The sequence below is a fragment of the Rutidosis leptorrhynchoides genome, chromosome 2, assembly GCF_046630445.1.
Source record: "Rutidosis leptorrhynchoides isolate AG116_Rl617_1_P2 chromosome 2, CSIRO_AGI_Rlap_v1, whole genome shotgun sequence".
NCBI lineage: Eukaryota > Viridiplantae > Streptophyta > Magnoliopsida > Asterales > Asteraceae > Rutidosis > Rutidosis leptorrhynchoides.
This window is the reverse complement of record NC_092334.1, coordinates 627,409,632-627,481,720: the sequence shown is the minus strand read 5'-3', so window position 1 is coordinate 627,481,720 and position 72,089 is coordinate 627,409,632. Positions and strand designations below refer to the sequence as shown.

At 32.1% G+C, this 72,089-nt stretch overlaps 1 protein-coding gene and 1 non-coding gene across 2 annotated transcripts; both read left to right on the top strand.

The window, feature by feature from the left end:
- Positions 1 to 48,934: 48,934 nt before the first annotated feature.
- On the top strand, positions 48,935 to 51,908 carry LOC139893619 (uncharacterized). Its single transcript, XM_071876788.1, has 6 exons — positions 48,935 to 49,070; positions 49,178 to 49,283; positions 49,373 to 49,846; positions 49,950 to 50,174; positions 50,590 to 50,709; positions 51,256 to 51,908. Exons 2-6 carry the CDS (start codon positions 49,194 to 49,196, stop codon positions 51,865 to 51,867), a joined length of 1,521 nt encoding a protein of 506 aa, XP_071732889.1. The 5' UTR covers positions 48,935 to 49,070; positions 49,178 to 49,193; the 3' UTR covers positions 51,868 to 51,908.
- Positions 51,909 to 52,198: 290 nt separating this feature from the next.
- On the top strand, positions 52,199 to 52,280 carry TRNAS-UGA (transfer RNA serine (anticodon UGA)). The gene has a single exon. It is a non-coding gene; the product is annotated as a tRNA-Ser (tRNA).
- Positions 52,281 to 72,089: the final 19,809 nt, after the last annotated feature.

The following is a 72,089-nucleotide window of genomic DNA, read 5'->3' as shown; positions in this document are numbered from 1 at the left end:
AAGTCAAGAACACGAATTTAAAGAAATCTAGTGTTTTAGAAATGTTACCCAAACGAGATGAAGTTGGTATCAAATTGTAGAGGATGAAGAGAGGATTCCAAATATGTAATTTGTTTTGTTGTAAGCCTCCTAGATCGAATTTAGATGATGAATGATTGAATTGGGTGTTTGTGTGTGTGTTCTTGCTAGAGAGAAAGAGAGAGAGATGGAGGTGATTGAATGGTGGTGATTGGGGTGGACTAGTTGACCTAGTCAACTAGTTTGCCCCGTGTCAATTTTAGTCCCTCGAGTTTAGAAGCGGGTGCGGGATTTAACCGATCGAATATTTTTAAAACGCAAGTTAACGAGAGGTGTTATAATTAAATGACGGAATTATTATGAACGTTAGTCAACGGAAACTACGAATTTAAATAACGAAAGGTATTATTTTAAAAAAAAAAGACGGGCGTTAAAATAATTTAACGGAAAAATGCGGGATGTTACAACTTTCACCAACTTGGTCATAAGAAGAGGAAAAAGGACCATATTGTTATAATATATAAATATATATATATAAATGGATAGTCAATTATTGATACACAAAAGTAATATTATTGTATTACCTAAACTTGTGATATTTTTGCTATAAATAGCCATGAATGCAAGCATTAAACTTACACCATTTCTCACACTTACAAAGTGTTTCTTTCTTTCTCTCCATTATCATCTTTGTTCTTACACTTCATTATTAGTATTCTAAATCAAGAATCAAATCACTAAAGGTAGTTATAAGCCTACTGAATTATAACATCAAGAATCAAACCACTAAAGGTAGTTATAAGCCTACTGAATTATAACACGTTATCAGCACGATAATCTTAATACTAATTATGGTTGGCTCTGCCACCTAAATGATATATGGTCGGTTATACCACCTGAATAATATATGGTCGACACTGTCGTCTAATTATCATTTATGTTACTAACATTTATATTTCAATTATCTAACATTTATATGGCCGACACTGTCGCCTAATTATCATTTATGTTACTAACATTTATATTTCAATTATCTAACATTTATATGGCCGACACTGTAGCCTAATTATCATTTATGTTACTAACATTTATATTTCTATTATCTAACATTTATATGGCCGACACTGTCGCCTAATTATCATTTATGTTTACTAATATTTATATTTATGTTATATAACATTTATTAATGATTGCTTACATATGGTCGATACTGTCACCTACTTATCATTTATGTTATATTAAATTTATGTTTAATTTTTATATACTTATGAATATAAAGTGACTATAATTTATCATGTTGTTTGTTTTAATAGAAAATGTCGAATCTGGAAAAGCTTAAATTTACTCCTTTAGAATCAACTGGAAACAACTACATGCCATGGGTTATAAAAGTAAAAATGCATCTTAAATCAATGGGTATTCTTGAAGCCATAAATGAAAACAACACTTGTTCTGAAAAAGAACAAGCAACGGCATGTTGCTTTATTCATCAACATATTGATGAATGCTTACAAAATAATTATGTGACTGTAGAAGATCCCCATGTTTTATGGGAAGGTCTCAAAAGCAGATTCAATAATCAAAGAGAAATTTTACTTCCAGCTGCTATGGAACAATGGAGAACATTAAGGTTCCAAGACTTTAAGAAAGTAAATGAATATAGCTCAGCTCTGTATAATACATGTTCACAACTTAAATTCTGTGGACATGAAATAAGTGATGCAGACATGATGGAGAAAACTTTCTCCACAATGAATGCTGCAAACATCACAGTGCAAAGAAATTTGAGAATGCTAAAGTTCAAAACATATCCTGAACTTAATTCATATCTCTTAGTTGCAGAGCAAAATGATGAGCTATTAATGAAAAATCAGCAATCCCGTCCTACTGGTACACTTGCAATCCCTGAAGCAAATACTGCAAATAATTATAAACAGGGACAAGGACGCGGGCAAGGTCGTGGTTATAATAACCATCACCATCATCATGCCAAAAGCCATAACTATGGTAGAAACCATCCTTATGGTAATGGTAATGGGCGAGGACGTGGTCGTGGTCGTTGCCGTGGTGGTCAAAGAAATAATAATCCACGAAAATATAAATATCAACCACAAAACAAGCCCACTAAACAAGATGTTGAAGAAAATTCTTCTAAAAATTCTGAAGAATCTTGCTACAGATGTGGTAGAATGGGCCACTGGGCTAATACTTGCCGAACATCTAAACATCTTGTTAAGATGTATCAGGATTCACTGAAAGATAAAGAAAAGGAAGTAAACTTTGTGGATAACGTCGATCCAACAGTCACTGAGAAACCATCTGATTTATATGAAGATTTCTTGAATGTTTAAGTTGTGTGTCTTTCGAAAAATAAACGATTTAATATCGTCTGTCTTTGTCCTTATGTTTGCTAAATGTTTCAGTACTATCTATTTGCGTTTAAAATATTGTGTAATATTAATGTACTCACTATTTATTTCTTATATATGAAGTTCAATATGAATTTTGCTGGAATACAACATCAATCAAGTGGTGGAGATCTTTGTATAGCAGACAGTGGAACTACACACACTATACTTAAATCCGAGAAATATTTTATTGATCTAAAACCAACGGAAGGAACTATACATACAATATCAGGACCTGCTAACTTGATAAAAGGGATAGGAAAGGCAAATTTCATACTACCAAATGGTACAAAATTTTTAATAAATGATGCCTTATTTTCTCCCAAGTCAAGCAGAAATTTATTGAGTTTCTCCGACATATACCTTAACGGGTATGATTATCAGTCAGTGACAACAGAAAATGAGAAATATTTAAGTATCACTGACAAGAGTCATGTGGTTGAAAAACTGCCAAGACTTAGTTCTGGATTACATTATACACATATAAATGTACCAGAAATACATATGGTAGTTAACGAAAAATATATTGATCCTGGTGTATTCAGTTTATGGCATAACAGATTAGGCCATCCAGGATCAACAATGATGAAAAGGATTATTGAATGTACTCATGGACATCCACTAAAGGATAGAAAAATCCATCATGATACAATGGTTCCATGTACATCTTGCTCTCTTGGAAAATTGATAACTAGACCCTCACCACTTAAGGTTGAGAAAGAATCACCAATGTTTCTTGAAAGAATTCAAGGTGATATATGTGGACCAATTCATCCACCATGTGGACCATTTAGATATTTCATGGTTCTAATAGACGCATCTAGCAGATGGTCTCATGTTTGTCTGTTATCAAGCCGTAATGTGGCATTTGCAAAATTTCTTGCCCAAATTATTAAATTGAGAGCTCATTTTCCTGATTACACCATTAAAAGGGTGAGACTTGATAATGCTGGTGAATTTACATCTCAAGCATTTAATGACTATTGCATGTCTATAGGAATTGTTGTTGAACATTCTGTTGCTCATGTGCATACACAAAATGGTTTAGCCGAGTCATTGATTAAACGTTTACAGTTAATCGCTAGACCATTGATAATGAGAACAAAACTCCCTGTATCTATATGGGGTCATGCAATTTTACATGCTGCTGCATTGATTCGCATCAGACCAAGTGCAAGTCATAAATATTCCCCCCTACAACTTGCTTTTGGTCAAGAGCCAAATATTTCCCATCTTAGAACATTTGGTTGTGCAGTGTATGTTCCAATTGCGACACCACAACGTACAAAAATGGGTCCTCAAAGGAGGTTGGGAATATATGTTGGATATGAAACATCTTCAATATTAAGGTATATTGAACCTATGACAGGTGACGTTTTTACAGCACGTTTTGCTGATTGTCATTTTAATGAAACATTGTTCCCTAGATTAGGGGGAGAAATGAAAAATAAAGAAAATGATGTTTCATGGTGTGAACCTCAATTAAAGTATCTTGATCCTCGCACAAAAGAATGCGAGACAGAAGTTCAAAAGATAATGCATATACAAGAACTTGCAAATCAATTGCCTGATGCATTTACAGATACAAAAACGGTGACAAAATCATATATACCAGCAGTAAATACTCCAGCTCGAATTGAAATTCCAAAAGCTGGCAATAACGTCACTCATGAATCTTTGCCACGTCAGAAACGTGGAAGACCAATTGGTTCAAAGGATAAAAATCCTCGAAAAAGAAAATCAGCTGATAATGAAGTAAAAGAAAGTGTTCAAGAAGAACCACAAATCAGTACTCCTACTGCAGAGGAGATTGATGATGTCAATACAGAAATTGCAATCAATTATGCATATTCAAAAATATTATGGAACCGAAATGAAATGAAAAATCTTGATGAGAAATTTTCATTTAATGTTGCATATGACATCATGAATAATGATGATGATCCAGAACCAACATCTATGGTTGAATGTCAAAATAGACATGATTGGGCTCAATGGAAAGAAGCAATACGAGCTGAATTAGAATCACTCAATAAAAGAAAAGTTTTCGGATCCATCATTCTCACTCCTAAAGATGTGAAACCTGTAGGATACAGATGGATTTTTGTCCGAAAAAGAAATGAGAAAAATGAAGTTACAAGGTATAAAGCTAGACTTGTAGCTCAAGGTTTTTCTCAAAGACCGGGAATTGATTATGAAGAAACTTATTCCCCTGTTATGGATGCAATTACTTTTAGGTACTTAATCAGTCTGGCAGTTTCTAAAAATTTAGAAATGCATCTCATGGATGTTGTGACTGCTTACCTATATGGATCACTTGATAGTGATATATATATGAAGATACCTGAAGGATTTAAGGTACCAGAAGCATCAAATGCAAAACCCAAAGAAATGTATTCGATTAAATTACAAAGATCTTTATATGGGTTAAAACAATCGGGACGTATGTGGTATAACCGATTAAGTGATTACTTGATAAGCAAAGGGTATACAAATAACCTTACTTGCCCTTGTGTTTTCATTAAGAAAACAACATCCGGATATGTGATCATAGCTGTTTATGTTGATGATCTTAACATCATAGGTACAAATAAAGAGATCTATGAAGCCATTCAACTTCTAAAGAAAGAATTTGAAATGAAAGATCTCGGAAAAACCAAGTATTGCCTTGGTTTACAAATTGAGCATATGCCTAATGGTTTACTTGTACATCAAACAACATATACTGAAAAGATTTTGAAACGTTTCAATATGGACAAGGCAAAACCATTAAGTACTCCTATGGTTGTTAGATCACTCAATGTTGAAACTGATCCATTTCGTCCATGTGAAGATCATGAAGATATTCTTGGACCAGAAGTACCATATCTTAGTGCAATTGGAGCTCTTATGTATCTTACAAATTGTACAAGACCTGACATTTCTTTTGCAGTTAATTTGTTGGCAAGGTTCAGCTCTGCTCCTACCAAAAGACACTGGAATGGGATCAAACACATATTTCGATACCTTCGAGGAACTACTGATTTAGGATTATTTTATTCTAACGAATCAAAACAAGATTTGGTTGGTTATGCTGATGCAGGTTATTTATCTGATCCACATAAAGCTAAATCTCAAACTGGATATGTATTCCTAAATGGAGGTACTGCAATATCATGGCGTTCTCAAAAACAAACACTTGTTGCTACATCATCAAATCATGCCGAAGTGATTGCATTACATGAAGCTACTCGGGAATGTTTTTGGTTGAGATCAATGACACAAATCATTACTGATTCTTGTGGACTAGAACGCGATAAAAGTCCAACAATTATCTATGAAGATAATGCAGCTTGCATAGCACAGATGAAAGAAGGGTATATCAAAAGTGACCGAACCAAACACATACCTCCTAGATTCTTCTCATACACTCAAAATCTCATTAAGGACAACGAGATTGAAATGAGATATGTTCAATCCAGCAAAAACTCTGCTGATCTTTTCACGAAAGCACTTCCAACTGCTATTTTCAGAACACACGTTCATAACATTGGCATGAGACATGTTCAAAAGATGTAACAACCGAAGCGATGTCTACTTGAGGGGGAGTCAACTCCATGCTGCACTCTTTTTCCCTTAGCTAAAGTTTTTTCCACTGGGTTTTCTTTAGCAAGGTTTTTAACGAGGCAGTAACTTACAGTTGATCTTCAACAAACAAAATTGCTATCCAAGGGGGAGTGTTATAATATATAAATATATAAATATATATATATAAATGGATAGTCAATTATTGATACACAAAAGTAATATTATTGTATTACCTAAACTTGTGATATTTTTGCTATAAATAGCCATGAATGCAAGCATTAAACTTACACCATTTCTCACACTTACAAAGTGTTTCTTTCTTTCTCTCCATTATCATCTTTGTTCTTACACTTCATTATTAGTATTCTAAATCAAGAATCAAATCACTAAAGGTAGTTATAAGCCTACTGAATTATAACATCAAGAATCAAACCACTAAAGGTAGTTATAAGCCTACTGAATTATAACACATATTTTATAGAATTATTATAGAGATAATTGCACATGTATTTTTGCCATAAATTATGATAAAAATAAGTAAGAATTTTCTTCTATATTTATTAACTCAGTTTAATTTTTTATATATTAATTATAAAAAATTATTATGATATACAAAATATTATGAAATCATTGTATACTTAAAATGTGTTATATATATAAAAAAAAAATAAAAAAATAATGAAACTTTACAAGGATATACATGATATTCTCCTTATTTAAAAACTTCAATTATGTACATATTAAATCAATACTGACCCATTCAACTAAATATATCACTGGATAGCACGTGTTAAACGATTTACAAAACTTATATTATATTGCATAACATTTCCTTTGCGTCATGATATCGAACAATTTTCAAATGTTGACATCTGCTTTTTTTTACCTTATATAATATGGATCACTTGTTTTTTTATTTATAATTTTTATTAATCTAGGCTATTGGATATATATCAACACACTTGATTACATAATGTTTTCCTTTGCTTTCAACAAATTCATTAATCATTATATTATTATCATTTTGTTTCGTATGACAGTTGTCTCGTTTTCTGATGCACAAATTATAAAATTATAAAAGATGGCAGTTGATTTCTACAAACATATTTAAATTTCTATATGTGCTAACATGCAGTGCATTTTTATGCACAATGTGTAATACTTTTAATATATGACTGTGAATGTGTGTGATGTATTCATGATATCATATTGTAAAAGTCATTTCTTTTAAGATAGATGTCTTTCAGATTTCACTATCGGCATGTATATCATCGATACATCTTACTTGTCTAATGTCTTGGATGCGGAACCGTTGTTAAGGTCACCTTTAAAGGTAGCGTCTTCAAGTGCAGAGGTGGAGCCAATAGGAATGCTTTTGGGTGTTGAGCGTCCCCCAACTGTGATACTTTAATCCGTATGTAACCGTTTTAATAGTATTTTTTTTATTTTATTTACGTAAATATCCGGGTGAGTTAAAGATTTGTAGGTGAGTTTTGAGGAAGGTGAGTTTGTCAAGAAAATAAACTTGTCTTTTTCTCATATTTATATGAGAAAATTGTTTAAAAATACATCCAACTTTCACTCATTTCTTATTGTATGCATCCAACTTTCAATGTTAGTATTATATGCACTCAACTAATTATTTCGTCTATGCTCCAAATGACCTGAAACCGGTTAGAAGCTTACGTGTAACAAGTCCTATTCATTTTTGTACATGTCATCTGCCACATAGACTTATGTTTGACCATTTTCCCTTTAAATAACCCTAATTTAACACACATAGCAGTAGCCATATTCCCAAACTCAACATGTCTGCTCGTTCTTCATCTTCAATCAACACAAATCGAAATCCAGGAAGAAAGTACTGTGATTGTGGGTATCGTTTAGAGGATTGAATAGCTTGGACTCGATCTAACCCACGAAGGAGATTTGTTGGCTGTCCAATTTATGTAAGTGTTCAATTTTGCCCTAATTTTAAGATTTTGAATTTTTTTGTTTTTTCCCAATTGAAGCTTTTTTTGCAGGATAAACAAAGAAAATGTAAGGTTTTCATGTTTCTTGAAAATCAGAAAATAAGTATATATAAATTATCATTGATGATGAAATTACGCTGTTTAGAGTCAAATCCTTCATAATAAGTTAAGCCACCCTCAACCAGAATATCTGGCTTCGCCTTTGTTCAAGTGGTTTTGGGGCCACCTTTAGTGGTGTTGAGGTAAAAGCTGAGACTAAAAATAATAAGAAGACGGTGGTTGACATTGGCTATTCTAAGATCAAAACTCAATGAGATTCCATATAATTTGATGGGTACTTTGTAATTTAAGAATCGCTATTCATTTTGATAAAAAAATCACTAATTTCTAAAACATTAATTAATGAGTTCCTTTGACCCCACTTGACTCTACTTGCACTCGCCACTGGTGGTTGATGACAACAAGTTTTCTTTGCGAGATTATGAAGATGTCGATTTTTGTAACAAGACTTGAGGTTTCTTCACTCGGTTGGCCGAACGTGGCCTTATTCCTCCATCACTAGATAAACTTATTAGCAGCAAATCTTCTGATTTGTTATCGTATTCCTTTGAATCTACGTCGAGAAAGCCAATTCATATTGATTCCCGAAGTGGAATAATAATCGAGAAGACGCTCTACTTCCTAAACTAAAGGAAAATCTAGATGTGATAAAATCGATGGAATAACACGTAGGAAGGGACATTCTAACCATAATTGAGTTCTTTTGGTATGGTTTTGTTTTTTTTATGTTGTTGTTTTCATTCGTTGATATGCTATTGTTAGCTTATGTCTTCTTGGCTAGTTTGTAGGTTTTAGTTTTGTTTCTTCAGTGTTGTCTAGCATGGCTTATTGGTGTGTTTGATATTTTGGTTTTTTTAGCTTTCGGCTCTTGCCTCGTTAAGATTCCGATTTAGATCGCCTTAGCTAGAGGTTTTTGGTTTACGTCGGTTTTTAGTTTGAGCCTTTTTCATTGTTTGTGTTAGTGGTATTAGTTGTTTGTTTCTTTCGTCTTTAATTTCAATAAAAACGCCTAGTTATACATAGTTTTGTTTCACAGACCGTGCAATAATACGATTAGACCATACACATTTAAGTGTAAAAACTTCTACGTCTTTTTAGAATAACTTAAACATAAAATCTATTATCTTGATTCATGACCATTGGTTATAAACAGGGGCATATCTATGAAGATGGAAGCGAGGTCACCCGTCCTAATGAATTTGAAATAAAAATAGGTGCATTTTTAAGTAACTTAAGTGTAAATAAATATTAACTTTTTGTTATCAATTATTATTTCTCCTATTCGTAAAGAGTTTAATGAAAATAATTTAGAGTTTAAAAAAAAATTGTAAAAGTATTTTTTTGCTACAGGAAAATTTGGAGAAAAAGAAAGTCGGGGAAGATGAAGTTTTGTATGTTAGATACAAACCCACAATTGAGTTGGGTCTAACTTATTATCTAACATTGTAGAGAATGGAGGATTATTACCTAACATGACCCACAACTTACTACTTTTTATTTTTATACTAGTTTTATGAGTGTGCGTTGCACAATGGTTTTATAAATTAGTTTTCGATAACGTTAGTGGTGACACTGATTTGCTGTACAATTAGTCAATTACAATGAAAAAAGCATTTCACTTATTTTTCAATTAGAATGATCTTTAGCGTATGAGTCAGCCTTACACAATAGTTAAGAATTATAGTAATAATAAAGTCGCTCTTATAAAAAAAAATTTATCAAATAATACATAAATGAGAAATACTTACTTTGATAAATGCAATCTACTAACTACAATGACAAAATATTTTTCAATTAGAAAGGTCTCTAGTTTATGAGCCCATCATTACACGCTAGTTAAAAATTATAGTAAGAATGAAATCACTCTTAGAACAAAAAATCATGAAATAGTACATAAGTGAAATATTTCACTACGATAAGTGAAGTTTACACTAGAATTTTGTTTTTTATACTGTTTGTTGTTGAGTTCTCATAAACACAAGGATATTTGTTTATGTGAAATTAATAATGGACGTGATAATATATTTGAATATTAATATAAGTATTATCTCGTGTATCTAAATCATATAATGATAAAAAAAGGAAAAAATAAAATAATTTCTATATGGCTAATTAAAAAATATTTATGGCTTTAGTTTATTTATGTCTGTGCATTGCATAATCTGTCCCACGTTCTTATATTTTGATATTCATGAATGATAAGATAATCGGGTCAACTAAGATCCTGAAAAAACCGAGAATGTTAATATGCCGCCGAACCATTTCCATCATTTTTAAAGTTGCATTATATATATTCTCTCTAAACATGACTGATAAGCTCTTTGTAAGCACGTCATTAACAGTTATACCATTGCTAATTCTATTAAATCATTTAGCAAATATATATATAATAAAAAAATACGATGCTTATCATTTGTTGGCCTCTTAATTTTCATGTTTTTAATATAATCATATTATATACATTCTTAATTGCAACACATAGACAAATAAAACGACACACGTATTAGCTACAACATGTTTTATTTATTAACTATGATACATTTGAAATATTAACTTAAATGACATTGTTATTGTGAATGGCTCAATTTATGTCAAACGGAACTTAAATTTCTATGAAATATTATTAATCACTTATGTGAGCTAAAATATTAACTTGAATAATCTATATTCTATATATATATATATATATATATATATATATATATATATATATATATATATATATATATATATATATATATATATATATATATATACTTCTAAAATGATGATGTCATCATTTCACTAATTATCCTTTAATTTTGCTTAATCATGATGTCATTATTAATTAATTAATAATAAATAGTTAATTCTAATTAAAAACACAAATTAAAAATAGAAAAAAGCTATTTATAGATCAAATATGTATAGCTTTTAGATAAGGATCTTAACTAAATTCAAAGTCTAAAATAAAAAACAACGTCTTACAGCTTCTAACAATTACTAGTAATAGCTATCTATCTATGTATATTATACTTTATTTATTTATTTATATATTTATATAGGTAGTAAATAAAGATATTATATTTATGAGTAACAAAATATATTTATAAGTAAATAAAGGTTTTATATATACAAGTAACAAAATATGTATGTGGATGAAAATGCTATGAATTCAAGTGATAGTGTGAGTCATGGAAAATATATATATATATATATATATATATATATATATATATATATATATATATATATATATATATATATATATATATATATATATATATATATATATATATATAATAGATTTCTGTAATGGTGATATCATAAATATGGATTATTCAAGCTTAAAAATATTTAAAAATAAAGAATTTTTTTTTAAACCAATCATGATGATGTCATCAAAATAATTAATTGTATTTGTATTTAATAAAAATATTAACATGTTAATTGTATAATATATGAAACAGTATATGTACAACCTTATGATAAAATACTCCAATGACCATATGTACAATATTTGAAGCATTATGTACAACCTTATGATAAAACACCTCATGACCATATGTACAATATTTGAAGCATTATGTACAACCTTATGATAAAACACCTCATGACCATATGTATAAACTTTAAAACAAATTGTATAATCTTTTACAAAATATTTCATGTACACATGTACGAACTTTGAAGCATATTGTATAACCTTCATATAATAATTGTATTTTAATTTTTTTTAATTTCAAGATGCATTTATTATTACTAATAATTATTATTAAAATTATAAATGCTCAATTTTTAAACAAACTTTATTATTATTATTATTATTATTATTATTATTATTATTATTATTATTATTATTATTTATTATAATTATATTAATGATTATATTATTGTTATTCAAATATGAGTTCTCTTTACGGGATTAATTACGTTACATATGTATGCAAAATACATGTCTCAATAAAAGATTGTAATGTCGGGTTTTATGACAAGGAAAATAATAAATGTGATGAAAATTAGAAGAGGTTGGTGGGAGAATAAATGTAGTTCATTTATTCAAGCCAAGTTAAGTAGATCAATATTTTTTTTAAAACGACGACAAATAGTGATTCCACGGGTCATTAAACTAAATGACTTTTGCATTTACATTCACTTAATACCTAAACATATCGTTAAACTTTTTTATTTAAATAAACCCGTGATTTCACAGGTCATTTCACTAGTTTATAACTAATACGTTAACATTATAGTCGATTGCTCAAAAAAAGTATTGTAATTCTCTATTTAAATGTATACATAATGAGTTGATTCATATTTTTAACATTATGTTCTACAAATAAAATCGAGTGGCTCGATTGGTTGCATAATATCCAAATATATATTGTGTAACTCTCGAGTCGTCCAATTGACATTGTGTGATTTTCATTAAGTAGTCTGTAAATTTTGATGCAATGTTAGCACCCAAGTGTCGATTTATTTGGTCATGTTTTTCGCGTATTGTGATTTTCCCTCGTAGCCTTGTAATTGTGGATTTATAATAATACATGTTGCCTTTCAAAAAAAAAAAAAAAAAAAACCTTTTATCATTTTTAGTATTATAGTGATAGTTAATCAGAATTCAAAAAAGGTAATTTCGTTTATTATAAAATCGTATAATGTATTAAATTTTGTAAAAGATAATATAAAGTAATAATGTAGTAAATGTCATTTTAAATGAAGCCAATTGACATCTACCGGATTTAGGTCTTCTACGAGAATCGTGTTTAGGTAGACTCCATCTAGGGCATTTTGGTGAATGAAAAATCGTGGGTGCACCGCCTCCTTTAGAAAACAGCCAAGCATGTTGATGATTCGCATGTAGTTCGTGTAATGATGCAGATAAAAACCCTAACACTGATAAAATGATGAAATTGTGAGTGTTCATAGTTTTCATTTGTAATTGAAAGAAGAAAAGAGCGGGTAAATTGGAAGTCGGGTAAGGATCGTAGATCATTTGAATAAGTAATGAAATTAATAATCAGGTGTGTCTGGATATGTTCTGCCGGTGGATAGTGGGTGAAGTTATTTTCTTTTCTTCCTTTTGTTTTTGTGTGGACAAAATTGCCCTCATATGCTTAGCACGTGAGACGACCCATCCAAATTCATAAGGACGAATACAATAACATATAATTACATCGCAAGGTATTTGACCTCTAAATGATACATTTTACAAACATTGCATTCGTTTTTAAAAAAACAAACTTCCATTACAACGAAAGTTGACAGACATGCATACTATCACGTAGTATATCCAAACTATGAATGATTTCTTATCAATCTTGATGAACTTAATGACTCAAATGCAACGTCTTTTGAAATATGCCATGAATGACTCCAAGTAATTTCTTTAAAATGAGCAAATGCATAGCGAAAGATTTCCTTAATACCTGAGAATAAACATGCTTTAAAGTATCAACCACAAGGTTGGTGAGTTAATTAGTTTATCATAAATAATCATTTCCAATAATATAATAGACCACAAGATACTCATATTTAGAAAACAATCTGTGCAGGTCTACTCCTGCTATAAAATCATTTATATGAAGAACACCGGAACCTTTTAAAACAACTCACCAACGGTAGCTAATGCGTCGTGCAATCCAAAATCATCTCACCATGGTAGTTAATACAATATAATTTCAATAACGGTAGCTAATGCATCGTGCAATGCAAAAGTTTCTCACCGTAAATAATTTTACAACGGTAGCTAATGCATCGTGCAATGCAAAAATTTCTCATCGAGGGTAGCTAAAACGGTAGCTAATGCTTCGTGCAATACAAAATCATCTCACCGTTACTAACTACTAAATCGAACCATTTCGGTAGCTAAGGCGTCGTGCAATGCAAAATCATCTCACCGAAGGTAGCTAAAACGGTAGCTAATGCGTCGTGCAATGCAAAATCATCTCACCATTACTAACTACTAAATCAAACCATTTCGGTAGCTAATGCGTCGTGCAATGCAAAATCATCTCACCGATGGTCGATAATACAATCTTTATAGAAATTGAACCTCTGAATCAAAATAATTCTATCATAGAATGTAGTTTTGAATACTTGTATCTATTTCGTCAATCATTTATAAAAACAGTTCATGTATTCTCAGTTCAAAATATATCTCAAAAGCATTTAATAAAACATTTATAAAAACAGCGCATGTATTCTCAGTCCCAAAAATGTAAAGAGTAAAAGGGAGTCAAATGAACTCACTATACTGTATTTCGTAGTAAATATGCACATGATGGCATTAAACAAGTGCAAGGTTGGCCTCGAATTCACGAACCTATATTAAGTATATATATTTATATGTTGGTCAATATCTGTCTAACAATTTAGGTCAAGTCATAGTGTATCACAATCCTAATGCTCGAGATCATCAAGCCAAAGTCAACAAAAAATCAATTTGATTCAAATTGATTTCTTAAATTTATATAACATAAATATAGTCGTTTTATATATTTAAAATATATCAATCATATTTTATTAGAGTAATTAATAAAAGTCATTTGTTAATAAGAATTTATATTTAAATTTTATATATGATAAAAATATACTTTTATATATCTTAAATATTAAGATTTATAAAGTTCACATAAAAATATAGTGGTATGTAATATTAATGTAATTATATTACGTGTGGTAAAAATATCTTTGTATCACATGTTTATTTGATAAAATAATATTGATAATAACAATAATAAGTAACAGTGGTATTATTTTGTAGTAATAATAATAATAACGATAAAAATATTAAAATGATAGTTTTGATCAAAAAATATTAATTATTTTAATAATAATAATAATAATAATAATAATAATAATAATAATAATATTGATTATTAGATAATAATAATAATGACGATAATAACGATGATAACGATAACGATAACGATAACGACGATAGTAATAATAATCATTTTAACAATAATACTTAAAATCATAGATAATTCAATTGACTATATCTATTAATCCGTTCATCGAAACCATACGCTTTCTAAATGAAAAGTTATTAATTTTTCGCCAGCTTTCCAACGACATGCATATCATATACCTTATCACAAACGCATATATATCAAATTCACAATTTATCATAAGCTATCTAACGACAAAATTAAACATACAAGCATGCACAATCATATATACTCGAGCACTAGTCAGGGATACACTATTAATATATAAAAGTTAAGTTATGAGTGCTCACGTATCAATATTGAGATTCAATATTGCAGGAAAGTACGTAGACGCAACGGAGATAATAAACACTAGATTGACCTCATGAGCTACACCCCCAAATCATACCCATAACCTCCATAGCTATAACCCATAATTTCCTTAGCTTTATCCCTCTCGAAAATCCATTTTGAAAACATGCGAGCAGAACCTCGTCGTAATATTTTATGTATAATATTAATAATAATACTACTACTAATAATGATAATATTTTTAATATTAATAATAATAATAATAATAATAATAATAATAATAATAATAATTAATAATATTACGGAGTACTTATCTATCTATCTATATGTGTGTGTGATTTAAGCCAGAACAAATCGAGTTTTATAGACTTTTGCTGGGACCTTTCACCATGCGATCGCATGGGTGCAAGATGGGAAGGCCATGCGATCGCATGAGCCCCCTTACAGCTCACACTTCATTGTTTGAACCTTGCTGACAGTTTTATTATTATTAAATATATATTATTTTTAATTCATATAATTAATTATATATTATATTATATTTACGTGCATAGTTAAATTGTAATTTTAGTTCCAATGACTCGTACGTTGTCACTCGACTCATGTCCTGGTTCCGGTTTCTCGAATGACCTTTCGTACGCTTAAGAAACTAGCACTTTACGTTTAGTGATGTGTACCATTATCAAAAATTAGACTCATACATCGATAAATTATCTTATAATAAATGTAACTTATAATTTTGAATGTTATGGTCATTTGCTTCTATAAATCATCGTCTCGTTATATATATTAAAGTATTATTTTAAATCAACACATTCTATAACTAAATAAATATTATATCTTACCATTGTGCGAGATATATATATTCTCATTTAGAAATATAAATTTTGTACTTAAAATATTTACTTAATAATATAACATTTAGTTTTTCAAACTTATTATATTTCAAAGTTCATTTTTATTTCTTTTAGAAAAATATCATAACACGTAACGTTTACACTTTAAAACTTAACTAAGTATAGTTCATTTATGTGCTAGCGTTTGTTCTAACTTCTTAACGTACTAATTGACATATCTAAATAATAATCGAATCAATAAGCAAGTGTTACAATCATTTTACTTAATTAATTCGAAATCATATACATATATTTAATATTCATAAACATATTTTAAATACACGTTACGAGTTTATTTATATATTTAATAACCAACATTTATATATTCAAATTATGTTATCAAAATCATTTTAATAAATCAAATTCTATTGAATCGGAAAACGTTTCCGCATGTTTGAAACTAAATCAATTGAATATTATGAAACTCAATTTTCCACTAACGTTTGTCTAACTTTCGTTATTTGTCACCTTATGCCTACTTGTAGATCACTTTACCATTTATTCCGAACACCGTTACAAAGGAAAGGTTTCCTAAATCAAAGTGGACCTCTCAACAGAGACTTGTAATCATACAATGTATCTGATAAATCAATCATTTGATATTATCTTCTAATTCCATCGATAATCATATTGAAACAAATACGTTCATGTAAAGTATTATACGTTTAATACTTTGTTAATATTTTCAAGTTATAATATATACACATATATACATATATAATCATACTCATTTATATAATGGTTCGTGAATCGTCGGAATTTGGTCAGGGTTACATGAATGTATGAACACAGTTTAAAATTCTTGAGATTTAACTTAACAAACTTTGCTTATCATGTCAGAATAATATAAAGATAAAGTTTAAATTTGTTCGGAAATTTCCGGGTTGTCACAGTACCTACCCGTTAAAGAAATTTCGTCCCCAAAATTCGATGGACGTCGTCATGGATAATATTAAGAATGTTATTATGACGAATATAAGTTGATAAATAAAGTTTTATCATTATTAAGTAATATAGATAAAACAATTTGATTTTGTGAAGAGTACGAGTGAAGCTATCGCACAAGAGTGAAATGCACAAGTGTAGATTCGTCATATCTTTTGACTTAGATAGGATTGAATTCCGGAGTTCAAGGGATTTTGAGAAATCTTTGTAATAAGATTTGGTCCTTTGATAATTAAGGAAATTAGGATCTTCTTTGGTTAAATGCGATAATCTATCTCGATTGATCTGTCGGATATGTCACTATAAATCCACCCCCTTTGTTTCCTTACAACTCACTCCTTCTATTCTTTTTCCCTCAATTCATTTATCAATATGCTCCATCCAGTACTAATTTTTGATATACTTCTAACTTTCATATCTGTCATTCTTTTTTTCATCTACCGCCGGAGGATTTTGTTTATTTTTACTATTACCTTAGGGTTATAGTAATTTTAATTTTCCCGTGCCTTTACGTGGCAATACGTATTGATATGCACGGTTTGTAATTTATGTGTTGTTGTCAAGCTTTATATTTTCTTTTATATTCAAGAGTTCTATACTTTTGTCTCCTCTTCCCGACTTTAAGTCAAGCGAATAATGGTCCAGAATTCGTAGGTATGGATTTTGAAATGAACATAGTTAATGTTCTAAGAAGGGAATTGTAATGGCACGATCTTGATTTGTCAAATTACCATAATACCTCGAAAAAGACCGAATCATCAAGAAAAATATTTTCCTGATATATTTAGAGTTTAAGTAGAATACAAGAGTCGTGTAACATGACACATGATGATGTTATAGTCTGTGAATCACCACGTTTCATTAGAAACTCAGCATGACTTACTGTAATATAATCACGTTGATCAAGTGTCATTATATTATACTAACTCATGCATCAGTTTTCAACACTACTTCAAAAACATTCATATTTTAAACTCGAAGGTTTTAGAAATTAGAAACTAAAATCGTTTATTTTATGATGTAACACAGATAGTGCGAAGAGATAACTGATTTCAGATAAGAATAGTTATGAAAATATCTGTGAATATATCGAGGATATTTATAATGAAAGATTCGATGATATCTTAGAATTCATAATATCGATGGATGATGAAGAAGATTTATCCGTAAAGGGTTAGAGTCAGTAGCAAGGTATTCGTTAATGACTTCAGCAGATACCGAATCATTTGGATTCTTTGAAGGCAGGTTTAGTCTTTGTGATTTGTCCACAGCCTCCTTCATAGTTTGCTCAATCCGTTTTCCGGTTCCAAACCTTCTCTTTTTCTGAGCTTTTCCAACACATTATTCTTTATCATCAAACATTTGACTGTTAAGGTTGTCTACAGTTTCTGCTGCCTCATTCAGCTTTTTCAAAATTTCGGAGAACTAATTCGTAGATTGGAGTTTTTTTCAGAAACTTCACATTTGAAGCATGTAAGTCTAAGAGATGGACGTTATATGTATATATATAACTGTTGATGTAGACATGCTGCGAAGTTTCAAAATACTGATTGCTGATTCTCGCTAATTGGTATGGCAATTCTCGTTACAAGGTGCGGATGAGTACATGATAGGGTTTCGATAATGATTTTTTTTATTCTGAAAGTCAAAGATTAATGAAGTTGTTGGGAAGTTTACTGCTAATGTGGTGGAACATAAACGGTTCTCCGGTAACGATGGCGAAAGGCAATGTATATATCGAGGTTATAATAAGACTGTTTGAACTGAAAAGTCGAAGTCGACTTGCTGGAGCTGTGACAAAACTGACTAATTTGAAAAGGAATCGCACAGTTATTTTTGCTAATAAATGCCAAAGGGTCTGACATGGATACGTGTTAAACTATGACTTTAGTTTTGAGAGCTTTTCAGGTGCAAGACTGTGGTTAATATGTGGTTGGATCATCATCTCGATTGTTCATTATTTGAAGTGTCTTCAGGAATTTCGAAGGGTTTGAATACAGATTGTAATCGTTAATATACATATGATGTTCTAGGATTTTGAATGATACAAATATTTTTCTGGGTTCTATGAATAGAAATGATGTTCTAGCACAGTTTCGAAGTCAAAGTATAGCTTTGAAAGATGTAGGAATCTAAGAGTGATGTCTTCTGTTAAATCTTGACTTGGATTTTGATTTGTTAAAATCAGAATATGTAATCAAATTTGGATGAGAAACGTTGTGTTGATTTCTATGAAAGGATGTACATTGTTGTGAAAGTAGTGAGTATAGTTGATGATTGCGGAATCAGATTTGAAGAATGTAACATATTAATTGTGAATTTATATATCTCTCGGGTATTACCTACCCGTTAAAAAATTCACAAATAACATTTTTGTACAAATGATTTTTATTACAGTCTTTAAAAAAATATATATGTATGTATATTTTCTTCAGACGTAATGTAGATTTAATGAGTTAGTAATAAATTAAACTCATTTGATTTTCGGCTGGAATTAGAAATGAATAATTTCTAAAACTTTAGAAATTTCCTAGTTTTCATGGATTATCACTTCATCGTAAATGAAATTATGAATCAATGCTTCATCATTCATTTTTATTGATATTTACTCGGTGAATGATGTTGGTGTTCGTGGAATTCTTGTGAACTTCGCAAGGCACGAATGATGTTCTCTAGAAAGTTTCGAGTATATCGATAATGAAAGTGTAAAATCAAACATATATTTGAATAATACACTTGATTTATTATGAAATGAAATTCATTGAATTGAAACAGAGATTGTAGTTAACGATGATTAAGTCGCTAACGAAGAATGTACATCATAGCATATTAGTAATATGAATTAACCGAGTAGTTAAGATTCACACATAATAGCTTAGTACGGAAAGATTCATTATGGTAAAAAAAATTTATATATATAAGATATACATATAAATCCTTCAGTGGAAATGAAGTTAATACTTCATAACTCGTTATTTCGATATACCTATTGGTGATTGTGTTTTCGATATCGTTGGTGGTTATGTAATTGATGGAGCTTGTAGTGTTATAGGTGTTGCTGGTGTTGGGAATACTGACGGTGATACTGGCGGTACTGGTGGTGCTAGTGATGCTGACGGTACTGTTGATGTTGTTGGTAAACAAGTCTAGCTTGTAAATCACGCACCATTCTTATCAAGGTTTCTATTCTTCCTTCTATCATTTTGGTTCATTCATCTGATTTAAGGTTAGGGCCAGAATAGATAATCTCTAAGACTTTAGAGATTACATAATCGCCGCAAAATGCTTCTTCAATGAAGTTTTGAATCAATACTTCATCGGATAATGTTGTTGGTACTCCTTGGTATCTATGGTGCATGTGATGTTGATGCTCGAGGTACAGATTGTGATGTTGAGGTGTGGGATGTGGATGTTGCTGTTGGTGGTGGTGATGGTACTGTTGGTGTTGCTGATGGTGGTACTGTTTCAAATAACATAGAGTAACTCAGTAACATATGAAATAATTTGGAGACATACATAACATTTATACCATACCTCATAAAATAATTGAAAAACTATTAGCACTTGAAATCAATGTTGTCTGTTGTCACTAGGGATGGCAATGGCCACCCGATCCAGTGGATATCAACCCGATCCACCCGCTTTGTGATGGATATGGATGAACCCAAATGGATATGGATGAACCCAAATGGATATGGATACGGATATGGCTGAACCTAAATTGATATGGATATGGACATGGATGAAAAGTCTCATCCATGGATATATCCATTGCCACCCGAAATACAAATACAAATATATAAATATAGATATATGCTTACATGTTCTTTATTACAAGTTCATTTACGGTTGAATTTACATTTTGCTTTCAACCTTACAATACAATAACTATAATATATTACTATAAAACACGTATATCTAACAAAATAAAGTTACAAATTTCATATTTAATTTTTAATAATCTATGTTTTATAGTAAACTTGACAAACTTTGTTATGTCATCGACAAAGATTACAGATTATTATGGATAAATTTTAATTATGTATTGTTATATTTATTTTTGCTATGCTAAGTTTTTATTATAATTGCATATTAGAGAATATATAATATATATATTTTTAATATCTAATGAATATCTATTAACCCACTTAATTAATTGGATATGGATATGGATAGATCACCTTAAACTAAATGGATATGGATATGGATATGGATAGACAAAAACTAAATGGATATGGATATGGATACGACATCACCTGATCCATATCCGATCCATTGTCATCCTTAGTTGTCACCACATCATTGTTTAATCATATTTCTTGTAACAATATACAATTACATAGAAAATATTATAACTAACAATAAAAATTTGAACTTTTTTGGATTACAACACAATGCCATTAATAAAGTTGGTTAATATAATGAAAGTAAAATTTACAACAAAAATCAAGTTAAGAAAAGTAGGGTTTTATATTTTGTATAGAGCTCTTTTAGATGCTCAATTTAATTTAAAAATAAACTTTATATATAAGTGATTTAAAATTGTAAGCAATTCAATAGTCTTTTGCATTGAAGTGAATTGATGTTGAAAAATCATACATTTTTAGGTGTTTTAGAATATGATTAATTCTAGATTGTTTAGATTTCATAGTTATACACTCCATTCAAAGTGGTTAAACTTTTACCATTTTATGTGTTCAAATTTTTTCGTGCAATTTTTAATAAACTTTATTATAACTTTTACCATTTCATGTGTTCAAATTTTTTCATGCAAGTTCTACAATACTTTATTTCAGAGTATGTGACTTCGTTACATAGATATAGATATATCGAATATTTAAATATAAATATAATACACAATGAGTGGCTAGTAATTTATTTTTATCACATTTTTACCAAATTTTATTGTCATTAATACATGGATAATAATCATAATTACATCCAAAAACTCAATTATATAGCAATATATATATATATATATATATATATAATGTATGTATGTATGTATGTATGTATGTATGTATGTATGTATATATAAGATACAAGATTTTTACTATTTTTTATTATCCCATGTAATACATGAATAAGTAACCATACGTTTTAACTATAATTTATTATTTATTATAGATGTATCACCATAATTTTAACCATACATTAATAGTGGATAAATCATATACTTATGATTCTAAGATAAACTTTTAAATATTCAAAGTAAAGTAATTTTTTCTTTTACAATTATTATCATAATTTAATGTTTAGAGGTAAATCATATTTATGATCCTAGGACTCAACTTTTATATATAGTTAGATAGATTAGATTAGATTAGATTAGATTAGATTAGATTAGATTAGATTAGATTAGATTAGAAGATTAGATTAGATTAAATTAAATTAAATTAAATTAGAAGATTAGACTAGATTAGATTTGATTAGAAGATTAGATAGATTAGATTAGATTAGATATAGCTTTATGGCTTTAGTTTATCCTTTAATTCAAAATAAATCAAACCTCTTTTCTAGTTTAACTATTCGTAGTTAGTTTTTTTAAATACATTACTCTCTGTGGAACGAACCGGACTTACCATTAAACTATTACTGTACGAATATGACTACTTGCATATATGGGTGATAATGTTTAGCAGTATTTTCTTGTTAAAATTTAAAGGTCGGTTTTTACACATCAACTTTTTGGCACCACTATAGGGGAGTGGTGTTTATTTAGGATTTAAAGGTCGGGTTTTACACATCAACTTTTTACAGCTAGGTTAAGAATATATGACTCACCTAGGTGATTTATCGATGTGGAACCCACCATTCTATCATCAGTCGAGTCAGATTTCGAATCATATGCAACCAAGTTTTAATGACGGTCAGTTTAGAGCATCTAGGGGCACTATGGTTGGAACAAAGGTTGGTGAGGGTTGTAGAAGTTACCATTCAGATGGATATTGTAACAGTAATATCCTTATGTGTCAAATAAAGAATTCTTCCTTCATGAACCAAGGTTTGTTGAAGCTACCGTTTGATCAAGGATATTGATGACATTCCTATGTATGTAATGGAGAGATAAAATTTGACCGGGGATTATAAGGACATTCTATGTATCTACTAGAGAGTTATATCCCCGTGGACTTGCCAAGGAATGATTATGAGCCTACCACTACTCCACCACCTGCCAATCTCAGAAATTAACGGAGACAACTTGGTATTCTTGGGAGAGTGATGATGGTGAGGATTCTACTTCCGAGGTCGAAGTGGTTGAGCCATTGAAAATCGTCAAAGAGGAAGATCTTGCTACAATACCACAATATACCATTTCACAACCTTCCACTCTGGTTATATCGGTGGTTAAGACATCTTTTGATGATGAATTATGAGCTTTACCGAAAGTTGAGACCTCGGGTTTCACTCAATAGTGTTAAAGCAGATATGGCATTTTGTTTGTGTTGCTACTTATTTAGAGATCATATTGAGCACCAAGGTGGTAATGAGGCATTTATTACTGAAGGGTTCAATGGGTGACACAAGACAGAGAGATTTAAAATCATATTGGTGTTGTTAACAACTCTCATAATATAGCACTACAAAAGTGTGAATCTTTTGTGAGACCAAATCAATCTATTTCCACTGCCTTACATAAACAAGATGAAATAATGAGAACCGATAATCAAGTTCGATTGAGTGCTATAGTTTCAGCTTGTATGTATTGTTTGAAATGTGAGTTACCATTCCGTGGTCATGATGATACGGATGCGTCACTTTTTTAAGTAAATTTCTTGAAATAGATGGACCTGATCTTAAGTCAAAATGAGGAACTCCGTAAACTACCGAAAGCTTCGGGGAATAATAGAACGGTGTCTCCTTAAATCCAAAAAGATGTTGTTAAATGCTTTAAACAAGAAGTAATCAAATGTATCTTTAAGGAAATTGATGATGGTGTATTTGCATTATTAGTTCATGAGTCTAGTGATGCATCTAAAAAGGAACAAATGACAATTGTGTTATGATATGTTGACACGCATGGACTTGTTAAAGAGAGATTTGTGGGTCTTGTTCATGTTAAAGAGACATCTTCTTTGTCTCTTAAAACTTCCATTGGTTCTTATTTCGCTAAACATAAAGTGAGTTTAACACAACTAAGAGGTAAAGGTTATGATGGATTAAGCAACACGGTGAGTTCAGTGGCTTAAATGCAAAAATCATGGATGAAAATAACTTGGCACATTATGTACATGGTTTTTCTCATGAACTTCATTTAGTGGTTGTGGCGGTTGCAAGAAAACATTTAGCCATAGTTAACTTCTTTGACAAGTTAACAATTTTGATTAATGTTGTTTGTGCTTCTTATAAACGAAAAGATATTTTGCTAGACACTAGACTCAGAGGTTAGAAAAATAAATTGGTAGTGGTATACTTGAAACGGGGAGAGGATTAAATCAAGAGCTTTCTCTTATACGGCCCTAAGATTCACGATGTAATTCTCACTATAAAACCCTATCGCGTTTGGTTGAGATGTTTCCATCTATTTTAAAGGTCTTTGAATATGTTAAAGAAGAAGGAACTAATGGTTCTAGACAAAATCAAGATCATGGTTTTTTAAAGTATTTAAAATCATTTGACTTTGTGTTTTATTTTGCATCTAATGTTGCGCATTTTAGGGTTCACTGATATATTGTGGCAAACTCTCCACCGAAAAGATCAGGACATTTTGGACGGTTTCATTGGTGGAATCAACCAAAGAGAATTTTCAAGAGTTAAGAACAAATGGATTTGAACAACTTTTAATCAAAATCTCTTCTTTTTATGAGAAACATGATATTCCAATGTTGAAATTGGATGAAGATTGTATCAATTCTAGAAGACAAAGGGAAAAGATCACTAATCAACATTATAATGAGGTTGAGTGTTTTAACACCGTCGTGGATATGCAAATTCGAGAGTTCGGAGATCATTTTAGCGAAGCTGGTACCGAGTTACTTGTTTATGTTGGTTGAATGTTGGTTAATGGACTAACCTACAAAGTTAAGTATGATGCTTAACTAAAGAATATGTTTTGATGATGACACATACATATGCATAAGTGATGATCGAAATCTTAACATAAAACACGCAAGGTCACTAATCCATACTTGATCTTGCAAATGACCAAGTCAAACAAAACTTAAAGAAATAAAGATCAGCAAAGTATACAGTCAATGTACGGTAGATCGCACACCCATCCGTAGAAGCCCAAACTGAATTGCAACGCAGTTTTGTGAAAACAAGTTGCACTGTCGCCACCACGGTCAAACGCAGTACGACCGCAGTTTTCTCTGTCACCATTTTTGACCAAATTTAGTTTGACTAGTTCCGGACATCTATAATTCATGAAACCTTTCTCAACACGCTTAGAATAGATGTCGTTTCCATACTCAATTGAGTCTTGGTCATAAAAACACTAATCTTGGTTAATTAAGCTTAATTACATCTTAATGACAAATTAACCATGATTAGGCATAAAACATCAGTGTTAATCAATAACTTGTGATCTTTAAACTTATCTAGATATCTTTAGTATGATCATCAAGTACCAACACACTTAAGCTAATGTCACTAGAATATTAATTTCAATTAAATATGACTTAGTGATTAATTAAGGCTAAATGAAGAACAATGCTTTCAAGTGTAACTAGTAAAGACTTGTAATCTTAAAATACACTTAGATACATTTAGGATGGTCACCAAGTCCTAACTAGAGATTTTTTTTCTTGTGCATGTGTTGGACATTAATGTGTGCTTACACATTAATCATGCAATATGTTATATTGCAAGTAAACTTGCTAAAAGCTTAAACTATAATGTTGTGCAAATATCTATATGATTGATTTTAGAATAACTATCTCTTGCTATGTGAGTATTACGTGCTACTTGCTAATATGTTTAATACTCATTAATTTGCCAACTTGATTAACATGCTTGCTATGTGCCAGTAGTTAGAATACTAGGATTCAAGTAACTAGTTTGCTCCAATAAACTAAGTGTAAAATGGTTCACAAAGGAATAATGGTCAATTGTATATGTGATCTTGTCTAAGTAGCAAGTTGTGATTACTTATTCATGTATGACCTAACATTGATGTCTTCACACACTTAATGATTATTTTAGAAAGACATCATTCAATTAATCTCTACTTAATCTTGAAATGAATATAACTTATGATTAATTGAAACTAGGAAGTTAATGACACATTGACTAGTCTTTAAGATTGAACCAAATGCATTAATGTGACTAACTAAGTCTTGACCAAACTGAGATTCCTCAAAATATCAATCAAGACACTCCTCTAAGAATGTTGGGTTTACCACTCTTGGAGTGTTATGTCACTTTCACTCAATAAGACCAAATCTCACACATTTAATGCATATAGTACTTGTATAGGATGTTGTGTTTCTTTTGCAGGTGCTAGAAGAAGTAAAGGTTCCAAAATGTAGTGTTCAAATCTGAGTCAAACATTCATACAACGGTTACATATTTTGGACTGGAGCACGCGCGGTCGAACCACAGTCGACCGTGCTGGCAACCGTGTGACAACGTCTATTTTTTGAATCTCACTATAAAAGGCCAGCATTGAAGAGCATTTTAAGTTAACCCTCTTGCATATTTCAAAGACTTATTTCCAGTGATCACAAGTGCATCAATAACTACTCAAATGTGATCAAGAAAGAGAAGATTCTATGATCTTATAGATATAGAATTGGGTTGTTGTAAACTTACTAATCAAAATCATTTATCTTCTGAGTTTACTTAGTGTAATGTATGTCCTAGTATTGTCTTAGGATCATCATTGCAAAATGTATAATTCTTGTAACTTCAATTAGTAGAAGCATAGGCTAGCTTAGTGATCTACTTCCTTAAAGGGACTTATGTCACGACTCTACTTTTTCCGTTATCTTTTACCGTTTATTATTTAACGTCCGTTAATTGTTATTCGTGTCATGTCATTTCTATGACTTATATTATTATTTTAGTAATAATATATTAATTATTATGTGTTATATGAATATTTTTATTCATATTTTAAATTTGTACGTTTATACGAATCGTAGATTTCTATCCGGCAAATCTTTTCGGTTTTCAAACCAACGGTCAAGCTTTTGGGATTTTTAAATCCAAATTATTTTAAATATGATATTTTGATGTCATATGATTATATATAGTTTTTATATATTTTATTCGTCGCGTATTTTTTATCTCTCCGGAAAATTAATCGCGTAGTAGCGTTTTCGCGTTTCGGGTTTCGATCGGGCATTCGGACCACAAGCAATTGTACATTAAGCAAAATTGGGACATAGAGCCCACCCCATACCCCACCAATCGGCCGAACCAAATGGGGAGGGGATACCCCTTTTGTTTTTCACTTTCTAGTTTTCATTTTTCACTTACATCTCATTACACTACAAACCTAATTCTAAATTTTACTCTCTCCTCTTTCTCCTCTCTAGGCCGTCGCCTACCACCAACCATAACATCATCATCATCAATTGATTTCTTGCTTGGATCATAGGGCTTTAATCATCATCGCGTTGCTCTCTTCATCCTCTACAAGCGCATATCTTTTATTACTCGATTAGGGTATAAACTCTAACCCTAGATTTTTGATTTTTCTTTAATTTTTTTTGTTTTTGATGTTTAATATGATAGTATAGTGCTTGTATGTTGTTGAATTATTGATTGTATGCATAGAATCACTAGTTACTACATGATTTCGGTTTGATTGATTTTGGACAGCGGAGTATTTGATCATTTCTGTAAACTAAACTGATGTTTTTGTAAAATTAAAGTATCTAGATGTGTTCCTATCATCAAGACATTGATTTTAGACTCCGGATTCATGTTATTTCGATTCCCTGAGCTTAAGATATGATTAAAATGGTGTTTTCATGGAATTAAAACATAAAAACGAATGTGTTCAGGTTTGGTCCGACATTGTGACCACTTATGGAGTCTCTAGGGTGTACTAGTGTGTTAAGATTAATAATTGGATGAACTTTCATGTTCGGGTCATCGAAATCCGAGCCACGGATCACCCGTTATGACTAAAACATGTTTTTAAACGGATTAAAGCTCCAAGTTGAATGGTGGCTGTTGGTCAAGACTTGGTGGCTGTACTTGGGATGTTCTTGAGTGTACTAATGTGTCAGGTGGTTTGGTTAGGCGAAGATATATATAAGACTCGCCGAAAACCGATACCCGGGGCTCAAGTTATGACCCGATGAACTTTTAATTAAAACTTATGGTTATGAAATAAGGCTTATGACATAAATAATGATTTTTATTATTAATAAATTACTTATGATATAAAAAGTAATTATCCTAATTTAAGACTTATGATATATATATATATATATATATATATATATATATATATATATATATATATATATATATTATATCATTTATTAATTACATTTTGATTAATGAAACTTTAATTAAACTTATGATTAATAACACTTTTATTATTAATTAAAAATACTTATGATAAGTATTAAACTTATGTTATGAGATTATTATATTAAGACTTATAATAAAGATTAATTAATTATTTAATTATTATAAGGCTTAGTTATTACCTAATTATAATTTAATTATTAGATACTTATGATTTAATAATTATAATTAGAAACTTATGATATGATTAATACTACTTATATTATGACTAATATTTAATTATTTAATTAAATACTTATGCTATATTAATTATATCATTTAAACTTATGTTAACTTTATTAATTTATTTTAATTTAATTAAACTTATGATATGACATAATTATACATATATGACTTTAAATAACATTATAACTTATATTATTAATTATTAATATAATTTACACTTTAAAATTCAATGTTGACTATGTTTGACCAAGGTTGACTTTTGAGTTGACTTTCGGTTGCTTTGACTTTTAGTTGACTTTTGTTGACTTTCTAATTAAGGAAACTTTCCTAAGTTATAAACTTTCCAAAAATAGAAACTTTCCAAAAATAAAAACTTTCCTAAAATAGAAACTTTCCTAAAATAGAAACTTTCCAAAAATGGAAACCTGCTAAAAATAGAAACTTTCTAAAAATAGAAAGTACGTGTCCATACGCTGTTTTGATCAAACCGAAGCATGTTGAGTGTTGTTCTATGTTTACTTGCAACAAATACTATAGCTATCATACAAAGACTTGACCTAAGTTAGTTATTTATATCGACCTGCTTTATTTATAGGTCGACGTTGTGATCATACTTGATCACTTTACTTCGTTTGATGTTCGCTTTTTGTGTGGTTACTTCATTTGCTTTAAGGTGAGCTATAGTCCCGCTTTTCATACTATTTAAAGTATTTTTGGGATGTGATTACATGCATTTTGTTTTACGTTTAGACACAAGTGGCAATTAAATTTAAATTATTCATTATGAGTTGAACGAAAATATTCCCTAGTCTGGTAACTGTAATCACTGGTTTCTACTGGTGAACGCGAATCCTATGGATAGATCTATCGGGCTTGACAGCCCCATTTCGAGCTAGTCGCGCTAGCAATTTATAATCGGAATGTATTAGTACTTTGTATTTATTTGAAGATACAACTGTTCAGTGTATATATATTGTTTTTGGCAAGGGTAAGTAAATGGTTAAGTGGTTACCAGGTGGCTCATAGATAATGGAATAATGTTTTATGTTTTCTAACATTTTAAATCTTGTGGTCTAAAGTTTATTCGTTTATTTAAACCTATAATTCACTCAACATTTTGTTGACAGTTACTCGCATGTTTTCACAGGTACTTGATTTGTTTAGTGCTTTCGCTGTGTTAGAAGTGTCTGCATGCATTTGGGCAGATTTTGTTAAATATTTTATGAAACATTGAACTTGCATTCTCTTTTAGATTATTAAATTGTGGGTATTTGGTTGACAGTGTTTTATGTCAACTTTGATTATTTAATATGTTGGGTTTGTTTAAACTACATATTTTGAGTAAATTTCCTTTTGGGGAAACTTTTTGAATAAAAGAATGCAATGTTGTTTATTAAATTCATTTAAAGTTCGATCAAACTGTGGGACCAAGTGACGGAGCCGTTAAGTGTATTGACGGGGCCATCACAACTTAGGAAGTTGATTAATCTCATTTGGAGATTAATACTTGTCCAAGGTGAAGACAAGTTGATCTAGGTTGGAGTTAGTCTTTCAAAGGGATAAAAAGATTAGGTTTGTTGTCTACCAAAGAAGTTGAAGACTTGTAAATCGGATCTCCACCGGATTTGGAGAAAAGTGCTTAGCGAAGCAAGAAATCCCAATTAGTGTAATCGGGGAGTGGATTAAGGTGGATTAGTTAACATCCACCTAAACCACTATAAATCCTTGTGTCTATATTCCTTACATTACTTTATTCATCATTTTGAACATACACACCACACACATCAAGTTTGAGTTGAATTGGTTGATCGTAGTTAATCGAATTTGGTGATCAATCGAAAAAATGTTAAAAATGTATCAAGTAACTATTCACCCCCTCTCTAGTTACTTACAATTGGTATCAGAGCGATTGCTCAAATCATTGCTCTATAAACGTTTTTGGAAGTGTCAAAATTCATTTTGTGCAAAAACTTGAGTCAACGATTCTCGGATCAACTCAAACTACGGGATACTTGGAAGAATTGGTGAAAGAAGCACCAATCTTTGATAAAGAATATATTGATGTGTGGAAATCAAGATTTGAAGATTTTCTCAAATCTAAGGATTACTATTTGTAGAGGATAATCAAAGTAGGAGACTTTGTTCCACAAGCTAGTTCAAGACTAGGGAAGTCAACATTTCAAAACAATGAAGTTTTGAACAATTTGATGCTATTTCACTACTTCATGAAGTTCTTCCTAGTGAAGAAAGAATGAAGATAATCTCATATGCTCTCAAGAAGAAGAAAACTCTAGGAGTTTAAAGGGTAAGAGAGAATTTGAAGAAGCTTGGAGACTTTGATTTTTAAGAAAAGGGTTTGGATGGAGATTAAGATGTTTGCCTAATGGGTTCTTGGAATGATTTGGATCAAGATGGTCAAAGTGAAGAAGAGGTTGAATCTCCCTTCAAATATGAGAATGTCTCAAGCATGGATTGCAATGAGGTACATATATTATATTCATCTAATTATGAAGAATTGCTAGATGATTACAAAACTATTAAATTTGTATATGATAGTAGTCGTGACAAAGTAAAACTTTTAGAAAAGGAGTTACACAAAGTTAGACAACTTAACAAAGTTTTAATTGATGAAAACAACACTTTGAAAAGAAAGCTTGAAAAGATGACTATAGATGATTCATCAAAAGATAAAATTGAAATGAATGTGTGTCACGACTCTAGCAAATACAATTCATGTAATCAAAGTCCATTGTCTATTATTAGGAGAATTGAGAACATGGGAAAAATGGGCCAAACTAGCAATTCAATAGAAGGGATAAGTCAAGGATTGGGTAATCTTAAAATCAATCAAAACCAATGATCAAAATGCTAATAAGAATGACTTTTTCAAAAGACTTTGAATTACCAAAAAGTTTTTCATACATATGCAAAATTGTTTTGAAAATGATTTTAAGAGGAATGTTGAAGGAAGTCTACTTGTATTAGGATTGAGTGTTTGAATGAAACTATGAATTGCATGCTAAATACAAGTTGATGCGCTTTGTGTATACTATGTGTATAATTATATATATATATATATATATATATATATATATATATATATATATATATATATATATATATATATATATATATATATATATATATATATATATATATATATAGTATATTACGTGTCATTGATGATGAAACATCGGGAGGATGTGATCATTCAATGTTAGGAAAAGAAAACTTGTCCTCAAGTATTCTATAGAACCTAAGAATCGTCAAAACGCGCTCAAGAGAAGAAGAAGTGAAGAAATTCGTCATCACGAGATCCACGGCTGCATCACGGCTGACCGCAGACTCGACCGCTGAATCCTGTTTTAAATGTCTGGAAATTTCTCACACGGCTAACACCACTGTGACGATCGCACCAAATCCATATGGACGAAAACGTCATTCATTGATTTCATTGCGAGGTATTTGACCTCTATATGATACGTTTTGTAAACATTGCATTCTTTTGAAAAGGCACACCATAAATGTATATTTAAATCAAAGGTTTTCGATATCTAATGATTTCTACATATAGACAATCACCGTATATAATAGTTTACAATAGTACTTCCGTTGACAATGCAGTTAAAATAAGGTACATGGTGATGACTTGGTGAATGCAATGTTTTCTTGAAAAATATGCCATGTAAGACTCCATGCATATAGCTTGTCTATCATATAAGCAAACAGCGGAAGGCTTCTAGGGAACCTGAGAATAAACATGCTAACAAGTGTCAACACAAAGGTTGGTGAGTTCATAGTTTTAGTATTGCGCATAATCTGTATATAAAAGTGGATCACAAGATTTCCGTTGTTTCATCCAGAAACGTTTATCAAAATGTTCTACAAAATTGAGCACCCTGGTAACTAAACTTAACGTATATATAATTTATACCCTTTGTATAATCATCTTAATAATACACGCAAACCAACGTGTACGCTTCTCAAATAGCATACGTCCGTTAAAAGGCTAGTGCTCTAGCTCGAACGGGGATATCAAGCCCTATGGATCCATATACTACTACTCGCGCCCACCAGTTCTTATAACCGGCAGTTACTAGTTACCAAAGCTAAGGGATTTTTGGTTCAAACTCAGTGTAGAATTTAGTATGTACTTGTATCCATTGTGTTTAAAATAAAGTGCATGTATTCTCAGCCCAAAAATATAGATTGCAAAAGCAATTAAAAAGGGAGCAATGAAACTCACACATATAAATATTGTAAATCAGTTAATAAAGCATTTGCATGTATTCTCAGCCCAAAAATATATATTGCAAAAGCAATTAAAAAGGGAGCAAATGAAACTCACCTTAGCAGCACATATAGTTGTTCATCGTATTGTGACCGAAACTCGGAATATCAAATAATCGTAGTTCTCAACCTAGAGAACATATGTTGGTCAATGAATGTCTATCAATCTAGGTCAGGTCATAGTGTATCACAATCCTAATGCTCGAGATCGACATACAAAAGTTATCCAAAGTCGTTTCAAAAGTCAATTTTGACAATAGTTTAACAAAACGAGACTTACCTTATATAAGGATTCATTTACTCGGTTGGTAATATTCAAAAATTCAATTTATCAATCTTATAAACAAGTTGTTTAAATCTTAATTGCAGATTCAAAAGCAATTCCAATTAATGTCAATCATAATTCAGTTGATCATATCTTTTAATCCGTTCATCGAAACTATTCGATATCTAAATGAAAAGTTATCGATTTTTCGTTAGCTTCCCAAAAACATGTATATCATATACCTTTTACCAGTAATATATGTATTTAATTTGTGATTGATTATAAATAGTTTAACGACGAAATTTAGTATACAAACATGTATAAATATATACTCTCGAGCACTAGTATGTATACACTATTAATTTATAAAAGATAAAATATGAGTGCTTACGTATCAATATTGAGATTCAATATTGTTGAAAAGTACGTAGACGCAACAGAGATGATAAACACTAGGTTTGATTCACAAATATACCCCCGAACATTACCCATAACCTCATTGGCAATAACCCATTATTTCCTTAGCTCTAGCTTGCTCGAAAACTCGTTTTGAAATCATTTGGTCATCACTCCGTCGTAATATTTTATGTATAAATAATACTAATAATAATAATCATAGGATTGTTAATAATAATATTAATTTTAATAATAATAATAATAATAATAATAATAATAATAATAATAATAATATAAGTAGAGAGGATAGAGAAAAAGATGGATAAATTTGGCCAGAAACCTGGGCTATTTATAGAAGAATTCTGATTTCTGACCCCCATGCGATCGCATGGGTTTTGTGCCTATATGCCATGCGATCGCATGGCCCTCTGATCCAGCTCACAAACTTTTATTTTCTTGTTTGTCGACATAATATTTAATTATATATATATATAATTTATATAATTATTTATATATTATATTAAATTCATGTGCATAGTTAACTTGTAATTTTTGTCCCGATAAGTCGTACGTCGTCACTCGACTTAAGTCCCGGTTCCGGTTTTTCGAACGCATTTTCGTACGCTGAGAAAACTAGTACTTTACATTTTGTGACACGTACCTTTGTCAAAAATTAGTCTTAAATTAATGTAAAATTAACCCACTCAAAGTGTAACTTAATCTTTTGAGTGTTTTGGTCATTTACTTTTATAAATCAAAGTTTCATTATTTAATCAAGTATATTCAAATCCAAAACGTTTTATATCTAGTTAAATATTATATTTAATCATATTATTAAATATATATTTTCAATATTGATAAATACGTTTTAAAATACACATCGCAAGTTATTCATGTATCCAATTCTAACAGTTAATATTCCTTATTATTGTATGTGTTCAAATTACGTTATTTAAACAAACAATTTACCATTTATTCCGGATACCGTTAAAATGAATGATTTCTCAAATCAACGTGGACCTCACCATAGAGACCCGTAATAATATCATAATCATTAAAAGACCTGATAAATATACTTTAATTCAATCGTTTAGCATTATCTTTTAACTCCATAGTTAAATATATCAATCAGATAATCAAACCAATTAGGTTAATGCACAGTATCATATACGCAACACTTTGATACGTTTTCAAGTTATAGTATATACATATGTATCTATTTTCATATAATCGTTCGCTAATCGTTGAGAACAATCGAAGAGTATTTGAATAGTTCAAGAATTTTGAGATTTAACTTCATGAACTTTGTTTATCGTGTCGAAAACGTTAATCATACAAGATTAAGTTTAAATTTGGTCAGAATTTTCCGGGTCATCACAGTACCTACCCGTTAAAGAAATTTCGTCTCGAAATTTGAGTGAGGTCGTCATGGCTAATAATAAAAATGTTTTCATGATGAATATGAGTCGATAAATAGAGTTTTATTACCGTTTGAATAATATGGATAAAACAATCCAATTACTCGAAGCGTATGAGAGAAGTTATCGTAATCGAGTGAAATGGAGAATAGAGATGTGTCTTATCTCTTGACATGGTAACGATTGATTTCCGGAATTTAAGGAATAGAAAATCTTCATAATCTAAATAAGATTTGATTCTTCGGGAATTAAGGAGATTTTGCGTAATCTGCCTCGATTGCTATGTCTGGTCTTTTGCCATAAATTCTTATGTTTCATTATTTTCACCACTCCTACATCTTCTTCCTCGCTTCATACTTTCACAAGATTGTGAAAATGCTTCATCCAGTTCTGATTCCTGATATTATTCTGACTACCACCACAATCATCCTTCTATTCCAACACCCACCGGAGGAATCTGTTTACTTTTACTTCGCTCTTGGGGTAGTGGTTTTCATAATCCTTCCTTGCATTTGTCTTTCCATAATTATTGACATCTACGGTTAATGATCTCTTCTATTTGCTGTGATTTATACTCTTCTTTATATTTAGAAGCTGTGTTATTGTTTTCTCTTCTCGACCTTAAGGTAAGCGGATAATGGTCCAGAATTTGTAGGTACGAAGTTTTGAATAAACATAGTTAATGTTCTGAGAAGGAATTCGTAATGGCACGATCTTGATTTGGTAAATTACCAAAATATCTGAAAAGATAGAACTATCAAGAAGATATGTTCTTAATATGTTTGGAAATTGGGTAGAATGTAAGAGTCGTGTAAATGGTACATGATAACGGTATGTTCTGTGAATCATCACATTCCATTAGAAACTCAACATGACTTACTGTAATATAATCACGTTGGCCTGACGTCATTATATTATACTAATTCATGCTTCAGTTCCCAACACTACTTCAAAACATTCATATTTTAAACTTGAATTTTTCAGGATTTAGAAACTAACACAGTTTCTTTTATAATGTAACACAGGTAGCATGAAGGAATGAATAATTTTAGATAATCACGAAATTATCCTCAGAAATATTGAGGATATTTATAATGAAAGATACGATGATATCTTAGAATATTCAAGATAAGATGATGAAGAAGAATATTATCCGTAAGGGTTTTAGAGTAAGGAGTAAGGTATTCGTTAATGACTTCAGCAGACACTGAATCATTTGTATTCTTTGAAGGCAGGTTCAGTCTTTGTGATTTATCCACAGCCTCCTTCATACTTTGCCCAATCCGTTTTCCAGTTCCAAACCTTCTCTTTTTCTCAGCTTTACCACCATACTATTCCTTATCATCAAACTTTTGACTGTTAAGGCCGTTTACAGTTTTTGCTACTTCATCAGCATTGTTCCAAAATTCGGAGAGCTAGTTTTGCAGTTTGGGTGTTTTTTAGAAACTTCACATTCGAAGTATGCGAGTCTAGGAGATAGACATTATATGTATATATATAACTGTTGGCGTAGAATTGTTGCGAGATTCAAAATACTGATTGCTAATTCCCAGTAATTGGTATGGCAATTCTTGTTACAAGATGCGGATGAGTACACGATAGAGTTTCAATGAGTATAAGGATTTTTCGGAAGATCATGGATAAATGAAGTTGTTGGTAAATTTACTGCTAATGTGGTGGAACATGAAAGGTTCCCCAGTATCAAGAACGTATAAGCCAAGGTTATAATAAGGCTAATCTGAAAAATCGAAGTTGACTGGTTGGAAGTGTGATAAAACTGGATACTTTGAAAAGGATTGCAAGATTATTTTCGATATTAACAACGCTAAAGGATCTTGCACAGTTTTGAAGTCAAAGTATAGCTTTGAAAGATGTAGAGATCTAAGAATGATGTCACCGGTTCAGTGTTATGACTTGGATTCTGATCTGTCAATATCAGAATATGTAATTGAATTTGTATGAAAACGATTGTATATCGTTGTGAAGATAGTGAGTATGGTTAATGATTTTTGAATCAAAATTGAAGAATGTACAGTGTAACATATTAATTGTGAACTTATATATTTCCCGAGTATTACCTACCCGTTAAAGATTTCACAATTAATATTTTGTACAAAAGAATTTTTATTACCGTCTATGAAAATATATGTATGTATATTTTCTTCAGATATAATACAGATTTAATGAGTTAATATCATATTAAGCTCATTTGATTTTTGGCTTGAATTAGAAATGAATAATCTCTAAAACATTAGAGACTTCATAATCTTTGCGGAGTATTTCGCTAATGAAATTAATACTTCATTATTTATTCTTATTGCTATTCCTTGGTAAAGGATGTTGATTTTCGTGGAATTCTTGTAAACTTCGCAAGGTGCAAATGATGTTTTCTAGAGAGTTTCGAGTGCATCGAAGATGAAAGTGTAAAATCAACCATGTTATTGAATAATACACTTGGTTTATTATGAAATGGAATTCATTGAGTTGAAACAGAGATTGTAGTTAACGATGATTAAGTTGCTAACGAAGAATGTACTTCATAGCATATTATGAATTTAATCGAGTAATATTTACCCTTTTTCAATTCATACATAATAGCTTAGTACGAAAAGATTTATGATGGTTTTAAAATTTATATATACAAGATATACATATAAATTCTTCAAGGGAAATGAGTTAATATTTCATAACTCATTGATACAATATACGCGTTATTGATTCGTAATGATGTCCACGGTGTTTTTCTTGAACTGGCGGAGCTTGTGATATTAGAGGTGCCGATGATTCTAATGATGTTGACAGCACCAACTGCTGGTGAGGCTAAGGGTATTGTTGATGTTGTGATATAACAAGTCTAGCTTATAAATCATACACCATTCCGATTAGGGTTTCTACTTTATCTGATTTATGGTTAAGGCTAGAATAGATAATCTCTAAGATTACAGATTATATAATCGCCGTAGGATATTTCTCCGATGAAGTTATGAATCCATACTTCATCGTTTGCTGTTGTTGATACTCCTTGGTATCTATGGTGCGTATGATGTTGATGTTCGAGGTACAAATCGTGATGTTGAGGCTTGTGATGTGGATGTTGGTGGTGGTGGTAATGGTACTGTTGGTGTTGTTATCAGTGGTACTAGTGCTGTTGGTGCTGAGGATGGTGATGTTACTGGTGTTGGTGATACTGCTGGTGTTTGTAAATTGTGTACCGTGCTCTCTAAAGTTGACACTCGAGCTCGAAGTTCTTTAACTTCTTCTACTAACCCTGGTTGGTTATTGGTGTGAGGTAGAGGTCAGATATCTTTTCTAGTTCCGTTAATGGTAGCTTCAAGATGAAAAATTCTCGCAAAAAGAGTATAAACGGTGTTGCGAACAGGTTCGCCGGTAAGCGGATCGAGTACTCCGATGTTAGGCGGTAAGTTCGGCTCGTGGTATGGAGTACCTTCTTCATTTCTCCATAGGGTAAGTATTTCGCGAACCCATCCCCATTTTCTAAAGAAATCACGGTAGTTGATCGGTCGATGCGGTCCCGTCACGCTGTCTTCGGAGTTGGAGGGACTTGGTCTATTCGAGGAGGCCATCTTACGTGTTCACAGAAAGTTATGAAATGATTCTTGGTATGAATTGAGGGTTAAATACTGGATGATACCTTCGTCTTCTCGCATACGTATATATAGTAAAAGGATTCCGTAATTTACGGAGGAAATTTCAAAAAACGCCAAATAAGATTCACTGTAGTAGATATGATAGGATATGATTTGTCTATACACCGTGTATGCAATAAATGCAAAAACACATGTCAAGACGTAAGATTGATAAACATGTAATTTCCGACAAGAGTTGATAAGCAAAACTTTTGACATGCAGACACAGTCAAAGCCCAGACTTACGAATGCATCCTAACATCTATCAGTTAGACACATTAATGCAAGACCTGATTCGCTAAGACCAACGCTCTGATACCAACTATGACGATCGCACCAAATCCGTATGGACGAAAACGTCATTCATTGATTTCATTGCGAGGTATTTGACCTCTATATGATACGTTTTGTAAACATTGCATTCTTTTGAAAAGGCACACCATAAATGTATATTTAAATCAAAGGTTTTCGACATCTAATGATTTCTACATATAGACAATCACCGTATATAATAGTTTACATTAGTACTTCCGTTGACAATGCAGTTAAAATAAGGTACATGGTGATGACTTGGTGAATGCAACGTTTTCTTGAAAAATATGCCATGTAAGACTCCATGCATATAGCTTGTCTATCATATAAGCAAACAGCGGAAGGCTTCTAGGGAACCTGAGAATAAACATGCTAACAAGTGTCAACACAAAGGTTGGTGAGTTCATAGTTTTAGTATTGCGCATAATCTGTATATAAAAGTGGATCACAAGATTTCCGTTGTTTCATCCAGAAACGTTTATCAAAATGTTCTACAAAATTGAGCACCCTGGTAACTAAACTTAACGTATATATAATTTATACCCTTTGTATAATCATCTTAATAATACACGCAAACCAATGTGTACGCTTCTCAAATAGCATACGTCCGTTAAAAGGCTAGTGCTCTAGCTCGAACGGGGATATCAAGCCCTATGGATCCATATACTACTACTCGCGCCCACCAGTTCTTATAACCAGCAGTTACTAGTTACCAAAGCTAAGGGATTTTTGGTTCAAACTCAGTGTAGAATTTAGTATGTACTTGTATCCATTGTGTTTAAAATAAAGTGCATGTATTCTCAGCCCAAAAATATAGATTGCGAAAGCAATTAAAAATGGAGCAATGAAACTCACACATATAAATATTGTAAATCAGTTAATAAAGCATTTGCATGTATTCTCAGCCCAAAAATATATATTGCAAAAGCAATTAAAAAGGGAGCAAATGAAACTCACCTTAGCAGCACATATAGTTGTTCATCGTATTGTGACCGAAACTCGGAATATCAAATAATCGTAGTTCTCAACCTAGAGAACATATGTTGGTCAATGAATGTCTATCAATCTAGGTCAGGTCATAGTGTATCACAATCCTAATGCTCGAGATCGACATACAAAAGTTATCCAAAGTCGTTTCAAAAGTCAATTTTGACAATAGTTTAACAAAACGAGACTTACCTTATATAAGGATTCATTTACTCGGTTGGTAATATTCAAAAATTCAATTTATCAATCTTATAAACAAGTTGTTTAAATCTTAATTGCAGATTCAAAAGCAATTCCAATTAACATCAATCATAATTCAGTTGATCATATCTTTTAATCCGTTCATCGAAACTATTCGATATCTAAATGAAAAGTTATCGATTTTTCGTTAGCTTCCCAAAAACATGTATATCATATACCTTTTACCAGTAATATATGTATTTAATTTGTGATTGATTATAAACAGTTTAACGACGAAATTTAGTATACAAGCATGTATAAATATATACTCTCGAGCACTAGTATGTATACACTATTAATTTATAAAAGATAAAATATGAGTGCTTACGTATCAATATTGAGATTCAATATTGTAGAAAAGTACGTAAACGCAACAGAGATGATAAACACTAGGTTTGATTCACAAATATACCCCCGAACATTACCCATAACCTCATTGGCAATAACCCATTATTTCCTTAGCTCTAGCTTGCTCGAAAACTCGTTTTGAAATCATTTGGTCATCACTCCGTCGTAATATTTTATGTATAAATAATACTAATAATAATAGTCATAGGATTATTAATAATAATATTAATTTTAATAATAATAATAATAATAATAATAATAATAATATAAGTAGAGAGGATAGAGAAAAAGATGGATAAATTCGGCCAGAAACCTGGGCTATTTATAGAAGAATTCTGATTTCTGACCCCCATGCGATTGCATGGGTTTTGTGCCTATATGCCATGCGATCGCATGGCCCTCTGATCCAGCTCACAAACTTTTATTTTCTTGTTTGTCGACATAATATTTAATTATATATATATATATATATATAATTTATATAATTAATTATATATTATATTAAATTCATGTGCATAGTTGACTTGTAATTTTTGTCCCGATAAGTCATACGTCGTCACTCGACTTAAGTCCCGGTTTCGGTTTTTCGAACGCATTTTCGTACGCTGAGAAAACTAGTACTTTACATTTTGTGACACGTACCTTTGTCAAAAATTAGTCTTAAATTAATGTAAAATTAACCCACTCAAAGTGTAACTTAATCTTTTGAGTGTTTTGGTCATTTACTTTTATAAATCAAAGTTTCATTATTTAATCAAGTATATTCAAATCCAAAACCTTTTATATCTAGTTAAATATTATATTTAATCATATTATTAAATATATATTTTCAATATTGATAAACACGTTTTAAAATACACATCGCAAGTTATTCATGTATCCAATTCTAACAGTTAATATTCCTTATTATTGTATGTGTTCAAATTACGTTATTTAAACAAACAATTTACCATTTATTCCGGATACCGTTAAAATGAATGATTTCTCAAATCAACGTGGACCTCACCATAGAGACCCGTAATAATATCATAATCATTAAAAGACCTGATAAATATACTTTAATTCAATCGTTTAGCATTATCTTTTAACTCCATAGTTAAATATATCAATCAGATAATCAAACCAATTAGGTTAATGCACAGTATCATATACGCAACACTTTGATACGTTTTCAAGTTATAGTATATACATATGTATCTATTTTCATATAATCGTTCGCGAATCGTTGAGAACAATCGAAGAGTATTTGAATAGTTCAAGAATTTTGAGATTTAACTTCATGAACTTTGTTTATCGTGTCGAAAACGTTAATCATACAAGATTAAGTTTAAATTTGGTCAGAATTTTCCGGGTCATCACAACCACGGTCGACCGTGTTTCGACTGTGCGTGGTCTAATTCTGTTTTAAATTAAATAAAACCCTCACTTCTCATTCCACTCAAACTCAATTCAAACAAACACTCTTTGCACGACCGAGGAGATCGACCGCACACAGAAGAACTCGAATTCCTTCCATCTCAATACCTACTTTCGGTATGATTAAATCCTTGCTTTCCTATCATTCAATTGTGTTTGTATGATGAACTAGTGTTTTGAAGAAACCCTAACTAGAATGTACCAAAACTGAATATGATGCAAATAATCAAAATTGTTCTTGAAGAACAACTTGAAAACGATTGTAGTGATGCCTATCTATGCATTAATTTAACTTTGAACATTTCTAGGATTCATTATACATCTAGGTTAGATTTTCATAGAATCATTGTTCATATGATATAAATAACAATATCGCAAATTGAGTGTGATAATGTTAGATGTCAAAACATGTGTTGATGATGATCTTAAAAGTCTAGAACACATATGAACTTTGTGAAAATCATAATCTAGTTGCAAACTCATTAACACTAATGAAGAGTGAAAATGTGAAGAACATTAACATCAAAACATCTAAGTATTGATGATAATTAAAGTTTGCAAAACTTGTGGCCTACAATTGAAACGCAAATATACTTTGAACTAATTGAAAGTATCATTGTGTAGGAAATGACAAGAAGAAACAGTAAGAATGTTGTAGCAAAAAGAAAGGATTCATATGATCCTCCATCAGATCCTGAAGAAAGAATTGCTTACAATATTGAATTCCTCTCAGACAGAAAGATTGCTGAAGGAAGAAGAGTTTCTCACACTCAAATGCCTGAACTCGTAAGGCAATTTGAGAAACTCAAATGGAAATCCTTTCTTACTCTAAAAGGTCCTGTTTATCACTCACTCATTCGAGAATTCTACGGAAACTTCAACTTCGTAAATGATGAGGTATTCTTCAATCTTCTGGGCATTAATTATCGTTATCCACTCAAGGATTTCAGGATTATGCTGGACGTCCCCACCTATGGCGAAAAATTCTATAATAGGCAACATGATCTATGAAATATTTCTGACTTCATTTCAGACAAAACTCCTCTGATTGATACGCTATGCAAAGATGATGCTTCTCGAGATGAAATTAAGAAATATGGTGTACAAGGTAAACATCTCCGTCATGAGTATGACATCTGGAACAAAATAATTACTCACAATATCTACTGCAAATTCGGAAACTACTCAAATGTCTATGCCACTCAATTCGCTCTGATATGGTGTTTAGAGAATGAAATCAAAGTGAATATGGCTTATCTCATATCATTAAGGATGAATGGAATCATCACAGAAACCACTCGTGCATTGCCTTATGGGTTGCACCTTAATAGAGTGTTTGAATATCTGGGCATCACAAGTGATGACTTTCGTCAACCCATTCATGTCATATTCAAAGGACCAAAAACTTCATAAGTAACCATCCGCAAACGAAAAAGAATGACTAGTGAAGCAGGAACCAGTAGAGAAGAAACTGTGATTCTTGACGATGTAGATGAAGAGGCCAATGAACAAGTTGAAGAGTTGAGAATGATGGCAAAGATGGATAAAGTCTACCAGAAACAAATCCAAAACCTCAAAAAGGAATCAAAGATGGTGAAGATGATGAAGGGGATGATTAGGAAGCTGACATGCAGGATAAGTGATACTGAGGATGATGATGACTCGAGTGCGTCGACCTAGAAATCTTTGAATTAACTTGAGTATTTTGTGTAATGTGTAAAACTATTATGTCATGGTTGAATGTAGACATAATGCTTTTGAAATATTGTAATATCTTAATTTGATTAAAATAACTTGCTCAAAGGAAAATAAGATGTTAACAACTTGGAAATGTGTTGCAAACAACGTGCGGTTGCAATCATGTCTAACCGTGATCTTGAACGCAGATTGACTGCAATCAATTTAAGCTTCATTAAATACACAACAAAATCAAACCGATATCACTATTCTACAAACAATATCCAAATACAATCAAACTTAACTCCAACTTTAAATTTTTTTGAAGAAAACAATTACTCAAAATGGATGGAAAGCCTTCACTCAAGACTCCTTAAATTGAGAGATCTCAAAGAACATCTTGCACCTCAAAGCAACGAGTTCTTCAAAACCCTTTCTCTTTTCAAACTCCAAACATCACTCAAGTTTTAAAATGTCAAAAGTTCTCAATCAACTTCCATGTGGTGAAAAGAAGAACCCTCAAGATGACTCAAGACACATCCAAGAGGAACATGAAGTGTTCTATGCCTATCCTAATCTTCAAAGAGAGTTTGACAAAATTGAATGGGGATCATTTCTCTCACTCAAAACCTACACATTTCCTTCACTTGTCAAGTAATTCTACTCAAAGTTTGAATTTACCTCTGACCGAAAGGTAAAATTCACTCTGCTTGATCAAGACCATGTGATGATACTTAAGCGAGTTGGCTACATCCTTAGAGTGCTAACAAAAGGAGCTGAGTTCTATGATACGAAGAATCATATACAACTCCTTCCCAAGTTCATTCCAAGAAGAGCACTAACCTCACTCTTCATTGATCCAGAACTAAAACTAAGTACACTCTGTCAAAAAGGAGTTTTTGACGACGACATTCGACCAGAGTATGGGACATGCAAAAAGATCATAAGTCACAACATCTTCTTCAGAAAAGAAGGTGATGATCAAGTGTCCATGACTAAACTTGGACTCATGTGGTGCCTAATCAAGTCCATACCACTAAATCTTGACTACATAATGGCTTCAAGGATGCAAGATCTTATGCAACTTTTTCCCTACGGTCGTCGTTTGACAATACTGTTCAAACACCTCAACGCATTGACTTCTACATCGTCTTCTGGGAATAAATGTATCATCACTCATGCATGACTCCTTTGTGTGTGGCTTACAAGCATCTTAGGATATGTGACTTATTGTATTTTCCATGCATAATTTTATATATGCATATCTATGTTTCGTGTTTTCTATGAATAAAATGTGTGCTTGTTATGTTTTAATAAATATTTTCCATCATGCACAATTTAAGGGAGAGCTTTCCTCTAAGGGCGAGCATAGTTCTAGGGGAGCTAACCTTTTTTCTTTGATAAAAGGGGGAGAAAGATGGATACAAGTGATTGTTAACACTTGCGTATTTATAGCAAAATGTCCCTCATCATTTGTATGTTTGTCATCATCAAAAAGGGGGAGAATGTTGGTTGAATGTTGGTTAATGGACTAACCGACAAAGTTAAGTATGATGCTTAAATAAAGAATATGTTTTGATGATGACACATACATATGCATAAGTGATGATCGACATCTTAACATAAAACACGCAAAGTCACTAATCCATACTTGATCTTGCAAATGACCAAGTCAAACAAAACTTAAAGAAATAAAGATCAGCAAAGTACACGGTCAATGTACGGTCGACCGCACACCCAACCGTAGAAGCCTAAACTGAATTGCAACACAGTTTTGTGAAAACAAGTTGCACTGTCGCTACCACGGTCAACCGCAGTGCGACCGCAGTTTTCTCTGTCACCATTTTTGACCAAATTTAGTTTGACTAGTTCCCGACATCTATAATTCATGAAACCTTTCTCAACACGCTTAGAATAGATGTCGTTTCCATACTCAATTGAGTCTTGGTCATAAAAACACTAATTTTGGTTAATTACGCTTAATTACATCTTAATGACAAATTAACCATGATTAGGCGTAACACATAAGTGTTAATCAATAACTTGTGATCTTAAAACTTATTTAGATATCTTTAGTATGATCACCAAGTACCAACACACTTAAGCTAATGTCACTAGAATATTAATTTCAATTAAATATGACTTAATGATTAATTAAGACTAAATGAAGAACAATGCTTTCAAGTGTAACTAGTAAAGACTTGTAATCTTAAAATACACTTAGATACATTTAGGATGGTCACCAAGTCCCAACTAGAGATTGTTTTTCCTTGTGCATGTGTTGGACATTAATGTGTGCTTACACATTAATCATGCAATATGGTATATTGCAAGTAAACTTGCTAAAAGCTTAAACTATAATGTTGTGTAAATATCTATATGATTGATTTTAGAATAACTGTCTCTTGCTATGTGAGTATTACGTGCTACTTGCTAATATGTTTAATACTCATTAATTTGCCAACTTGATTAACATGCTTGCTATGTGCCACTAGTTAGAATACTAGGATTCAAGTAACTAGTTTGCTCCAATAAACTAAGTGTAAAATGGTTCACAAAGGAATAATGGTCAATTGTATATGTGATCTTGTCTAAGTAGCAAGTTGTGATTACTTATTCATGTATGACCTAACATTGATGTCTTCACACACTTAATGATTATTTTAGAAAGACATCATTCAATTAATCTCTACTTAATCTTGAAATGAATATAACTTGTGATTAATTGAAACTAGGAAGTTAATGACACATTGACTAGTCTTTAAGATTGAACCAAATGCATTAATGTGACTAACTAAATCTTGACCAAACTGAGATTCCTCAAAATATCAAGTGACTAACTAAGTCTTAACCAAACTGAGATTCCTCAAAATATCAATCAAGACACTCCTCCAAAAATATTGGGTTTACCACTCTTGGAGTGTTATGTCACTTTCACTCAATAAGACCAAATCTCACACACTTAATGCATATAGTACTTGTATAGGATGTTGTGTTTCTTTTGCTGGTGCTAGAAGGAGTAAAGGTTCCAAAATGTGGTGTTCAAATCTGAGTCAAACGTTCATACAACGGTTACATATTTTATACTGGAGCATGCGCGGTCGAACCATAGTCGACCGTGCTGGCAACCGTGTGACAACGTCTATTTTTTGAATCTCACTATAAAAGGCAAGCATTGAAGAACATTTGAAGTTGACCCTCTTGCATATTTCAAAGGCTTATTTCCAGTGATCACAAGTGCATCAATAACTACTCAAATGTGATCAAGAAAGAGAAGATTCTATGATCTTATAGATATAGAATTGGGTTGTTGTAAACTTACTAATCAAAATCATTTATCTTCTGAGTTTACTTAGTGAAATGAATGTCCTAGTATTGTCTTAGGATCATCATTGCAAAATGTATAATTCTTGTAACTTCAATTAGTAGAAGCATAGGCTAGCTAATTGATGAAAGATTTTACATACCAATGCCATGGGTCGGATGCATGTATAATTCTTGTACTTAAATTTATGAAATCGTATTGGGGAGGAGTTTTTTTAATGCTTGTGTAATTTGTGCGTTGGAAAGAGAAGGTTTCGCAAATGTTAAAGACGAAGATGTAATTCAGCGTTTCAAAAAAGATGTGTCATCCATCGTAAAGGAAATGTGTAGTTTTGTGGACTTTTCAAACATAGTATGTGTAGTTTTTTCGGAGATTTTTTTTGAGGAGATAGTGCAGTTTTTTGGATAGATTTTGCACAATTTTACTCTGTTTTAGCGTTGTTTATGCTACTGTGAATGTGTAGTTTTTATGTTGTATATATACTATCTCGTGTTCAGAATTTAGCGACGAAGTTTGTTTATCATAATAATTGTTGCGAATTTTTTTCCTCCAATGAGAAATATCTCTGGTTCCGCCACCGCACTTGTAATATGACGGATGTAGTATATACTAAAACCAAGATATTGGATTTCTTGGTCCCTCAAATTCATCACGTGTAAATATATTAACGGGTATTATATAGTTTTGTACAACCAAATCATCTTTCGTGTGAACCTAATAGGGTATGCCTAGTTCGTTAAAAATAAAAGATCAAAGATGATTTATATATTTATTTGAAGCAAATCTGAAGGCTTATGTATTGGGTTGAAGATGCAGATCTATGGAGGTTGTGATGGTTGAAGATGAAGATAGAGAGTGATATTTTTAATTGTGGATCCGACAAAGTTTCGTGGTTAAAAATTGTTTTGCACAGTAGATGGGTTTTATTTTTAACTTATAATTTAATTTTAATTTTAATTTTTATCTATAGTTTCCATAAAAGTCTTATAATGATGATGTCATTATTAGATTAATTCATTTGTTAAAAAAATTAAAAAACAAAAGAAAAAAATCTAAGCATTGTGGGTGATGTCATTAATCTAAATAATTTTGAATTAAAATTAAATTTTATTAATTAATTATATTATTAAATCTTATTAATAAATATTTTAATTATTAAAATTAAATAATTTTGAATAATTTAATTTAATTATTTTGAATTAAGTACGAGAAGATATAAAAGCTAGATAGAAGGAAACCAATTTTAAAATTATATTTTAATTTACACTTTTAAAATAAAATGACCACCAATATTATCTCTTAGGATTGGATGTGGATTGTTTAATATGCATTTTACGTGTTTGATGAAATGTTTAGCTCACGAGTTTCTTAGTCGGACTCTATGATTCCACGGGTCATTAAACTAAATGACTTTAGCATTTACGTTTACTTAATACCTAAAACATATCATTAAACTGTTTCGTTTAAACAAATCCGCGGTTCCACGGGTAATTTCACTAGTTTTTTATTTATTTGTTTAATTAGATTTTATTTTATTGTATCTAATCAAATTAATTTTTAAGTTTTTAATTAAATGTAATTTGATAATTAATAATTCTTTTAATATTATTAATAATAAAAGTATTTTTAATTTAGTTTAAATGATTAAATGTGGGTCCCAATTATTGTGTGGAAGTAATGCCACTGTGGGAGTGTTTAATTCTGAGTTTAGTTCTGACAAGTAAGTGCTGATGTAACGCTGAACTCAAAATTATGAGAAAAGGGAGGAACTACTCCACATTGAGTGCCCTCTAAGTTTGTTTAAATATGAAAATATATCCGCCAATACAAAGAGGTTAATATGATCCTCAACTGCCAATTTCCCAAAATAGCAACAAAAAAACCCTTCCCTCTAAAAGATCTCCATTTGCCTCAATAATTTCTCGCAACAGAAGACGCCTTTTTTATTATTAATTCTTTCAACATAAATTGAATAAAGATCCAATCTTTTTTTGTTTTCTGTTGCAGGTATTCTAAAATTAATGTAAATATACAGTTTCGTTCGGTTGTTTAGTCTGAATTATTTGTCGTTTTGCTTTTAATTTACATTTTTTTTTATTGCTTGTGTTGGTAAGATAATGTGATCAGGTAATGGGTAAGAAGGGGGGTTGGTTTTCTGCAGTTAGGAAGGCTTTTGTTGTTACTAATAATAATAATGACTCAAAGGAGAAAAAAGAGAAGGTGTGTTTTTTATTTAGTTTCTATATGTATGCATATAAGGTGTTCGATTAAATGCCAATGTGGGCTGATATGTTTTTTGGTTATATTAGAAACCCCTGAAAACTGCTTCTAAAAAAACATGGTTTGGAAAGCAAAAGAACGAAGCAGATTCGTCACACCCAGAAACTGCGTTCGCAACCCCTGCATTGCATTCTCCTCCACCTGAAACGGAGGATGACTTGAAATTTGCAGAACCTGAGGCCGAAACGAGCAAACTCAAAGAGCAAGAAAATGAGTCGAACAGACCTAAGGAACCCGAAAACGAGCCTAGTAAATCCACGGAACCAGAAGATGAACCGAGCAAACCTACAAAAGAAGAAATTGAACAAAAGAAACCTGCAAAACAAGAGAATGAGCAAAATAAACCTGCAAAACAAGAGAATGAGCAGAAAAAAATTGGTTCAAAAATGGCGTATGCTACTTCTAGGGCAGCCGTAGCAGCAGCTGCTTTCCGACGTTTTTTGGGTAAATCTAAGGAAGAAGTGGCTGCCATTAAGGTTCAGACAGCTTTTCGCCGTTTCTCGGTAATGCTATTTACGTAACATTTTAGTGAAACCTTTCACTTTTTGCATTGTATATGTGTAAAACCATAAGACTTATGTATTGGGATTTTGTTGTTGGTAAAAGGCGAGAAGAAAGTTACGAGCTTTGAAAGGGCTTGTTAGGTTAAGGGTGTTGGTTCAAAGTCAATCGGTCAAAAGACAAGCGGTAACGACTTTAAGATGTATGCAGACTCTGGCTCGTGTGCAGTCTCAGGTTCGAGCCAGGAGGATTCGAATGTCTGAAGAGAACCAAGCTCTACAAAGACAGCTTATGCAGAAACGTGAAAGAGAGCTCGACAACATGAGATCCGTAAGTTTTAGCCAATAACCAAAAATCTTGATTGTTGCACATTTTCAATCGATTTATTTCATGGATATATGTTTTATATGATTGTTAGGATCGAAAGTGGCTTACTTTGATATTAAGATGGCAACTTGGATATGTTTATTTTATAATGGGGAGATTTGAGTTGTGGTTTACTTAAACTAGACAAACGACTGATTGTACTATTATGTCAATAGGAAATAGTGTCAAACGGATCGATTTCATTAAAATGGTTTTAACCTGAATTATTTTACTCGGAAACTTAGAATCGTTATTAAAATATGTGGTATTACCTTTATAGAGTTGTGGTTTAACTCAAGAAGTGTGTTTTTCTTTAAGTTTGTTCTTATTATTAGTATCATGTTTGATGATTAAATTTCCGGGATTCAATGTTTACTAGATGGGAACCGAATGGGATAATACTCGTAGATCAAAAGAACAAATAGAAGCAAGCTTACAAAACAAAGAAGAGGCTGCTGCACGAAGAGAACGCGCACTGGCTTATGCGCAGACTCAGCAGGTATATTGATCCAAATCATTATTTAAAAAAAACAAAAAAAAAAAAACACACTGCATTTCCTTAAAAAGGTTGATTTACAAAATTTGAAAGCCTAAATGCAGAATCAACCATTGTTTTAATTACTTTTTTCTTGCGTATTCTATTCTTGCAAATTATAGTGTCTTTATATTTATATTCATGAAAACCGTGAGACTTTAGTAGATCAAAACACACAAAATGAGTTATTCTACAAGTATGAGCATGTTTTATAAGCAAAAAATTAAATTTTTGCATCTTATAAGTAGTTTCTTTCGCTTTTTAGCAAGTGAAGTAGTTGGTTTACATGATAATCCGTATATTGATTTGGCATAGTTTATAGTTTTAGGTATGTATTTATGCATATATTGCACAACTCTTTTTTTTTTGTGCAAACATCACACCATAATACAGACTTGTGGCATTTTCTTTTCAGAGTCACAGAAACGACGTTTTTTATAAAATTTAGTTCCTCATTTGTTAAAATTATTCCAATACATATTTTTTCATAAAGATTTGTGTTAATAACAGCAAATGTGGAGGAACCCATCGAAATCTTCAAATCCAACTTTCATGGACCCGAACAACCCACAATGGGGCTGGAGTTGGTTAGACCGATGGATGGCAGCCAGACCATGGGAATCGCAAAATCCAATCGACAACGAGCAACCGCCTGGGATCAAACTCACCCGTTCATCATCCGTTGGTGACGTCAGCAAAAGACTCGAACATTCAACCTCGATATCATCACCCCGATCACCATCAGTATCATCCAGTAGGCAGGGCCCACCATCGAGCCCCAAATTCTTAAACGAACCTACCCCGTCCCCACGAAACCGGAGACACAGTATTTCAAGTTCCTCATTTCGTGAAGTTTCATCACCTCGTGTTTCTTCACCCCGTGGTGTTTCGTCACCTAGGTCAACTAAGACTAAATCAATGATCCCAACCCCGACCCAGGGTCCAAGCCCGAACCGTAGTCCTAGCCCAAGCCCGTTAGGGTCAGCAAAGAAAGGGACCACAGAAAAGAAATCGACAGGTGGGACAGTCAAGAAACGACTTTCTTTATCGGGTGCACAGGCTGCTGCTGGTGCCGCTCGTCGGTTATCTGGTTCAGCTAGAGTGGGTCCAGGTTCTCGCTAAGGATGTTAATGCTCAACTGTAAAAAAACCGAAATATTTCAGTTGGGCGAGTTTTTTTTTTGGTTTTCTGTATGATGTTTACAATTTGTTACATGGTTCGTTATTTTCTTGCGATTCGAACTAACGATATACAAGTATATATTGTACATTACAACTTACAAGGCTGTAAATTTGTAATATGTAGTTTGTAATTTTGTATAGTATTCTTTCACTGATTGCCTTTTTGGTGTGTTATTTGCCATAACTTAATGATGTCTTGTTTGTATTGTATGCTAATAGAGTAGCAAATAATGAACGTATAATTAAATCAAAAAATAGATTAAGTTAACAAAGTCGATATGTCCGAGTGGTTAAGGAGACAGACTTGAAATCTGTTGGGCTTCGCCCGCGCAGGTTCGAACCCTGCTGTCGACGATTATTTTTTTTCTTTCTTAAATATTCTAATTCTATATCCTGTATCTATTAAAATTTACAGTACTAGTTATCCTCTGAATTTTGTTTATTTTTATGTTGATTAAGACCATCAACTTACATCATATAACGTTTTGACATTATGCCAATCACGAAATCAAAACCTGTTTGCTTAATACTCGTACATAAAATGAAAAAAGTGACCATTATGAATGGTTCGATTTTTGACGCTATTTCGTTTCATCTTACCATCACCAAATCTGACACGTGTGTTGCCCACTCCATATGAATCTACAACTTTTTATTATCTGTAAAGCGTTAATTATCGATGGTTCAACCCTATTTCGCTTTATTTTACCAAATCTTGATACTTGTGTTGCCCACTCTATAAGTTTTCAACCATTAATTAACTGGTTACTTTTAAAGTTAAAGAACAAGAATAAATGTGAATGTTCAAAGATTGCACAAACATTAGACAAATACATTTGTTTAATTAGTTGGTCCAATCACACACTTCAACGTTTTCCCTATTTTCCCATTACTAACGGTATTTGATTTGTTGACTTAAACTCGTATACTTTGTAGGTTAGTGGCTTGAATCTAGCAAAAGATATTTGTGATTTGTCATATTAGTAAAATGTTCACATACTCCAATCATGTTTCTTCTTTTATCTTAAAACTAGCACTAAACCCCTATATTAATTAATTGTCGAAACCCATATATTAATTAATTGTCGAAACCCATATATTAATTAATTGTCGAAAGTATATATTCATAAATAAACAATAAAGAAACAAAACCAACGAAGTTTATACAAATACAGTATCAAGTAATCTACATTTAACCGATCTTTAAATATAGTGCAATATTCTCTAATCTCTAATTCTAACTCTATCTCTACTCTCTACTTCTCTATTTCTATTTCTATCTCTACAACAAAAGCTCAATAGAGCAATTATATAATTTAAGTTTTTACAATGTTTTTAAATGTGCTATTTAATTAAGTAGATCTTTTTAAGCCTTTTCTTTTTTTACAAGGCCCAGTAAATAAAAAATTATGATGGACAAGTTGCATATATAAAAGATACTAACATCATTAAACTTAATGATAATTTATGCTTGATTTTATATACGTAACATATACCACGATGACACGATTATAAAAAGGGAATATCACCTTTTTACCCATTTTCTTTAACTTTTTTGCGTAAAAGCTCCAAAAAAAAACTTGACGATTTGTCAACGCTTCTATCAGGAGCAAGGTGGAAGCAAGGTCGCAAGAGGCACCTTGCTACTAGGTGGAAACAAGGTCGCAGGGTGTCAGCTTGCTCCTTACTCTCCGGTGGAAGCAAGGACGCAAGGTGCCTCTTGCGATCTTGCTTTCACATGGAAACAAGGAGCAAGGTGCCTTGCTCCTTGCTTCCAGCTCCTTGCTTGTAGGTAGAAGCAAGGTCGCAAGAGGCACCTTGTGTCCTTGCTTCCACCTGGTAGAATTCTCATTTTGACCTATTTATTCTATGGTCCAGCTTCTTGTGAGTGCAAATCATCAATTTTTATTTTTATTTTTGGGTTCTGACGCAAAAAGTTTAGGAAAATGAGTAAAAATTTATAAAAAAGCCATCATAAAAGACTAATTCAACATACTTACAATATTAAGTATTAAGTAGTACTATTGAAAACAAAACCAAAATTTTAATGAAATATTTTATAAGTCGTGCGAAAGCGCGGGTTTTAAACAAGTTAAATAATATTTAATAATTAAATATTGTAGGCTATCTGTAGGTCGTGAAATCAGGCCCGCAAATAACATGAGACCTTTTGCCACTCAACTACTAGCTTGGTGGCATATAATATAATACAATTCTCTAACTGATAATCTTAGCGTGCGTGGTGTGTTTGATTACCTCTTATTTAAATGGTTCAACGCTGAATGCTGAATTATTTAGCATTCAACGCGTTTGTTTCTGACCTCTGACATGTGGTTCTGAATGGTTCGATATTCAGTGTTGAACCATTTAAAACTGAAATACTCTCTTAACCATTAAGCACCTACGTTTCATGTAATAATTTTTCCCTTAAATTATATAAAAAAAAAACACTTATTAAACTAACTATATTACTTTTTATTCATGCAAAAGGTTAATATGGTAATTTTATATCATTCAAAATAATAATCAACAGACTATTGTTATTCATAATCAACTCATTCAAAACTTTTGAATAATTCAAATTAACAATCATTCAACGATTAATCTCAATGTTTTAATAAAAAGATATATAACATATATTAGTTAAAAATTAGATAATAAATAGTTAACTGAAATTTGAATTCTAATTTTAATAATTGAATTTTTTTAAAACCTCTCTTTTTATAACTAAGAAGAAGAAGATAGTTAAGTTAGAAACTTAAAAAAAAAAAAAAAAAAAAAAAATCTTACCACCGAACTATTGAAAATCTTACCACCGTACTATTGGTTGAGTGGTAAAAAGTCTCAGTTGTTTGTGGGCCTGTATCCTTGAAAAAATATGTGCAGGTTCAAATCCTAGGGGGGAGAGTTTTCTCCAAAGGTTGTGTCTCTAGTATCCTTCACTTTGTGCGAGACAAGCAGTTAACCTAAAGCATTTCGGGTACGCTTTGCGTGATGGATGCGAGGAGTTTCTTCCTAACGGGTGCGTGGGTGACAAATGAGATGATTTGATGCCGATATTGGCGTTCTAAAAAAAAAACTTACTTCAATTACTATATATACTAATAAGCAAAGTGAATAGTGCCCTCCTATTATTATTACTATATATGCTAACAAGCAAAGTGAATAGTTACCTCCTATTGGTCGGTCACTACTCATCAATAATGGCCGACCACTATTCATCATTTTTTTCACTTTATATATACTATTGACCAACCACTATTCATCAATAGTAATTTTTTTTTGTTAAATTCCCCCTATTTATCATTTTAATTTTTTTCCCGGATACATGAATACATATACTCACTATTATACGGTTTAAAATATATAAATTTTTTTAAAAATTTTTTAGTTAAATCACTAGCACTTTTCAAGCAGTGCGCGAACCCCACATTTCTTGTTAGAATCATTAGTTGACTACTTTATTGGGCTAATATGGTCCATATATGGCTTGATCTTTTCATACCTAGTGTGCTTGTTGATTAGCTCCTGAATTCCCGAAGGAAGTCTTTTTGTAAAGAGACTAAAGACAGCCCAAATGGGTTCACCAGATAGAATTTGACATCCAATATCATATTAACTTTTATGCAAAATGTCATTCTTTACAAAAATATAATATCAATCCTATATTGCATATTTTGGTACTATTTTTTCTATTTTATGTGCTTTTGGGACTATAGCGTAATTCGAAATGTTTAAAAGCGAAAAGAAATACGACAAAATCATGCATCTAATTGAATTTAAACAGACACAATACTATATGATAAGTATAACTACAGCATATACTTTGATTTATTTATTACTCCGTAAATTATACGAAGTATAAAAAAAGAAGATGATATAATCACGTGACTAAACATGGTTTTCAACATTGAGTTGTAACTCAACTGGTAGCGACATGCCTCTCTTAGCGAGAGATTAAGAGTTCGACTCCGCTGGACTGCAACATTGCACTCAATCTTATCTCTGACCTGAAGTATCCACCCAGGTCGCCTTTCGCTTAGTGCGGGGGCAGCGGAGATGGGGGTTTTACCGGCCATCCCACATATTGGTCCGACTTTCCTCCAGGGAAGTAGTTGGGTCTCGCGATCGCGAGGGAAGTTTCCCGAGACTGGCTAGGCCAACAAATTTTTTTCTTTATTTCGTTTTGCATTATAAATAGACCTATAATCTCATTGTAATTGTGTGCATGAAAAATATAGTGAAAAATGTCTGGTTTGCGCCCGTGGAGTAAACTCTTCTTCGTGTTTTGGAGTTGAGATATAACCACGTTAAATCACGTGTCGTTTTTCTTTATCGTTTGATGCTTTATTATTCGTTTATCGTTCGTGAGTAAGTGATTGGTTTAAATCACTTGTCTTGTTGGGGCCTTCCAAATTCCTAACAGGTTATGCAATTACGGGAGATTAACGTGTGAGTGATTTAGTCTCCATGGATAATCCCAAACTGATGTTAAAAAAAAAAAAAAAACATGGTTTCCATTATGCGGTACAAGTTGTTGAGGAACATTTTGGATCCAACGCGTTAGGTTATGGGTCATTTTCACACAATACGATCCCACATTTTATATTTTTCCACATTATATATTTTTTTATCACTCGGATAAACGTAATTATCAAGTAAAATGGTTGTACTATAAACATGTGGTAACTATTTGTGTGGAAAGCCTAAGCCTAAAAAAAAGAAACTTTTTGAGTACTTTATAGGTTAAGTGAAATATAATGCTATGTAATAAAGTTTACTTTAGATAATTATTGATATTATATCATCAAAATGTTTCTAAAGTATGTAAGTGCTAGTTGTTGGAAATAATTGAGCTTCGGGAGGGTGTTTATGTTTGGCTTAATTAAACATAATATAATTAGAAAAAATCTTGTACTATTTGATTTTGCTTTATATTAATTATTATATATTATATGTAAAATGATAATGATTAAGCATTATATGTTTATTGATCGTGATTAGATTTCGAGTATATAATTCTAATAAGCTAACGATAAATAGAAAAACAAGTTAAAAGACAGAGAAGAATAGGGAAAGAGACTACATTTAAAATTTTGAGCACGGCTATAAGTAGAGAGGGATAAAAATAAGTTTTTCCCCCCCTTTTTTGTGCAAGTAGTAGAGGATGAGGGCCGTTAACGAACCGAATTCGAGCGAGCAGGAAGAATTTGAGCTCGGCTCGTTTAACTATTACTCGGTTTGAACTCGACTCGAGCTCGATTAAAAAATTCATACTTCGTTCGAGCTCGAACTCGATTATGTTTTCTATGTTCGAATTCGAACTCGATGTTCGTTCAAAATTTGAAGTTTGAAGCTCGCATTTTAACTCGAACTCAGGCTCGATTAAGCTCGAACTCGAGCTCAATTAAGCTCGAACTCAGGCTCGATTATGCTCATTTTGATCTTAATTTTTTTTTTCATAGTTAAAAAGAAGCTAAAATATTAGTATAAAATATAACTCAAAGATGAACGATAGCTATCATTCATCATATTGAATGAATATATACATTTAGAGATAATACATTTACAATCCTCCATGTTGATAAGCTTGTTTAATCTCTCTAATTATACTTGAATTCTTCCTTGTAAGTTTCTTTCAAAATTCAATGTGGGATGAAACTTCTTTACTTCTTATATTTTTTCATAATTAACAATAACAATAACTCTTTAAATAATATCACATAAAATGAAACTTATTAAAGTAAATAAATATAAAAACGAATGAGTTTACATATAAAAAGGTATTTTCAATGACTTCCTTTTATGAACTTACATACAAGCGAGTGAGTTTTATAATGTTTAATATTTTCATGTGGAAATATAAACTAAGTAGTATCCCATAATAATATACAAGTACCATTAATATAAAAAAACTAGAACAAAAACATCTTACAGTTAAGTGGTAAAAATATGGGGAATTTATCCATGAGGTCCTGAGTTCGATTCCACCTTCAAGATGTAGTATTGTATTTTTCTTCATGTTCCTATGTAACTTGGCTCGTTTAGCTCGGGCTCGACTCGTGTTTAACATAAACAAGCCTTCGAACTATTCGAGCCATATAAGCTCGTTCAGTTATTAAACGAGTTTTCGAGCGAGTCGAGTCGAATACTAACTTTTTCGTACTCGGCTCGTGAAACTAATCGATCACTATTTTTAGTTCGAATTCGACTCGAGTTCGAACTCGTTAAAGCTCGAACTCGAAATAAACGAGCTCGAACTCGAGTAGCTCGTTAAAAGCTCGGTTCGTTAACAGCCCTAGGATGGACTAAGAAAAGAATTAAAGTAAAAGTTTGAGATGATTTAATGGAGAATACTAATAAAAGGATCGGAATAGCGAAGTGTTGACTATATCCTTTAAATAAGAACTATCCAAATGCATGGAAATGCTAGCACACTAGGGTGATCACGCACAACTAAAAATGACAACAGATCAAATATGAATTGTATAATATTATATTTGTATTCATGTAGTTGTTGTTCATCCATATTTATATCCATTTAATTTCAATTCATCAATTTATATTTATACTCAGTGATTTAAGCGTATTAATGGATGTTAATTAGATATTTAAAAAATATTACGGAGTATTATATTTCTTAATAAGTAATAAATAAAATCGTAATATAACAAATAAATATATATGTGACATAATTAAAATATATTCACAAAAACGTGTAATCTTTGTCAAAAATATAACATGATTTATTAAATTAATATTAAACACCGACTATAACATATGATAGTTAATTCATTATATTGTTGTAAGCAAAATATACGTGTAACGGTAAATGCAATTTTAATAATAAATGTATTTATGTATTTATATATGTATTTCGGATGTTAATGGATATATTAATAGATGGAATTTTTCATCCATATCCATTTAGGTTCATCCATATCTGTAACAACCCTACTTTTTCCATTACTATCGTTACTTGTCCGTTAAATATTTAACGGTGATTACATAGAACTTTTTTAGTTGATTTAAATGCATACATGATCTTAGTGGATTACTTGAATTAATATGTTTATATTAATTGATGAATTTGTTTCGTATAACGAAATACCTAGAAAACGACACGATTAAGATAATCGCCTAGAAAGCTTTTCAGTTTACGGAACTCAGTAAAACGATAAAATAATTATTTTTAATAATTATTAACTTTATGAAAAACTTATTTAATTTATTAATTATTTAATGAATTAAACCCGGTGGATTGCGTTTCAACGACTAGTTAACGTTCCGGAGACCCGGTACGGTTAACGACACTCGAAACGGACCACGCGCGTACAAGTAATTAAGCAAAACGAGCCCAGGAACATCACAAATGGGCCATTCGGCCGAATCCATGACCCCACCCCTATTATTTTACTTGTTGGGCTTGTTTAGTTACTAGTGTGTGGATTTAGGCCCTAACTCTAGACTATAAAAGGAAAAATTAAACTGTAAACCCTTACAACACACATAGCAGTCGACTTCTCCTTCCCTCTTCTCCCTCTTAAACACCATCATCAACTCAAAATTAGAAGAAACCTTCAACATAAACGTTGTTTAACGCATCGTTCAACACACTCTAGAATCAATCAATTTGTGTTTTAAGGTATAAACCCTAACCCTAATTTTTCTAGATCAGTTTTTCTTTCAATTACATGGTGTATTAGTGTCTAGTGCTCAATTGAATGCAATTATAGTTGTCGTTAGTCGTTATTTTGCGCGATTATTGACGTTTGATCGAATCACGAATTTAATTGCTATGAATCTGATTATATGAGTTTATGTAATGTATTTAGATGAATAGATCTCGAAAATTTAATAAATTTGGACTTTGATTTTGCATGATTTCATTATCGTATGCTTAAGTTATGTTCAATTGAAGTTTCGTTAAGTTTTTGCATGCTATACGAATTTTATGGAATATGTGCTTTATGAATTGGTCATTGAAATGATAACCATTGAATTCCTTGATAAAAATTACTCAATTTGGACTTAAGAGTCGAGTCAAAGGTTTTGTATTGCTCTCGGTATGACTAAATGAAAATTGGCGTTTTGTATTAAGCTGAAACTGTTTTCGTATCCACGCTAAATGATCTCACATGAACTAGAAATTGTTTGAGACTTTGGTCTTTTGGTATGTTGTTATTTAGATGTTCGTAAGCATATTTCATTTGCATGCTAGCTTCTGAAAACGTGGTTTGCTATGTGTTATATGCATCACCAAATGACATATCTGATTGTTGTTCAAAAACTGAAGGTCTTATTTTAATGAATTAACTGTACAAATTGGCTATATGGATTGCTTTGGTTATTTTATCACTGAAAATTTGGAGTGTCTAGAGTCATCTCCAATTGGCCGTTCGTTAAAAGCAATTTTTGATTTCAAATGAGAATTTTTCTAAAACTGATGCGCATGCTGAAACAAATCTCTTAAACCTTAACTAGACCCTTTCTGAAACCCAACGTGTAGACATCGTATAAGGCTCATGTTAGACTTTTTGGAATCGTTTTTTAGTATAGTTATGATATGGAGTTTTCCATGTCATCACGATTTATGTGCTATGAATTGTGCTCATTGTTTCTAAGATGTGGGTATTTTCGATGCCATGCAATAAACTGTGTACGTGTAAATTGATGAACTATTAGCTAGAACATATTAGTTGACTTAGGATTGACATGTTGACCATGATTGCATGTCATTTGTAAATAAAAAAGGTGGTTTGCTGTTGACCCCGGCATTGGAAAGACCTGACACCTACTGAGATCATTGACTTTAGTTGACCACTTTGACCGAGTTGACTTTTGGTTTGACTTTGGTTGACTTTTGTTGACTTGCTTGGACTAGTTGACTTTTATTTGCCTATTGAGTCAGTCTGAGCACTAGGACTATGCGTACACAATGGGTTGACATAGTATGACCTACTTATTTACTTAAGGTAACCTATTTGACTAGGTTGCGTTTTTCGGCCGTGATTGCCCGACTACTGTACCGACTTTACTAAGAGATTTATTGTGCTTTTGCAAAGGTGAGTCTACAGTCCCTACTAGGTTTTACATGGGATGAGATAAAATGCTTTTTCAAATGTTTTACATATTAGGTACGAGTAACTAAACGATATACATATGAGTTCAGATCAGAAATCCCTTAGCTTGATTATATTAATTACTTTTAGTAAGCTCAACTTATAGGGACGGTACCGTTAGGTTTGACAAACCTCTCCTTAACGTACGGGGTGCTTATTCTGTTGTAACGTGTACACTTGATCGGTGTATGCTTAGAAAGGGTAAACGGAGGACGTGTAGCGCTTTAACTATCCGCAGGGTTAAAGCCTTATAATCAAGTGCTCATGATAATGTATAATTTTTTGATGCTTTTATTTCAGAAATCTCATGGCCTAACTTACGATATATGGTTTACTAAACCTGTAGATTCACTCAACGTTTTTCGTTGACCTTTTGCATGTTTTTATCTCAGGTCCTTAGAGGTAATGCTTCCGCTAGCTGAGGTTACTTTGATTGCTTGTTGCTAAGTACTGGAGTGAAGTCCAACATGTTTATCATTCTATTTCAAGAACTTATATTCGCATTGAAAACCGTTATTTCAAATAATGTTTTGGGATTACTTATGTTGGTCTTTTATGTCAACTGCTTTTCAGAATTATTTTACATTTAATGACTTTACCATTTGAAATTTAATGCGAATACTTTTCAGAAACGTCTCATATAGAGGGCGTGACCGTTAACTATGGGACCAGAGTTAATATGCCGTTAGTGGATTCTGACGGGGTATTACAATATCCGTATCCATATCCATTTTATCTATATCTATCATAAATCAGGTGTATTTGGTTGATAACCAGTGAATCGGATGACGATTGTCATCCTTACGCATAACTAAGAATCTTAAGTGAAATAGTTGTATATAACTTGGATATGACATATACTTTTTGGTATATGTTGATTTTGAGTGACAGTAACGTTTTAAACTAATATATTTTGTTCGATTCCATAAAAAAAGTTGTTAATCCTCCACACCTTTGACATGAACGACAATCACTACACAAAATGGTAATACTTTAACGATTATCTTGATTGAGTCATGCTCGTCAAGACATTCTTGTGTCCTAATGAGGAGAAACGAAACAAGTTCAAGAAATTTCAACAAAGCGCACGCAACGTCTCCTACTATACCTTTCATGCACTTCGAGGTAGTATTACTGTAATAAAGACTTTGACAAAATCATTCAGTTTCAACAAGATGAGAAGATAGGTATATTGTATGATATTTCCCATCATAACATAAAAGGATAACGAGCTCACAATAATTCCTCTGAAGGAATAGATAATCATTGACTCGTTTAAACGGCCAGTTAGGATTTAGAACTCAGTCACGAAGTATGAAACAAGAATAAAAGAAATACACAAAATAAAATAAAATAAGCATGACCGATTACTAGAAGATTTCCCTGAGTATGGTTAGACGTTTTCGAGCAAGTTTGGCACCTAAAATTGATTAGTAGTGATTATTGTTGATTTATTCATTATAACATACAGGATCATTCACGTGTAAACACAAATTGATAACATGAACATTAATGGTAAACTTACTTGATGGAAGAATCAATTTGGGATTAGGGTTGGTTGATGAAGCTACGATGATCTTTAGGAACAGTCGATTCTCGTAGTGATATCGATAATCTGTTGGATGGATTCTCAATCAGGTTTTATGGTGTTCTTGTTTGAGAGAGACTATAATCGTTACATATAGGAAAATAAGACCACGTCCCTATATTTATATATTAATCATGACATTATTTCTGTAGCGACCCGACCAAATCGTCATTGACGGCGCCGTCTACTTAGGTCCCGTTACATGGTCATAAGTCTTTAAAACAACGTTTGACCAAAAATATGTCGCATTCATTTCAATTATAAAGATGTTTCAAAGTTTACAAAGTAGTTCAACGTCTAAACATGTTACAACGTTTTAAGTACAATTGAAACCTACGCGACACAAATTAAGTTAAGTCAAAAGACATTCCACGTATGCATGTATACTCGACATCCAAGCAAGTATCAAAAATAATGTGCGGAAGCATGTATCACCTAGCATTCAAGGACCTGAGAAAACATATAGAAAACTATCAACGAAAAACGTTGGTGAAATCATAGGTGTAATAGTAACGTTGTTTTTGAACCACAAGATTTAATATAGTTGATTATCCAAATCGTTTGTATTCCAAAGTATGTTCGCGAGCACCCAATTATCAAGACTTAACTGTTTTGTACCCTATTACATAGTGTTAGAACATACACTATACTCGAAAATATATATCATCCGCTAACAGTAGCGAACCGTCCGAATGAGGGCTCGTCAAGCTCAATGTGATCACATAACATAAGTTCACGTTTACACCCTGCAAGTGTAACTAATGATAATTGAATTGAGGCTTTTTGTTCTAACTCGCTGTGGAATGTTTGTTTACGTATTTGTGTTCAAAGCATAAAAGTATGATACGTATATGTTTCTCATCCCATAGTTTAAAAGTAAAAGTTGTTGAAAAGGTGGGACTATGATCTCACCTTGAGTGCAAGCATATAAAAGTACTTCACAAGTAAACTTGTGCAAGAACAAATGCTAGTCTTGACCTAAACAAGTAGGTCGTATCAATAACGGTAAACACGATTGGTCAAAGTTGTTCAATTAGTCCTATGACTCGTTACGACTCGATTATATATAGCATGTGGATCACGTTGCCAAGTTTCATGCATGATTTAAATATAAAAGCATGTTAGGATGATTGCATAAGTATTTGGTTAAGTTTAAATGAAAGTCAACTTTGGTCAAGTCAAAGTCAATGAAAAAGTCAACATGTTCGGGTCGGGTCCCGAACTATTTTTCTGAGGTTTTTAATCATATATGAGCATGTTAGAACAAGTTACATGTTAATCATATATGAGCATGTTAGAACAAGTTACATGTTAGAACAACTTTGCGTACGCATTAGCTCCCGTTTTAACTACCATCAGCGGGATGATTTTCCATTACACGCACGCACTAGCCCCCGATGTATTGTATTGTATTATAGTCAACTTTGTAGTTGGTAACGGAGGGATGATTTTGCATTGCGTACGCATTAGCCCCCGTTTCAGCTACCCTCTGAGGGATGATTTTGCATTGCGTACGCATTAGCCCCCGTTGTAAGAAATATATTGTATTAACTACCACGGTGAGATGATTTTGTCATTGCACTACGCATTAGCTACTGTTGGTGAGTTGTTTGAAAGGTTCCGATGTTCTTCATATGAATGATTTTACAGCAGGAATAGACATGCACATATTGTTTTCTAATTATGAGTATCTTGTGGTCTATTATAATATTGAAAATGATTGATTATGAAAAACTAATGAACTTACCAACCTTTTGGTTGACACTTTAAAGCATGTTTATTCTCAGGTATTAAAGAAATCTTCCGCTGTGCATTTGCTCATTTTAAAGATATTACTTGGAGTCATTCATGGCATATATTTCAAAAGACATTGTATTCGAGTCATTGAATTCATCCAGATTATTATCAAGTCAATTATAGTTGGATATTGGATATTATGAAATGGTATGCATGCCTGTCAATTTTCGATGTAAAGAAAGTTTATCTTTTAAAAATGAATGCAATGTTTGTAAAATGTATCATATAGAGGTCAAATACCTCGAGATGAAATCAACTATTGTGAATCGTTTATAATGTATATGAACGGGTCCATTCAACATTGCAACTAAACACTTATCAACAACATTTCATAGCATTTAATGCATCAAAGTTCATAATCAAGCCTATCAAACCCTAACCCAAATCACCAAAATAATAATCATGTTAATGAAGTTTCCTTAATCAACCTACACATCAAAATGAAGCTAGTGATGCTAGTAACACATTTAATACTTGAACTTTTAACATTTAACAACATTTAAGCAACCAAATCACACAATCAAACACACCAACTTTCAAGTTCATGCTAGTTACTTAAAATAACAAGATCGAGCATATAAATCACATATTCATGTTAGACTTGAGCCATAGACACTAATTAACACTTTTATAAGTCAAAATTATCAAGAACACAAAATCTAGTGTTTTTAGAAAGTTACCCAAATGTAATGAAGTTGGTATGGATTCGAAGAGGAAGTTGCAAGGATTCTAAATATGCAATTTGTTTTGAAGAACGCTTGCTAGATTTAAAATGGATGATGATTCTTTGATTGAGGGTTTGAGAGTAAAAAGTGAAAGTGTTAGAAAGTGAGGAGGTGATGAGTGAGTGGAGGAGGAAGAGTTGACCACTTGACCTAGTCAAATGTTTGGCATCTTGGCGAGTTTAGTCCTTCAAGTTTGAATCGGGTGCGTGAATTACCTAAACGAGATAATTTGAAACGCGTATTAACGGAAGATGTCATAATTATATAACGGACTTTAAAATAACATAATGGAAGGTAAACGGAAAAATGCGGGATGTTACATTACCTACTCCTTAAAAGAAATTTCGTCCCAAAATTTAAGTAGGCGTAGTGGTCGTTGTTTCTTCCTCGAGATCTTGTGTTTCCGAATCCACGAATAAATGAGGATACTTCCTTTGCATTTGATCTTGTCTTTCCCAAGTAAACTCGGGTCCCCTTTTGGCGTTCCAACGGACCTTGACAATTGGAATTCGGCTTCGTTTTAGCGTTTTGATGAGTGGTCCACAATTTCAACCGGTTCCTCCACAAAATGAAGTTTTTCATCAATAGTAAGCTCCTCGAGAGGGATGACGAGTTCGGGTTTGGCAAAACACTTCTTCTAATTTGATACATGGAAAGTAGGATGAACGGAGCTCAGTTAAGACGGAAGATCTAAACGATAAGCAACGGTTCTCCAAGATTTCGAAAGGACCAATATACCGCGGATTTAACTTCCCACGTTTCCCGAAACGGATTACACCTTTCCAAGGTGCGACTTTTAACATTACGCGGTCACCGACTTGAAATTCTAGGTCGTTGCATCTAGTGTCGGTATAGCTCTTTTGACGACTACGGGCCGTTCTAAGCCTATCTCGGATTTGGACGATCTTCTCGGTTGTTTCATGAATGAGTTCGGGCCCGGTGATTTGTGTAGTGACCCGAACTTTTCCATGTTTATATATATTAATTGAGATTGATATTTACATGATTAAATGTTTCCAACATGTTAAGCAATCAAACTTGTTAAGACTTGATTAATTGAAATATGTTTCATATAGACAATTGACCACCCAAGTTGACCGGTGATTCACGAACGTTAAAACTTGTAAAAACTATATGATGACATATATATGGATATATATATATAGTTAACATGATACTATGATAAGTAAACATATCATTAAGTATATTAACAATGAACTACATATGTAAAAACAAGACTACTAACTTAATGATTTTTAAACGAGACATATATGTAACGATTATCGTTGTAAAGACATTTAATGTATATATATCATATTAAGAGATATTCATACATGATAATATCATGATAATATAATAATTTAAAATCTCATTTGATATTATAAACATTGGGTTAACAACATTTAACAAGATCGTTAACCTAAAGGATTCAAAACAACACTTACATGTAACGACTAACGATGACTTAACGACTCAGTTAAAATGTATATACATGTAGTGTTTTAATATGTATTTATACACTTTTGAAAGACTTCAATACACTTATCAAAATACTTCTACTTAACAAAAATGCTTACAATTACATCATCGTTCAGTTTCATCAACAATTCTACTCGTATGCACCCGTATTCGTACTCGTACAATACACAGCTTTTAGATGTATGTACTATTGGTATATACACTCCAATGATCAGCTCTTAGCAGCCCATGTGAGTCACCTAACACATGTGGGAACCATCATTTGGCAACTAGCATGAAATATCTCATAAAATTACAAAAATATGAGTAATCATTCATGACTTATTTACATGAAAACAAAATTACATATCCTTTATATCTAATCCATACACCAACGACCAAAAACACCTACAAACACTTTCATTCTTAAATTTTCTTCATCTAATTGATCTCTCTTAAGTTCTATCTTCAAGTTCTAAGTGTTCTTCATAAATTCCAAAAGTTCTAGTTTCATAAAATCAAGAATACTTTCAAGTTTGCTAGCTCACTTCCAATCTTGTAAGGTGATCATCCAACCTCAAGAAATCTTTGTTTCTTACAGTAGGTTATCATTCTAATACAAGGTAATAATCATATTCAAACTTTGGTTCAATTTCTATAACTATAACAATCTTATTTCAAGTGATGATCTTACTTGAACTTGTTTTCGTGTCATGATTCTGCTTCAAGAACTTCGAGCCATCCAAGGATCCATTGAAGCTAGATCCATTTTTCTATTTTCCAGTAGGTTTATCCAAGGAACTTAAGGTAGTAATGATGTTCATAACATCATTCGATTCATACATATAAAGCTATCTTATTCGAAGGTTTAAACTTGTAATCACTAGAACATAGTTTAGTTAATTCTAAACTTGTTCGCAAACAAAAGTTAATCCTTCTAACTTGACTTTTAAAATCAACTAAACACATGTTCTATATCTATATGATATGCTAACTTAATGATTTAAAACCTGGAAACACGAAAAACACCGTAAAACCGGATTTACGCCATCGTAGTAACACCGCGGGCTGTTTTGGGTTAGTTAATTAAAAACTATGATAAACTTTGATTTTAAAGTTGTTATTCTGAGAAAATGATTTTTATTATGAACATGAAACTATATCCAAAAATTATGATTAAACTCAAAGTGGAAGTATGTTTTCTAAAATGGTCATCTAGACGTCGTTCTTTCGACTGAAATGACTACCTTTACAAAAACGACTTGTAACTTATTTTTCCGACTATAAACCTATACTTTTCTGTTTAGATTCATAAAATAGAGTTCAATATGAAACCATAGCAATTTGATTCACTCAAAACGGATTTAAAATGAAGAAGTTATGGGTAAAACAAGATTGGATAATTTTTCTCATTTTAGCTACGTGAAAATTGGTAACAAATCTATTCCAACCATAACTTAATCAACTTGTATTGTATATTATGTAATCTTGAGATACCATAGACACGTATACAATGTTTCGACCTATCATGTCGACACATCTATATATATTTCGGAACAACCATAGACACTCTATATGTGAATGTTGGAGTTAGCTATACAGGGTTGAGGTTGATTCCAAAATATATATAGTTTGAGTTGTGATCAATACTGAGATACGTATACACTGGGTCGTGGATTGATTCAAGATAATATTTATCGATTTATTTCTGTAAATCTAACTGTGGACAACTAGTTGTAGGTTACTAACGAGGACAGCTGACTTAATAAACTTAAAACATCAAAATATATTAAAAGTGTTGTAAATATATTTTGAACATACTTTGATATATATGTATATATTGTTATAGGTTCGTGAATCAACCAGTGGCCAAGTCTTACTTCCCGACGAAGTAAAAATCTGTGAAAGTGAGTTATAGTCCCACTTTTAAAATCTAATATTTTTGGGATGAGAATACATGCAGGTTTTATAAATGATTTACAAAATAGACACAAGTACGTGAAACTACATTCTATGGTTGAATTATCGAAATCGAATATGCCCCTTTTTATTAAGTCTGGTAATCTAAGAATTAGGGAACAGACACCCTAATTGACGCGAATCCTAAAGATAGATCTATTGGGCCTAACAAACCCCATCCAAAGTACCGGATGCTTTAGTACTTCGAAATTTATATCATATCCGAAGGGTGTCCCGGAATGATGGGGATATTCTTATATATGCATCTTGTTAATGTCGGTTACCAGGTGTTCACCATATGAATGATTTTTATCTCTATGTATGGGATGTGTATTGAAATATGAAATCTTGTGGTCTATTGTTACGATTTGATATATATAGGTTAAACCTATAACTCACCAACATTTTTGTTGACGTTTAAAGCATGTTTATTCTCAGGTGAATATTAAGAGCTTCCGCTGTTGCATACTAAAATAAGGACAAGATTTGGAGTCCATGTTTGTATGATATTGTGTAAAAACTGCATTCAAGAAACTGATTTCGATGTAACATATTTGTATTGTAAACCATTATGTAATGGTCATGTGTAAACAGGATATTTTAGATTATCATTATTTGATAATCTACGTAAAGCTTTTTAAACCTTTATTTATGAAATAAAGGTTATGGTTTGTTTTAAAAATGAATGCAGTCTTTGAAAAACGTCTCATATAGAGGTCAAAACCTCGCAACGAAATCAATTAATATGGAACGTTTTTAATCAATAAGAACGGGACATTTCAGTTGGTATCCGAGCGTTGGTCTTAGAGAACCAGAATTTTTCATTAGTGTGTCTTATCGAGTTTTTTAGGATGCATTAGTGAGTCTGGACTTCGACCGTGTTTACTTGAAAAATGATTGCTTAACAAATTTTGTTGGAAACTATATATTTTTAACATGTGAATATTATGTGATATATTAATCTCTTAACGCGTTTGATATTATGTGATAGATGTCTACCTCTAGAACAAGTCCCATTGACTCACCTAATAATAATGAAGAGTCAAATGTAAATTGGAATGATTCGTGGACTGATTCACAAGTTCCCGAAGAGGAACCGGAAGAAGAGTCGGAACCGGAAGAAGAATCGGAACCGGAAGAAGAATCGGAACCGGATGAAGAAATAGAACCGGTGGGGGAAATAATAAAACGGTTAAGTAAAAGAAAATCCTCAACCAACCGACCAAGGTTAGTTATGGTCAATGGTGTTTCCGCCAAGGAAGCAAAATATTGGGAGGATTACCAATTCTCCGATGAATCGGATTCCGACGAGAATTCCGATGATGTTATAGAAATTACCCCAACTGAATTTAAAAAGGCAAAAGAAAATAATAAGGGAAAGGGCATAAAAATAGAGAAATCTAATTCCAACCCCGATGAACTTTATATGTATTGTCAACGCCCGAAGTCCTTCAGTTGTAACAATGACCCGGGAACCTCTAAACCACCAGGTTTTTCTAAACCAATGTGGACAACGACGGCTCGTATTAGGGGAACATCATATATCCCTAGAAACTTGGCAAAACGAACCAAAACCGAAGAAGAAGAAACGAGCGAGTCGGAATAAGATAGTTGTATTCGTGTGGTGTAATATATGTAATATAGTGTTCGTATGCTTTATGATATATGTAAAAATTGCTTGTATTAATAAGTATTTTTTTTTATGAATCTAACTCTTGTCTATTTTACAGTTTAAAAACACAAAATGGATAGACAACCCAATATTTTAAGAGACCTACCCGGAGACATGATTGATGAAATCTTGTCTAGAGTCGGCCAGAATTCCTCGGCACAACTATTTAAGGCGAGATCAGTTTGTAAGACATTCGAAGAACGTTCCAAGAATGTCTTGGTTTATAAGAGACTTTCGTTTGAAAGATGGGGGATATCACATTGGGAAACCCATAAGTTACGATGTGTTTACTTTGACGCATATATTGCAGGGAACCCAAATGCTATTTTACGCAACGGGTTAAGAAATTATTTTGACTCAATATATCCGAATATTGGACTTCGTGATTTAGAAAAAGCGGCTAACATGCAACATAAAGAAGCATGTTATGCTTACGGATTAGTAATGTTCGCTTCTCACCAAAGTGAGAACAAGAACATCGGGCTACAACTATTAAACAAAACGTTTCCACAAGTGACGGAGTCGGTAATTGGGGTAAGAAATGAGGTTTTTAGATTATTACGGGACTGTTGGACATTACGTAACCCTCGTCCCTTTGACGACGTTACAACACGCTGTCTTATCAACGGCCATAACGGTTATGTTGCACAAGACCAAGGATGGGAAGTAGTCCTAGTAAAACCAGAATGCATGACTTGTTTCTGGACGTATGAATTACGTGTCTTTATTGCCTTTGCTGAACGACTTGTGTACTAGCTAGAATTATCTTCACAACTATCTTGTATCAAAGTTATTGTGTGCTATATTTCATGCTTTATGTAAAATAAGCGGTATTGTAAGTTTGTAAAATATTGTATAAAAGTTTGAACGCGAAATATTATTATAATCAGTTTTTCATATAGAATTGTAGTAGTTGAATTGTATATTAGCTACTAAGTATGAACTTAACGGGTAGGTACTACCCGAATTTAAACTTATAAAACGCTAATATGAAGAAAAAGCTTTTATAAATGAGTTCATATTATGCTACGAAATACTATTAACTACTCTTAATATTCTGTATGATTAACTTGTTCCATTTAACTATTTTGAAGGAAATGGCACCGACTACTCGACACACCGTGAATATGAATGAAGAGGAATTCCGTACTTTTCTAGCTTCAAACATAGCCGCAGTACAGGCTGCGCTACATACCAACAATAACCTTGGATCTAGCAGTACAGGAAATCGTGTAGGATGCACCTACAAAGAATTCACTGCCTGCAAACCTTTGGAATTTGATGGAACCGAAGGACCGATCGGATTGAAACGGTGGACCGAGAAGGTTGAATCGGTGTTTGCCATAAGTAAGTGTACTGAAGAGGACAAAGTGAAGTACGCTACGCATACCTTCACAGGTTCTGCGTTAACATGGTGGAATACCTATCTAGAGCAAGTGGGACAAGACGATGCGTACGCACTACCGTGGTCAGCATTCAAGCACTTGATGAACGAGAAGTACCGTCCCAGAACCGAGGTCAATAAGCTCAAGACAGAACTTAGAGGGTTACGAACCCAAGGATTTGATATTACCACGTACGAAAGACGATTCACAGAATTGTGCCTATTGTGTCCGGGAGCATTCGAAGATGAGGAAGAGAAGATCGACGCGTTTGTGAAAGGATTACCGGAAAGAATCCAAGAAGATATAAGTTCACACGAGCCCGCCTCCATACAACAGGCATGTAGAATGGCTCACAAACTCGTGAACCAAATTGAAGAAAGAATTAAAGAACAGACTGCTGAAGAGGCCAATGTGAAGCAAGTCAAAAGAAAGTGGGAGGAAAACGGTGATAAGAATC

What these genes read in the sequence shown, in the direction of transcription:
- LOC139893619 (XM_071876788.1), top strand. Translation starts at nt 49,194, where the DNA reads ATGGGTAAGAAGGGGGGTTGGTTTTCTGCAGTTAGGAAGGCTTTTGTT. An exon ending in CAAAGGAGAAAAAAGAGAAG is followed by an intron (nt 49,284 to 49,372) that starts GTGTGTTTTTTA and finishes TGGTTATATTAG; the next exon opens with AAACCCCTGAAAACTGCTTC. An exon ending in CAGCTTTTCGCCGTTTCTCG is followed by an intron (nt 49,847 to 49,949) that starts GTAATGCTATTT and finishes TGTTGGTAAAAG; the next exon opens with GCGAGAAGAAAGTTACGAGC.